Source organism: Rhipicephalus sanguineus, chromosome 3 (genome assembly GCF_013339695.2).
Source record: "Rhipicephalus sanguineus isolate Rsan-2018 chromosome 3, BIME_Rsan_1.4, whole genome shotgun sequence".
Classification (NCBI taxonomy): Eukaryota; Metazoa; Arthropoda; class Arachnida; order Ixodida; family Ixodidae; genus Rhipicephalus; species Rhipicephalus sanguineus.
Window position 1 is genome coordinate 41,152,087 of NC_051178.1, and position 72,089 is coordinate 41,224,175.

At 48.3% G+C, this 72,089-nt stretch overlaps 1 protein-coding gene across 1 annotated transcript; it reads right to left on the minus strand.

Annotated features, from left to right (window-relative positions):
* Positions 1-12,413: 12,413 nt before the first annotated feature.
* On the minus strand, positions 12,414-22,548 carry LOC119386579 (lactosylceramide 4-alpha-galactosyltransferase-like). The gene is made up of 2 exons (XM_037653868.2): positions 22,307-22,548; positions 12,414-13,717 (listed from the first exon to the last, which is right to left on the minus strand). The coding sequence occupies exons 1-2, from the start codon at positions 22,410-22,412 to the stop codon at positions 12,834-12,836; spliced, it is 990 nt and encodes a 329-aa protein (XP_037509796.1). The 5' UTR covers positions 22,413-22,548; the 3' UTR covers positions 12,414-12,833.
* Between the last annotated feature and the right edge of the window lie 49,541 nt (positions 22,549-72,089).

A 72,089-nucleotide genomic window follows, 5' to 3' on the forward strand; every position in this document is an offset into this window, starting at 1 on the left:
GCGTTAAGAGGTGGATCGGCGTGTTTTTGTAAGTTTAGCAGTTGTGTGCACATCGCGGGCTCACCAGGAACGTCGACTGCAGTGGCGTTTTTTAATGGTCTGATGTAACATTAGCACTCACGTTACAGCACAGGCGTCGGTATTATCTAAACGACGTGCTTGCTACGGTGTCATGATGTGAATATCATTCGTTAACATATTCCTCCGGGTTCCAGCAACGCTGGAATATAACTTGCTGAAAATAGGAAAACAAATGTAATGTTTACTACTCTGTTATGAAAGTGGAGCCAACGCTGGAACCACGATTGGCGTTAACCTGACATGACGCCTGCATCAAAGGAGACATATCTGTTGTTTATTGGTTTGTTATTAAGATAGCCAACTCTCCAACTACAATTGACGTTGCACCGGCATTACGCCTGCATAGGGTTTTTTTCTGAAGCAGTTTCAAGACCTGGCGGAGCTCTGCCGTAGATTACCTGACTGCCTGCAGAACGCTTGGGTTCGATTCCTACTGGGATCCTGGTTTTTATTTTTTGCTTTCGTCGGGTCAACGCTGCCGATGTCGGTTTTTATTAACGGTCTCGCATTTGTCTGTCCTCTCCGTTCCTTGGTATATATAAACTGTCAATCACCTGTGGCACGTACCCGTATACCGCGGTATAGAGGTATGTGCCACACGTGCCTGGAAGAGAGGGTTTGACGACGCAAGCGACAGGATTTTCACGTTATTCATGTGATGACCAGACTGTCATATTCGCCAAACCCTCTTACCTTCCCACGCCAATTTTGGTCTACACCAAGTTAATGAGGCGTCCAGCACGAGATAACCCAGGCGTAGGCGGCAAGATAGATAGATAGATAGATAGATAGATAGATAGATAGATAGATAGATAGATAGATAGATAGATAGATAGATAGATAGATAGATAGATAGATAGATAGATAGATAGATAGATAGATAGATAGATAGATAGATAGATAGATAGATAGATAGATAGATAGATGCGCTCAAAGTGTTTTTGGTTCGCCAAGATAGGCTTCGCATTTAAAGTAGCAGCTGAACTTATTCCTTTTGAACTATCACACACCAGAGGCAGTGTCCCGTCACAGATCAATTTCGCTCCCATAAGCGCATACAAGGTAATCAAGAGTTGTTGGCAATTAAGTGCATGTACGGCAAGTTTTTGAATCAGGCAAAAAGCGATTAACTAGTCGTGGGTGTTCGCTGTGGGAGCATCTGAAGCTAGTTGCTGGCAAACTGAAGATGGCAATGATTTAACATGAAAGGAAGCTTCCACGATTGTCAAAGCCATGAAACCTGCCAAAGGGCACGCCATAGCAATGCTATCATGGAATTGTCAGGAACAACCAGCCATGAGGGCCCTCCACCGGCAACGTGTTGCATCAAGTCAGTTGTAAAGGTCACGTATGTAGAATCAAGCTTCATCCAGTCCGTCTAGACACCAACTGGAAACAAAGGGACAAGTCTTGGCAGGAAGCTACGTCGTCTCGTAAGACAGCACCCACAATATAAACCCAGCGCACAGGGTGCAGATGTGGCCAAGGGCACCAACCCTAGTATTGTCGTCATATAAGGACAAGATGCTCTAATTGGTCTGAGATAGGACACTTGGCTTGCACGTACACTCCTAAAAAGCAACTTCATTACTGAAGACGAAACATCAAGTGTTCAGTTACGTCTGGCTTATAAGAGAAATTGACCACCATACAAAGTTCATTTGATTAGGAAGGAAAGGTTGATTTCAATGGAGAAAAATCCTACGACAGCTATATATATATATTGCTTTGGAGAATGAGCCGATTAGTCACTTTCGTAAAAGGCAGTAAACTTTCGTTTGTGCGCTCACAATGACCCCAAAGTTCGACCATTTTGTCCATTAGCCAAGTGAGGGTCAATGATATACACGTAAGGCGCTGCAAATAAGTCCCATAAGGTCAATTATGTCCCTCTATGCCATTGTCTGTGTGTTTAAAAAGTCGCCACTTTTTCCATGTTTTTTGTTTGCCCAACAATTGCTCTCATCCAATGGGGAAGCAGGGAATTTTTATTCTTTTGTAATTCATGTTTGCTTTGCAATACCGGATTTATTTACGTTGGCACACCGCCTCTGGTTACCATCTGGTTTTTAGTACCTGATCTGGTTTTTAACCTCTGAAAGGGCTGGATACTAGCTTGTTCATTGCATACAGGGGTGCGATTCGACGTCGGAACAAGGGGCATCTGTCGGCAGGGGAACCTGGAGGCTGCAAACCGCACGTAAGTACCTAGGCGTCGAACATTTCTTTATGTACAACTATCGATCGTGCGGCTGTATGAGGCTTGAGTAGTGCATACAGACACTTTCGATTTGATTCGAGTTTCTCGTCTACGAACGGCTCGCTTCTGCATTATGCAATCACGACCAAGATCCCAATCGAAATACACCGTGTGACGCTGGCAAGGCTTAACAGAGAAAGAAAATCGGCCGCGTTGACCGACAAAGTGCCATTTATTGATTGATTGATACATTCGACGAATACGCGGCAAAACGATGAAAAGCAGGTTGCTGAAGCGTATGATCAAGTACAGTGAAAAAAATACTTTCAACGCACAGTAAAACTAGTACAACGAACGCATTACTACAAAGCTGCCACCGCACATGAACCACACGAGAGTAAATCAAATATCAACACTCACAAATAACGCTGAAGCACATAGTGACAGTGCAAGTTCAGGCGAACCTCAGTACCAGCACACAGGGCTGCATACACCATTTGCGTTCAACGAGCACACGGGCAACGATAAGCACAATCACACTGTCCGCGCCCGCCACAAGAACGCCGCAATCAGCGCTCCACCAGCACAAATTACGTAATAGTTGTGTACAGCTGGCTTGTGTGCATCTGATTTCTTCGTTTTTTTCTTCTAGCGATCAGCATGCGCTTGACATTTCTGGTTCCTTGGTTGGTTGGTTGGTTCCTTGGGGGAATAGCCCAACCCACTACGGGGGATCGCCCACGAAGCGTGCGGCAGTAGACTTTGTGAAAAAATAAGTTAAAATGAATATGCGAAAAAGATAATTTATAGTAAAGAAAAAAAAATGTTTGGGCAATTTTGGTTCTTTTTTTTTCTTTAATGAAATGTTAATTAAACGATTGTTAAATAATAAAATTAAATAAATAAGCAATTACAAAAATTTAAGTAAGGGAATGAAAAGATATATTTCTAGCAATATTAACATGGCAGTCTTTTTGTTTCTTTAATATAAATGAATATGGCATCATATATGCCCCTGTTGCATTGCCCTAGTGCCGACGCCCCCAGGGAGAGTAATGCTGATGTGGAAAGCTCAAGGCCAAGTTTTTGAAAAGGAGGTTTTAGCAGTCTTTGCCTTATGTTTTGGTATCTTCGACATTCTGTGAAGTAGTGCTCTATTGTTTCCGCTTGATTACAATAATTACAGTTAGGGGAAGGAACGAAACCAGGCCTGTGTAAATAAAAATTTAGTGACGGTATTCTGCATCGCAGTCTAGTTAACGTTACTTCCAATTGCCTTGTACTACACCATGTGCTATTCCACGAAAACCTTAGGTGCTGAAAATATGTATTGTTTAGGACTGAAGATTTAGTGCGTTCCTCTTGCAGACAAAAATTTCGGAATCGTGCGATCGTGTTATTAGAAGACGGCCTCAGAACATTTATGACCGGTCCTTTAAGGGATGCTGCCGCCAGAGTGTCCGCCGCTTCATTTAATATCAGTCCAGTGTGGCCTGGTACCCAAACCAACCGGACGTGCCGTACGTGATTGGGCATATATGAGTAAAATTCTGTTAGGCAGCTCGATGGCTCTGGCACTGTTAATGCCGTACACACAGACAAGGAATCCGTTAATATAACTGCTGAAGAGATATGTGCTGGTAGTTTCCGCAGAGCAAGAATAATTGCGATTAATTCTGCCTGGAATATTGGTGTGAAGTCGGGCAAACGGAGGGAAAATGACCAATTTAGTGCTGCTGAATAAATTCCCACCCCTGCCTTCTCATCAGTAACAGAAGCATCTGTGGCTATTACTGAATTTATCCGTACGTTTTTAAGGTGGTCTTCCAACAACCCATTTAAATATCTAATGGGCAATAACTTAGCATTTTTTGGAAATATGTCGTCATATTCTATTACTGCAGTGTGTTTGAGTGCGTTTGGGTAGATTATCTCACTAAATGTCACTTGTAATGGCTCCAGGAGCTTTTGCACGAAAATTATTTGAGGGCGATGTAGTCGGGACCATTCACTTTCAAAAAATGTGGACGGCTCTCTAAGAAATACATATTGGGAGCGTCTGTGTTGGGAGGCATATATGTTTAGAAATGTTTGAACTGTTAAAATTCTAAACCTAGTTTGAAGACATGGCAGGTTTGTTTCATGGTAAAGTATATTATTAGCTACAAATTTTGGAAGTCCGAGACATAAACGTAACGCCTCACGTTCTATAGTTAGAAGAGGGCGTAATTTATAAGCAGGTCCCCCACAGAACAAAATGCATCCAAACTCTAATATTGGACGTACATACATGCAATATATCATTAACAATGTTTTTCTACGCATTCCAAAACGAGTGCTGCTGATTCGTCTTAATAATCCAATTGCACGTAAACCTTTAGCTGCAATGTACTCAATGTGCGAGCTCCAATTAAGATTAGGCGTGTATATTATGCCCAAATATTTTAATGAATCGACCTGCGGAATAAAGGCCTGGCCGTACATAAGTGCGATATGCACGGGGAAAGTCAATGGAAAAGCAAGAAGAGCACTTTTGTTAACATTCAGAGACAAATTCAGGTCATTAAGCCATATTTCGATCTCATTCAAATATGACTGTAGAATGTTGTACAGCGAATGTATATCACTGGAGGATGCAAAGAATGCAATATCATCCGCGTATACATACACTTGCACGTCGTTACGCGACGGAATCGAACTTAGTAATATGTTGAATAAAATGGGCGAGAGAACTGACCCTTGAGGAACTCCCCTTGTTTGTTTGTATTTTTGAGAAGATAACCCATTCTGCGAGCAATAAAATGTGCGTCCACTAAGAAAATTTTGTATCCATGCAATTATATATTCAGGAACATTTACACTTCGGAGTTTACTAATCAAGATGGCGTGTTCTACGCTGTCATATGCCTTCGCAATATCTAAGGTCACTAGGGCGGCATACTGTTTTTTGTGCCGAGCAAGTTTAATTCTACTTTCCAAATCAACATGGGCACACCAAATAGAGCGTCCAGGGCGGAATCCAATTTGCGATTCATTCAGTATATGTTTTGCTTCAATCCATTCTTCAAGATGTCTATATAACAATCGCTCTATTAGTTTTACGAGGTTCGACGTGAGGGAAATAGGCCGAATGTTATCTATTGCATAACCAGCGCCCTGTTTTTTAAGCAGCGGTACTACTTTGGCAACTTTCCACTCTGGGTGAATCCAGGCATTTTCTATAGAAAAATTTAGAAAGTTACAGAGATCGATGGGAGATAAATCAAACATAATTTTTATCATGGCTGCAGTTATATTATCTGGGCCCGGTGCTGAGCCTGGCAGTGACTTTACTACTTCCGTTATTTCTTCTAAGGTCGCTGCCTTATATTCGTTGGCTTTTTCTGTAACAGATAAATGATAGGGTAACACCGATGTGAAGCGACACTCCAATCCTTTCGCAACTGTTTCCAGTGACTGAACCAATTCTACGGCTGATAAACAAGCTGATTCTAAATTTATTGGTGGGGGAACAATCTTTTTGTGTCTCAGAAAGCTAAATAATGCTTTCTTATTTTTTGTCTCTGACATATACCTGTATCGTTTGGAGTTATAATCTTCTTTGGCTTTGCTAATAGTCTGTTTAAATGTAGCAGCAGCATATTTATAATCTTTCCAGTTACGTGGACACTGGTTGTAAAGTAATTTTTTCCAAGCTGCTTTACGTCGCCTGTAGTCGCGATCACAGTCAGGATTCCACCATGGCGCATGAGCGCCGCCTTTAGTTGACTGCACACTGAATTGAGCTTTTTTCATACTATCTCCTAATAGTTGACAGAAATTAAGTGCCTTTACTTGGTCACTTAGTCCTGTTTGCTTGTTTAAGAGTGACCGTAATGAATCTTTAAATTTGTTGTAATTGACATAATTGCGAACACATTTGCTTAATGACGTAAGTGGGCACGCTATTTCAAAAAATATTGGTTGGTGATCACTGTTTGTGGCCGAAGTGATGGCAGACCAAGACGAAATGATGCAACCGGAGCTTGAAAAGGTCAGGTCTATGACAGAACGTGATAGGCCAGATACATAAGTAGGGGTTCTGGAATTCACACACTGAAGACCATTCAAGCTGGACCATTCTAGCAGCCGTTTACCACCGGCATCGGATCGGTAACCCCACGATATGTGGTGAGAGTTAAAATCTCCTGCTATTATTATGTTCTTTCTGCATGCTGCTAGTGCGGAATCCAGATAATTAGTACTCGTAACGCCTGCAGGAAAATATACATTGACTATGGAAAACGGTGTCCAGCCAGGAATATTTACGTCTACTGCCAATATTTCACTTTCTGTAGATATGGAATGGTGGGTAATCTTCGCTTTATGACAGATGTTTTTAGAGATAAAACACGCTAAGCCCCCTCGACAAGAAGGGCGATCCAAACGAAAGCAATGGTAGTTATTTAGATTGAAACTTTTTTCTGTAGAAAGCCAGGTTTCTTGCAATAGAATTAAATCTGGAGAAAGTTCTGCACAAAGGTGTAACAAATCAGTTGCTGCGGAAAAAATTGATCGGCAATTCCACTGTAGTACTTTTAATGAACCTATGTTGACTGTAAACCAGCAGTTTCAACAGCTTTCTGGAGAATGCTGTCTTTTAAGAAATCTTCCTTCTTCGATGGACTGTGATCTTGACATTTTTTTGTCTTCAGTCTATGTAAGAGAACGGATTTCGGGGAGTAAGGGGCAGCTCGACGCTTAGTGGCTCTAATGTCCAAATCCATACTTTCTAAGCTTTCGGACGTGGTCTCCGAGATACTACCACCCTCCTGTTCGAAACGAGATGTTGTAGTCTCATTGTCATCAGAAGCGCCAGATACGGCTTCTATCACAGGATCCTCTGTTAGTTCCTCATGGTTGGGCATGACGCCTGTATGAAGTGCAGTGCGCCCTGCAACTTTCAAGATTTGTGTCATATGATCTGTCATAACTTGTCCAATTGTCTCTGAAAGATTTTCAAAAAGTGCGCTCAGTACTTTCGACATTGCCTTCTCAACCGCAGCGGCTACAACCTCGCCTATAGTTGTATCCATGGCTTGCGAATGACGAGCAGCAGCTTCAGCATATCCGCAGGATCTCTCTAATACTATAGCTCGAGCTTCGCGGCGTGAGCATCGCTTCCTTTCTATAATTTCTAAAATTTGAAGCTCTTGAGCTCTCGCTAGGCAGTTTGAATGATCGGCTGGGTGGGAACCTTGACACAGACAGCATCTTTCGCTCTGAGAAGCACATGTTTTAGTGTCATGGTCTTCTCCGCATATGCGGCATCGAGGAGATGATCGGCATCCCTTAATGGAGTGACCATATCGCCAACACTGAACGCATTGCAGTGGACGGGGAGCAAGTGCCTCAACTCTATATATTAAGGGCCACGCCTTAATCTCTGTGGGCCTATTTATGCCGGCAAATGTCACAATGACTGATTCTGTGGGGACTCTTTGATTGTCAGATACTCTTGAACATCGATACACTGATATGGCCCCGGCAGCAGAAAACATTTCCAAGACCTCTGAAGCGCACAGGCTCGAGTCAACTCCACGAACTAAGCCTTTAACGCAAGCGAGATGAGCAGGAATAAATGGGCTCACCGGATGGGATGCAAACGATGTGCACTTTAACAGGTCGGATACACAGGCTTGGTCCGGCGAGCAACACAGAATACCACCCCTGCCAAACTGTCGAACATCGGTGATACTCTGGTAGTGTGAGGTTGCTTTCCGCAGTTCCTCCTGAATGACCTTCGGATTCTTCACTCGGATTAATCCCCCATTGGTCGGCACTAGAGCAACAGGAACGCTGTGGATACCACTGCGCAAAAAAGCCTCTATAGGCATGTCATTAGTGGGAAGAGAGGCCGTCCAGAGGAAAGTCCTCTGACCTGGAGAAGAGAGAGACATCAGGTACTCTCAGTACAATAAGATCAGAAAAGGTTGGAAGTCGAAAGAAAAATCACAAAAACACTACCGCCCGAACCGCGACCGACACCCCGTAACAGATCAGCGAGCCAGAATCCTTTTTGCGCAAGCTTGCGATTCGTGCTTACATTTTTTTTTCGTTTTGCTGCTGCTGTTGTTGTTGAATATTAATGCACGTCAATGTTAATGCGGTGTCACCCTTGGACGCTTTGTTATGTATTTGTATTTTCTTTTGTACGCACACGTCAGTGTTAATGACGTGTCACCATTCTGCATTTTATCATGCATTTTGTAGTGGTATTTAACTGTTCATACTCCCCCCTATACTAATGGCCCACGTGGGCGATGTAGCTATTGTGAATAAATAAATAAAAAACATAGCTGAACCCTCCGTCATAGGAATCGGTATAACACGAGTGAAACGTGTTTTCCCAAAAGTGGTGCTTATTGTGTAGTGATATGTGAGAGCTTGTACAATGTCTATTCATGTTTGGCAGCTATAGCACCGTTTGACGTGGATGCACCCATGTTAACGCCTAGTTGCATGTCTCCATCGCGACAACTAATGCTCATGATCATGATTAAACCGTTGTGGTAGCTGACGCTGCGAACATATATTTGGATACAGCGGATCGTGAATCCCGCGTAAAGATGACATCAACAAGCTCAAAATGAACACTGGTACCCGTTATGTACCTCTTCCAAACGTCGTCGATTAAGGAGAGAAACGGCACTGTGTGCGCTTGCTAGTAATGGGTAACCCACGCCTGTGCTCATGCATACACTACCACGCTGCGCTTCAGCAAAACGGGAGACAATGGTTCATAGCTTGAGTCGCAAACGCGTGCGTCCCGCTCGCCTCTGTCTCGCTCCACCAAGGCACGATATTTGTCCGCCGAAATCGCGCCGTTTCTGCAACGCGTATTGCAGCAGTTTTGTTAGTCGGTGCTCTCGCAATCGAAGCAGTCGGCGACGGAGAAATCCCGTTGGTGCATGTGGAAGCCGCACTACTCGGATGAGCCGGCGCACGCTAACACGGAGCGAAAGGCAAAGAACATGACTGCGTTTAGGGTGCCTCGGCGACGCCAGAGCGGCCAGTGTCCCTTGCTGTTATCGAGACGCTTTAATGGCTCATTCACACTGGGGAATCCGCCCGCCACAGCGACCGGAATTCGCGCGCCGCCGAAATTCCACATTGTTCACACCACTTAGCAACCGCACCGCCGAAACTAGGGCGCCTAGTTGTCATCGTCCCTTCACGCGAAGGAACGCTGGCATCGACGCGCTCTGCGTTGTGTACGCGTTTCGCTATGGCAAAGCGCATAAACAGGAGCAGGGTCGTCGAACTGCTGGGCCTGCTGGAAAGGAACTTCTGGCGATGTCTGACGAGGATAAACATGCATTCGTTGAACAAAAGGAACGACGCAAGCAGTTGTGGTTGGTTCGTCCTGATTTGCAAGACGCGAGAAGCTTGGTCGAGCTGAGGTAATGCTACCCGTTTTGCGAGATCGCGATGATGTATTGCAAAGATGCTAATCGCGACAACACTTGGTAGTTGTCGAGAGCTACAGGATGATTACGAAAGACTTCGCTGTTGCTGTGGGCTTCGACGACTCCGATATCACAAGCGCGCCGCCATTTTTCGAATGTTCGACTCGCGTTCCAATTGGATCGCGGTGAAGGAATCCGGCGGCAGCTGCCGCAAAAATCGGTCCACGACCAATCGGCGCGGAATCGGCTTTTCCGGCGGATCTCGCTGCCGCCGAAGCGGTTTCCGCGCGCTCTCGCCGCCGAATGTCTCAGTGTGAACGCGCCATAACTGCTTTAACCGACCTCCGATATCGCCCGCAATCTCGGAGTAAGCGCTAGTAAGTGTCGATCCGTGACGCATTACTTCTTTTCGCCTCTCACAGACCAACTGAGCGCACCGTGCGAGAGGGAATGTGCGAAAGATATAAGACGCATTCGTGAAGTGTCGAGCGTCTGCCGAGGTATCTTAGCTAGTTAAGCGTCGAGCGCTTACCTTCGCGCCCGCAAGGCAGTGGGTTCGATTCCCAGCGGCTGATCTTTTTCTTAGTTATTTCTCACCCGTTGGCGTCCATTTTATCAACGTCATAACCGTAATGGAAGTACTTGGTGGACCCCGGCATAAAACACTTTCGTTCAAATAAATGAATCATACACACGAAAAAAAATATTCGAAGAAAAGCGAGAATCTGAGTGCCTGACCTGCCGTTTTCGAAAAGCGGTGGTGTCCTACGGATCCAAGCCAAGTTAGGTAAAAATAGCATTTCCTTACTTCGACCCAGTGAAAATAAGCTCGGCTTATTTTCACCGGGTCAGAATAGTCACTGCCGTAGAGGGCAGCACGGGGCACTATCTCGAGAGCCAGGTAAGGAACGACTGGCTAGGAGCTTGTTCGCGCTCGGGGGCCTCGCGCGCGCTCGGTTACGCTGGTGATTTTCGCAGTCTGGCTGTGGCTTCCGACGAGTAAATGTGTTTTGTAGCGTTAGCTACACTTGCCTAGCCGGAGCCGATTTCGCGTGGATCCTCATGAGCAGTGCTGCGCATGCGCGAGGATCAGTGATGTCAGACAGCTGGGTCACCGGAGCTGGCATCTCACGCGCTCTCCGACACCGCCACGCGCGGCTCGCCGCTGCTTGTCTGCGGGTTCAGGAGTGGCGCCGTAGCCGCGGCAGACAAACTGGCGCCGCCGGCGCCGGCGCGCGCGCAGACTCCGCCACAACCGCGCGCGACTCGCCGCCGCAGGTCTGCGCTTTCAAAACTGACGTTGTAGCCTTGGCAGACGTATTGGCGCGAGCGCACGCAGCTATTCGCCTTCGTTGTGCAGTCGCCGTCTGACATTGTGCTGGAGTCGCTTGATAGCGCCTCCGACTGGCGTTTGCAGGTGGGTAACGCCATAAAGAAGGAGATCGCAAATGCTGCTCAACGGCGCAGAAGAGCGGAGAAGCTTATCTCATCAGGTCCCGACGTAGTTGCCTGGCAATTAGCGGTTCAGCGTACGACGAATGAACAGAAGAAGGCTAATAATCCTAGACAATCTGGAAAGCTAAGTATAATCAGTTGAGCCTTTGCTAACGCAGTGGCATAGCCGAGCTAAGCCACTGCAAATTTTAGGGGCGAAGCTCCTTTGGGTGTGGGGCTGTCCCTCCTCTGTAGTTAGTAGTAATAGTAGTAGTAGTAGTAGTAGTAGTAGTAGGTAGCCACCTCTAGTTCTTGGAATGTGCACTAGATGGCGCTGTCGTAGCTACCTCTAGTTCTCAGAAAGATCCCTAGATGGCGCGGAGGCGCTCGTTGCGTTGCAGATGCGTGCTCTAGTCCCCCCCCCCCCCTCCTCTCGCCTCGCGAGGCCGACGCAGGCAGCGTCTGCTAGCGAGTTTCTTGATTGAAAAAAACGACTGCTCGCGCTGCACAACCGTTCACTGACCACCCCGTATATATAGGCACAGGATTTTGACCTCCAAGGTAGTGCCTATGTGAGATTTCTCCTGTGCGTGATTAAACAATAAAAATTCACAGCGTACATGTAAAATTAAGGTGAGCTGCAAGTCACCATGACTCTCATCGACCCTTTAGTATGAACGCGCCCGATCTCACGTCATTGATGATGTACTGGGCAAAATTCACGGAAGATGCACATATGCCGCGTGGCAGTGCTGGAAGGCAATCGTTCGATTTAGTGCGGCGACGTACGCTAGGGAGACCGTTGTAATGAAGGGACCACGTAAACCAACCGTACAATAAAAGTTTGATGTTTAATATATACACGGTGTTTCTCACGTGTTTACTTGATCATATATTGGGCGAATTACTCGAAGTATTCACGGTTTACCGATGATTCTCTCCGGAGCTTCGCCCCACTCATCATCATTCACCCCGGGGATATGCTGTGGAATTCTTTTTCTTACTGTTTTCTGAGTGTTTTCTTTGAGGGCTCTAGCCGACTACTGGCCCCGAGCCTACATTTTTTAATAATGTTGAATTTTCATCTGTGCAGATAAAAACGAAAAACATTTTCTCGCAAAAATCAGCAGCTGTAATCTCATCCGAATTTATTCGAAAAATATTTATTCGATTCACCCTTCGTTTTCAATATGTGAATTCCCTTCGAATTTCCAAATTTGACGTTCGCCTGCATTTGTTTGCGTTTTATGTTTGTGTTTTATGTTTATGTTTGCCTTTGCGCATACGGTATCGTCTACCTTCCGTACTTCATTTGCTACACTGAAATTACGCTTCCCCAGTGTCTTAGACGAGTTTATTGATAATCCACACGCTACCTTTTCTTCAGAGACTGACTTTTCGCTAAAGTGACTGTTGCTTCTCGTTGCCTAACTGAACCACCAGTAGGAACGCTCCCGTCTGCTACTGCATTGCGACCTCTTCTACATTGTCTCTATCAGCTATAACCGCGAGATAAATTCCGCGAAGCACTACTGCAATTCATTCATAACACACGACTTACAGCGTACATGTAATACCCGTACGCACATAAAGAATTACGCCTGATCGCAATTCAAAGTGTCAGCAATCACACTCAGCAATCTGCAGACCTAGAGGAATTATGGCAAACATCAAAAAAATTTTTTTGGCTTCATTATTGAGTATACAGTAGGGCAGTTGAACCTGGCCAATACATCAAGGGCTGATCCCGATCCAACAACAACTCTCACACCATGGCTTAATTTGTTCCACAGGTGGACGCCATAGCTGTTTGCTACAGCCTCAAACACCGAACCAGCTTTGCTGGGCTCGAAGAACGACATCCATGCATCGTATCCAACCGCAAAAAACGTTTCGCGCTCTCTAAATCTGACCACTTTTTCCCCATTGGTCCATGAGTAGTAGACGCGTCCCAGTAGAGATGGACCACAGCTCCCCCAATGAACAGCGTTGTACTCTTTAGCGCACCTTTTGAGCGCTTCACCGATGAACGGATGTCCCTTATCAAAATATAGCACGCTGTTCGTTAGTTGGCCAGTGACTTCGAACATTACGCTGTTGTTTAGTTCCCGGAGGCCGTTAAGCACAATGACGTCGAGGTCCAGGTAGATTCCGCCGTACTTCCACAATACCGCGAGTCTGATGCCGTCGCTGAGGTCTTCTATTCCGTACGGGCCCTTAGTCCAGTTTCGAGACCTGTACCAGGAATATATAGGCGTGTCGCTAAACGTGTCCGTCAAATTAATCTTGAAGCTAGCAAAGTTTTCTAGTGAGGACAATGCTTTATAGAAGTCACAGTCTGGAGATAGCTGGCCTGTTGTCAAGAGAAGGATACGCGCGCTTGGGTTGTGCAATGAAGCTGACTCAATTGAGCATGCCTGGCGACCCTTTAAGCATGTTTCATTTGAACTCTCGACGAACCATATGGTGACATCATCGGTATGCATGGGGGCGTCAGAAGCGATGGATCGATGTCGCTGGAGACGCTTCGACCAGAGCGGAAAATGGGTGATACCTGCGACAAAACACAGTAAAAACAACATATAAGCAAAATTATCAGTAATATTATTATTAGCATTGTACGGTTTCTATACCAATAACATTGACAAGTGGGAGAACGACAACTAGTTGGCAGCTGCCACACGGAAAGGCCTAAGGCTTTCGTATCTGCCTTGATACGCGCTCTCGCTTTGAGAAACTGCGTCGCTTGCGGCGGCAGCGGCCGCCGTTGTTAGCTCACCGCTCTCGGCGACAAGCACAGCCTGTATAGGGTGCCCAGCATTTACATTCCCTGCAATATGAAAGAGGAGCCACTGCTATTTTTCGCTGCACAGAAACACGTGATAACGAACTGCAGAAGGTCCTTACTTTCTGCAATGTATGAATAAAACTTGCGATAACGCTATGCAGGCTTTCCTATTTTTAAATGTACCGTGTTGATTGTGCAATTAGTATGCAATACTTACCGAAATAACATAATGTGCTCATTATTACAGTTGCCGGTTTTGTCTCTAGCGCCTATTTAAAGATAATCAGACTAAAGCCGACAACGCAGCGCAGTCAGAGCGTAAGCTCGAAAAAGTTGCTTACCAAGTGGCCATCATGAACACCTTCCGGGCGCATGCCGCAAGTAAAGGGCATTAAGTCGTTCCGGACTGCGCCCCCCCTCCCCTCCTTCCCCTCATATTAAGGCAAAAGCCTTATATGCCTCACTGAACACGAAATTTCACCATCGGCGTCGGCTTCCCGCGTCGTCGTCGGCGTCTCGCGTCCTACGGCTTCGGGAGCAAGTGGTGCAACAAAATCATCCTCACGTGGTGGCGTCACCACATGACGTCATCAGGAGGCCACAGATCGCAAAAATTTGCGGCGTCATGATAGCGCCACAAGTTCTGGCGTGATGTCATGTCACATAACGCCACGTAATTCCGTTGTAGCGCCCTTCTTTGGGCGGCGAACAAAACCGGAGAGCGCGCGACCTCCACAGAAGAAAATAAAGATGGCGCTTCGGAGTGACACGTGAAGCCACGGCTCGTGTTCCATGCTGGCGTCGATTTTGGTTCAGCCGTCTCGTTCCTTGACTACTGGGGCACAAGACTACAGCGTCATCGCGTGATATCGTAGCTTGGTCAAAGGTGCGGTGATCACGGAGGCAGTGCAAAACGAGGTGAGGTGCCTCCAGTCCTGGAGGCAGTGCGATCCCATGCTAGGTGCACAAAGCTTTCGGTGGGTGGCGGGGCAGCATAGGTTCATCGAGGGAGCCTAGATGACCGGACGTTCATGTAGGCTCCCATATACATCGACTGAGAAGAAAACGAACATACCTTCCGCATTCAAGTAGATTCAGGTGAACTCACAATGTACCCTGTCATTTTTTATTAAGGGTCAGATTCAGTGGGACTGTAGTGCAAATACATGGTCACAAGTTTCTATTCTGACAGCACACGAAAGTGCTATTGCGCATTTGTTTGGATTTGCAATAAATATTCCACCGTAATTTGGCACAAGAAAACACGAAATTCGGAAAATTGCATCTATACCGGCCGGACTAACTCAGGTCAGCAATATGGCGCTTAACCGGGCTAACTGAAGTCACAGGTTGACGGACTAATGTTTATTTAATAGAGCCAGCTATAGTCAGTGCTGGGCAGTGGGCAGTATCAAAAATACTCTCCGGGTACATTGTATCGGTATCATATCCTCGGCATGTGTATCAGTATATCCGATAGAGGGTAGCATGTGTGGTGCATTTTAGGATACATGATGCACCATTGGGGCAAGTGACTGACGCTATGTAGCGATTTTTGGGCGGCTCAAGTTTAATAGAGATCACATATTACCGCTATCTTTAAACATGGAGCTGTTCTAGGTAAAACCTTTCACTTCCGGTGCCACAAGCAGCATAGCAAAGTCACGTGATCCGAAGAGGAAGAGAGAGGTGGGTATCAGAGCTGCTGCACCATACAGGTCACATGAACAGCGCACCGGGAAGGAGCCGACCAATCACTGTGCGCACCGGGGGAGGGCAAAGAACTCCGCACGACTCCAGCATCAACAGGAGCTAACACGAGAGCGGCAGCGTCGACGTCGACCAGCAAACTCCGAGGAAGCACAAGCCAAGCGGCAGCAGACGGACGCCGTCAAACCTGAGGCTCGAGTAAAAGAAGCGCAAGGGAAACGGCAAAAGAAACGACGTCCACCACAAAGAAACACGCGAGAACCATAGTTAAACACAAATAAAAACACCACGAATCACAGCAAAACACACATAGAACACCAAAACACAAAAACAAAACACTGGAAATCATGCACAGAAAAAATTCCGCAGATTCTACGAATCGATGTCATGCGAAGCGTGCTGCGGGAAGGTGACTGCGGCGTAATTTTTTACATCGAGCGAAACGTTACGAGATGACGCTAAAGATAGGCGCAAATGGTATACGCCCACAGACTGTTGAAGAGTCGCAGTTGCGTAACGATGACAACAGCAACATAGGTATTAATAACACCGGACGCGGTAAGGTCATATGTAGGGCTTATTCTTGTCCCTTATGATGGAGAACGCACGCACGTTTCACGTACCAGTGTTAATGTGGGTATGGGGTTCTTGAGTCTTCTCAGCTAAATGGCCGCAAGCGGAATGTTTTGGTTGTTGGAATTCATGTGCGCAACGCAGACCTCGCCGATTCCGCTGCTTGTATGTGTGTGTTCTAGGTCTGGCGGCTGGCGAAATAGGTTGCGGCCTACGTTGAAGTTGCGCATCGCCGTGTTCTTCTATGTGCCCAAGCCTCCGCACCTGTAATGAAGCCGCTTGCTGTGGACGACACAGTGGGCTCATCGCTCCAGATTTCCAAAAGTGCTAACACGCCAGTTTCTGTGAACGGAACGTCTTTCTCGAGGTCGTGCACGTGCTCGTGCACAGAGTGCACGTTGACAGCGGTGAGCGTGAGGTGATAGCTGTGGCTGTGGCATCGAATGAAGGTGGTAGCCCGGTCCAAGACAATGTCTAGAGGCCTGTTTTCTAGCCTGGTCATGTCGTCGACAGACCGGGAATGCAACTCACGACCTCTCAGTTCGCGACGATTTTAAATTGTTGGTGCATATGTGTGCAGGAATAATGAAGCTTTATATATAGGTGCACTGCTTACAGGAAAGACGAAACATTTTGCAATGGTAATTTTTTCGTGCAATTACAGCTGATATATAATGCTGGCAATACGGACGGCAGCAAACAGCTCCTTAGAACGCTTAGCAATGCGTTTTGTTGGGCTAGTTCGTTCATCACTTCTGAAGAAAAAAATTGTAGCGCAGAGCAACAAACGGACACACAGAGAGGACGGGACTGGCGCTAACTTCCAACTGTGTTTATTGAAGAAACGTACGTACATATATAAGGAACACAAGAACAGCAAGGACATGACACTCGCGATAATCAGGCACAAAACTAAAGGGGAATCATATCTATAAGCATTGTCAGCAGGCAGTCATTTTTGGCAAACATTGCATAACAAGAAAGCTCCAAGACTTTGGCGGTTGCACGCGTGTTCTACAGATTGCAATTTTGAAACTGCTAGAAGGAAAAGGGACCAAAGAATAAGCAAGAAAACTTGGAGATTGTTTATAATATTGGTTCTTACAAGGCGATAACAACGCTTCAACATGAACAGGAACTAGGAAGCAATGCATCATACGTAAAAGCGTTGCTTCAGTATATGTCACAAACGACGAATTGCGGGCGTAACCAATCAGAGAAACCAATGAACAAAAACAAACAAGAAAACATTTTGTTTCTTTTTTTCTCTCTATCGGAAGCGCGTGTGCTTCTGCAAGCAGAATTGTAATGAAAACGACAACAAAACTTAAAGGTCCAATGGGGTGCGTCATAAAATTCGACGGTGCATAAAAAGGGCCTTAGGCTTACCAATCAGCACCTCCACAGAGAAGCTTCTCTCTATGGGAGTGCACAATACTTGGGACGAAATAGCGGAGGCTGTTAGAATTTCACAGCTCGATCGCCTAAGCCGAACGACCACAGGCAGAGCTATCCTCGATATGGTAGGCCTTCAAACCGATAGGGGACCACGAGGCAAATCAAACATCCCGAAAGACTGCCGAGAAAATCTCATTATTTCCCCCCTCCCTCGAAACATGCATCCCATATTCCACGCAGAGAGGAGGGAAAAGAGAGCGCAAACTCTAATCAAACGCTTTGGACCAATGGACCACAAGTTGGTTGCGTACGTGGACGCGGCAAGTGGCATGTCGGGCGCGGCGGTCGCCTCGGTGTTCGACGGCCAAGGTGCCCCCGTATCGGCCGCCACCATTAGAAGCCGCAACACGGAGACGGCTGAAGAACTTGCAATAGCGCTCGCTTGCGTTGGAACGGAAGCTCATTTTATAATTAGCGATAGCAAAACGGCCATCTAGAATTTTGGAAAAGGTCGGATCTCGCCTGAAGCGGCAAGGTTTCTGTCCGGTAGACGGCTGAACAGAAAAATCAGCCTAATTTGGACCCCAGCACACACGTCCGTTCCTGGCAACGAGGCGGCCCACGAGTTAGCCCGAGCTCTCTACTTCCGGGTGACTGTGGAGCCGCCCGACTGCCAGAACATGGACGAGCGTCTGCAAAGTTACACCGAAATCGTTGAAAATTATCGGCTACTTCGCAGAGTGGTGCCACCACCGCATAAAAGCCTGAACAATAGGGAGGCAGTCGCATGGCGGCGCCTGCAAGCTGGCAGTTTTGTAAACCCGGTCTGGGCATATCATATTCAGAAAGATGATAGGCCAAACAATAGGTGCAAGCACTGTGGGGCGAGAGGGACCCTCGACCACATAATCTGGGAGTGCGGTAGCTCCCCAGGGGCTAAGTCAAATATCAATTGTAGAGAGGCCTGGGAAGCCCTGCTGCGGAGCGAGGAACCCGCTTCACAGCAACAAGCCATCCGCCTGGCGGAAGAAGCCGCGAGGAGTCAAGACCTCTTCGCCTGCTTCTAATCGCGGAGGTGCCGGCCCCCGTTGCCTAGGCCTGTGTGCCGAGGACGGGGAGTAGGGGGCCTCCTTTTCTGGCGGAACAATAAAGTTGTTATCATCATCATCAAGAAATAACGGCAACAAGACTTAAACGTGCAAAGGGGCGTCAATAAAACAGCAAAAATGAAAGTAAGATAACCCAAATGAGGAGAAAGTTAAACATGTCCTTCCAAGAAGGTCACTTCATTACTCATGAGTGTTATTGAAGGCGTGCTAATGTAGTTGTCACCGCTCTTTAAAATATAGTAGGCTTCAACTATCTCCCTTTCCGTCCTAACTAGTGCCCTCTTTAGGAAACTTGTGCGCGCAAACTCAGGTGTGCACCCGCATCTTTTGCAATGCTCGGCCAAATGCCCTCCCGAGTTGTTCTTAACAGAGAGCGCATGCTCTCTGGCCCTCTCGTTGTAACATCGACCTGTTTGTCCTATGTAAACTTTATCGCAGCTGAGGGGGATCTTATATACGACCCTGGTATCACATTCGGTGAAAGCAGTGTCATGTTTCATTTCACATTTCTTGCTCTTTCTTTGTGACATCACGGAGTATGCCTTCGAGAGCTTGCATGGAGCCGTGAACATGACATTGACACTGTACTTTGAGAGTGCTTTTTTCAAGTTGTGCGAGATACGGTGTACGTACGCATGTGACATCTTCTTATCAGCTGTTGACACGCGCTTGGCTCCAGAACGAGAAAAATTTAACGTCACTAAGGCCTACAGATATGTGGATGACTACCTGGTCATCTTAAATTGCGAAGGTAGCGCTGTTCCGGATCTAGTTGTTTCAGACATACAGTAGGCATTTGACAATGCAGGTGAAGGGCTTCGGTTCACTAGAAAAATGGAAGAGGACAACAGCATTCAGTTCCTTGATTTAAAGCTGTCCTTCACGGACAAGCACATTTGCTGGATGTATAACCCCAGAACTAAGAAAAGTCTGTTGCCCTTTGACAGTGCCCACTCAAAACTTGTTAAGAGAGGTATCGCCATGACTTGCCTGAAAGCTTCTCTAGAAAAATCTTGCCAACATCAAATGCCCGCTAGTTTTCAACTGCAAATTGTCCGCCTTAACGCTTCAAAGTTCCCTGCTTTGTTAGTCTCAAGTGTTTGCGAGTCCCTTCTGAAGAAGCTTAAAGGTCCTGGAAACAATGACTCTAATGAGCGTGAGCGACAACCCACGATAGCTATACCGTACGTACACCGAATCTCGCATAACTTGAAAAAAAGCACTCTCAAAGTACAGTGTCAATGTCGTGTTCACGGCTCCATGCAAGCTCTCGAAGGTATGCTCCATGATGTCAAAAAGAAAGAGCAAGAAATGTGAAAAGAAACATGACACTACTTTCACCGAATGTGATACCAATGTCGTATATAAGATCCCCCTCAGTTGCGATAAAGTTTACATAGGACAAACGGGTCGATGTTTCAATGAGAGGGCCAGACAGCACGCGCTGTCTGTTAAGAACAACTCGGGAGGGCATTTGGCCGAGCATTGCAAAAGATGCGGGTGCACACCTGAGTTTGCGCGCACAAGTTTCCTGAAGAGGGCACTAGATAGGACGGAAAGGGAGATAGTTGAAGCCTACTATATTTTAAAGAGCGGTGACAACTGCATTAGCACGCCTTCGGTAACACTCATGAGTAATGAAGTGACCTTCTTGGAAGGACATGTTTAACTTTCACCTCATTTGGGTTATCTTACTTTCATTTTTGCTGTTTTATTGACGCCCCTTTGCACGTTTAAGTCTTGTTGCCGTTATTTCTTGTTGATTTTATGACGCACCCCATCGGACCTTTAAGTTTTGTGTCGTTTTCATTACAATTCTGCTTGCAGAAGCACACGCGCTTCCGATAGAGAGAAAAAAAGAAACAAAATGTTTTCTTGTTTGTAGGGGTGTGCGAATATTCGAAACTTTCGAATATTCGTCGAATATTATATTCGAAATATCCGTATTCGATTCGAAAATAGCGTATTCGAAAAGTTTCGAATATTAGATAACTTCGAATATTCGAAAAATACCAATATGCGATTCAATTATCATGCATAAAATAACTCGTCTTCCACATTTCTGCTGCGTTCGTATCGCTAAAAACGTTGCCGAGAGGAGCTATAAACATCGTAAGTGCACGGAGGCACGATATCTGCGTGCGACGAGCGCCCCAATACGTATGATTTATTGTTGGTGCATCTCCGACGTGCAGCGCTGTTGGCGATCATGTAACCGTACATTTTCAATATTATGCGGCCGTAACGTGCCGCACTACCACTCGTTCACTATGCGGGACAACTTCTGAAGACAGTCACCCACGCGACTGGTGGCGGACGGTAGGCACCTTCAGATACCCCAGTCTGGCAAATATTTGCCCCATGTAACTCCCTATACCAGCCACTTCTGTTCCAAGCGAGCGTGCCTTTTCAGTCGCGGGGGGGGGGGGGGGTGTCTCTGTTACAAGGGAGCGCCTGTTGCCTGATCATGTGGAGCACCTCATATTTCTTCATGATAACATGTAGTCATTACTTTCATTGTGCCGTGATACTTGCTTGTGTGGTGATGTGCATTGTGCTAGCCTGGACATTGTGCTTTGGAGATAGCAGTGTATGTTGTGTTGCCAGTCAGGCTGTTAATGTTATTTTTTCTTCAAATAGCTACATGTTAAATAAAATATCGTTTCTGTGGAGGCATGTTTCCTTTGATATTCGATATTCGATTCGATATTCGAAGGTGGATATTCGTATTCGATTCGTATTCGAAAAATTTGGTATTCGCACACCCCTACTTGTTTGTTTTTGTTCATCGGTTTCTCTGATTGGTTACGCCCGCAATTCGTCGTTTGTGATGTATACTGAAGCAACGCTTTTACGTATGATGCATTGCTTCCTAGTTCCTGTTCATGTTGAAGCGTTGTTATCGCCTTGTAAGAACCAATATTATAAACAATCTCCAAGTTTTCTTGCTTATTCTTTGGTCCCTTTTCCTTCATCTAGCAGTCTCAAAATTGCAATCTGTAGAACACGCGTGCAACCGCCAAAGTCATGGAGCTTTCTTGTTATGCAATGCTTGCCAAAAATGTTTGCCTGCTGACAATGCTTATAGATATGATTCCCCCTTAGTTTTGTGCCTGATTATCGCGAGTGTCGTGCCCTTGCTGTTCTTGTGTTCCTTATATATGTACGTACGTTTCTTCAATAAACACAGTTGGAAGTTAGCGCCAGTCCCGTCCTCTCTGTCTGTCCGTGTGTTGCTCTGCGCTACAATTTTCTCCTTCAGAAATCTTTAGAACGCACAGCTTCTCGCCGGCTTATTCTCCGCTTTACGATTCAGCGAGTTTTCGAGGCGAGGAAGGAGGGACCCTGCAGCGACTACTACTATGTTTATGTTACATTTAATGCTTGTTGGGTTTTCGTGAGAACTGAAATGCATTATGTGTTCAAGAGCGTTCTCATTGGGTAGAATATTCTTTACAAGACATGCGACAGCGGCCGTAAGCAAACTGAACCACGCGAAACAAAATTAGGCTCCTCACCCAACAACGCACGGGCAACAGGCCCTAACGACGATAAATATGCATACCTGAAACGGTCGGCAAATTGGTTTGGTAAAGCCAAGTCATGAATCCCAGAAGGAGAATTGCGAAGACTGTTGCTGTTTTGCACCAGGCGTTTTCGACCCGCCACATAGTCACTTATTGGTAGATACGGGGAAGCCACCACCTCGGCCATTTGCATGATGTGTCGATCGGCGGGCACAACATCGACGGCGGTATAGGTGGCCGCATAAGTACGTAGCCGGCACGATGCTCTCCTAACAGCTGCGCTCCATATGTGTTCTCCCTTCTCTACTTTGTTTTCTATTGCTTGTCTGTGCAGCGCTGTAGGCGCTCGCGCTAGGGAAGTTGCTTGGCACGGGACGCGACCGACTCGCCAGGCGAACTGCCGGCTTATCACTTCGCTGAATGTGATAGCACTGCACGGTTCTAGTGAGAGCGCATTCATGGTTCAGTCAAGCGAGTTGACCCGCATCATTGCTTTTGACAGTAGGCGGGCACAATGAATAAGGCCCGGATGCTGGCGCACGGCGGCCGAAAAGAGGGAGGCACAGAAAAAGAGTCCCGCTGTTCCTGCAGATATGTCTGGATTTATGGAAAGCCGTTGCTCATTTAGACAGGGCCAGAGAACAAATATCAGAAATGCGCTCATTTTTCTCTCTTAGAACAGGCAACCATTCTGAAATTGCCCACGCTGGCTCCATAATGCAGTGGTGCCAAAAGGCGGTTGTAGCGCACTGCATTGACACCAAAGTGTCCTTATTAAACAACCATTTGTGGCTGATGGTCTTTTCCTCCTACAGGCACCTGACACCGTGCACCCTAGTTGTGGGGCGTGTTCGCCGCCGTACAACGCCAACTTTTTTCAAGAGAGCAGTCTGAATGCCTGTATGCTGTAGTGGCCGTGTGCGGCATTTCTCCGCCTCCTCAATTGTCGCGTGCCCTCAAAAGATCTACAATGTTGGCTGTGTACTTCTTGTCTAAATATGCCATCTCGTGTTGCCTACTCACAAATACATTACCAATTATTCCAACAATGCGAGGAATCTGCATTATGTTGAAGGAAAAATGCCAGAGCTGTATCTGGTCTTCGTTAAGTATGAAAAGTACCTCTTGGACCGGTTACCTCTTTGCATTAGAGATGCCATGTCATCGAAAAGTTGTTATCTTATCCTTGGACATCCAATTGTCACCATATTATTGTCGTTTTTCTGGGACCCATGTGGTAGTCTTTCGGTGATAATTTGTGTCCCCATGCTAAAACAACGCTAGTGACGTCGGCGGTACATTTTGTGAGTGTATATTTGTAATATACTTGTGTATATTTCATTCGTGAGGTTTTTGCTTGCTATTTTTGTTCACTGACAGCCACGTTCGATTGTTCGTTCAACAGTTTAGATAATTATATGGCACTGAAGTATCATGTCCTGCACCTTTTCACCTCCGCGGCTCTCAACAATTAGCTGGAATTCTACTCACAGCAGGAAGTAGCCGGGTTCCTACAGATAGCGTAAAGATCACCGATGAAGGCCAATGGTACGTGAGGCTCTTCTAAGTAGCTTGAGTAGAACTTGATCCGGTTGATTCAATTTATTGCACTTCGATTTTTGCCCTTGACTCACTTTAACGTACGTTCACTCAAACTTGTATCGCTTGACTCATTGATTCATCCTTAGTTGTCTTATCTCCTAATCACGTTCTTTAAAATGTTGTGCTTTGATTCACTCTTGTTATACTTTAATATAAGCTGATTCACTCTAGATTCACATTCTTCTACGTCGATTCTCTCCCGACTGACCTATTAAGGTGAATGTTTGGGCTAGTTGGTACTCCATTGCACAAGACATTAACAGCGCGAAAAAATATCAACGAAGGACGAAGCGCGGAGACACTGCTTGCCTGTGACCCTCGCTTCGTTCTTCGCTTATGTTTCTTTTTTCCGCCGCTTGGCTAAGTGCGTTTTTGTGACGTCCATTTACACGCGCTTACATTCGCTTCAACGTCTGTCACAGCTTGAGGAGTCGATCATCGGAGCTTGAAAAAAAAGGGAAGATACACAAACATAAGCTCTGGAACTTGTTGTAGCGGCGAAGCACCTTAGGGCCGAGGCGTTTCCGTCCATCCGCGTCCGGCCGTCACGGTACAGGAAACCGAAATCGACAGCGCTCGCGCCAAGGAGAAGTCTGCTTTCTCTCCCTCTTCGAGCGCCTTGATGATGATAAATGAGCGCGCGCTCGCGTCAATGAGAAGTCTTGTTCTTCGAGCGCCTTGATGATGATGAGTGAGCGCGCGCTCGCGCGAAGGAGAAGTCTTCTTCCTCTTGTTGGCCGAGGCTTTTCCATCCAGCCGCAACTGGCCGTCACGGTACACGAAACCGAAACCGAGAGCACCGTGTACAATCGAAACTGAAACATCTTTGAAAAAAGGTTGACAAATGGTGAACAAACACAAAATAAATTACAAAACACTGTAAAAACAAAACACCTGAGGTTAACAAAAGGTGAACAAGCACAAAAATAAAACACCGTAAAAACACCGACATTAAGCGCCCATCAATCAAGCATGTGACAACACAATGCACGCTGCAGTGAACAATACACGAGAGTCACGGGTGATTTACGGTAACACTGAACGATCCCCACGTGTTTCGCCCACTCATCATCATTCACTTCGTGGAGATGCGGTGATTTTTTATCACTCGTCATGGTACGGCTACGCTTTTCTTATACGCAAGCCTGCGAGACCCTGGCGCACGGCCCCTAGAGTAAAACTGTGCGCCACCGGCGGCGCAGAAGTCTCAAGCATGATCACGCCGCCGCCACCGCCACGCAGAAATTGCGGCGCGCCTTCGTTCTTCTTTTCTTTTAATCCAAACGGGGAATCTGGACAATAAAGTACATCACTTCACACCGGGATGTGTCGGTTTATTAAACTGCCTATTTCGCGCGCCGCTGATTGCCTGGAACTCGGCGAGTAGCGTGCCCTCTGTTTCCGGTTCTTCTTCCGCAACGTCATTTTAACGTCACGAAGCTTTCGCAATTCTTGACACAAACGAGAAGGACGGAATGCGCTTCAACGCAGAGAACGTAGCCTCTAGAGTATAGTGAACTGGAATATGTTCTAGTTCAGTGTGCTCCACAGATACGCTTTTGGGCGCACATCTCGGAGGCCGTGCATGTACTCTTATCGCGTTTTAATACAGCCGCCCGTATAACGCACCTACGAACGCTAGGCAAGGTTAAACTTGTGAAATTTGTTTAAGGTTCCTGTTACTGTACATTTCATCCACTTTCCCAGTGGTACATCGATGTTGGTCATGAGAGCGATGACGTAATCGCCCGCCGCTTTTTCGAGAATAGCTCCGCGGCAGTTGCCGCATCTTTCTCTCCTCCAGAAGCCTCATGAGTATTGTATAACCTCAACGCTGCGGTGTCCTCCAGCATTAAAAGGACCGAAAACTGTCCACGATATGTGGTTACATCGTGGGGAAATGAAAAGACCCTGAATTATAGCGACAGATTCAAGCATCCTTTTCGGGATCTGAGTAGGATACATTTTCAAATCGTGTTTAGAAGTTGCGAAAAACCGTATGTCACGCAGCCTAGCGAAAGAGCCTTCATTCAGTCTCCGCTCTCTTCTGTGATCCTGACGAGGCAAAAAAAGAAAAAAAAGAACATGTGCAGGCTGAGATGTGGCAATGCCATCGTGGTTACTAGTGGAACATGCTGAGCTGCGGTGAATGCGCGCAGAGTGAACGCACGCGCAGCCAACTGCGGCGCACAAACACGAACAGCCCTCGCGTTCACCTCCCATTATTTGTAGCATGTGTTAATAGGACTTCACAGCCACCGCAGAGTGAAAATGTTTGTTTATAAATGTTATAAATGTTTGGTTTTAAACGTCCACTCCCAACAACCCAACCTCAACGAAACGGCTCATGACCGAGCGCGAGAGCTCACCCGCCGCGACGATCAATCAGCCACCGAAGAGCTGGGTCCAGACATACAGTTTAACGACCCCTTACTAACCTTCCACGAAATCACCTCTCACTACCGCAGCAACAGCAGCCTACCAGCACTACCACACACAAAGCTCGAACGCGCGCAAGCGGTAGCCTTTCGCATGCTACAAACGATATCGTACCTATCGCGGGGCCGACTGAGCCATTACAACGCAGACATCACTCCACAATGCCCAGATTGCAGAGAATTCTGTTGTTCGCTCTCGCACATGCTTTGGCAGTGTCCCGCGTTACCTCGGGGACCTCTCACCAGTGAATCCGACTGGGAAGAGGCACTCAGGAGCTCCGAGCTCCACCAACAACTCAAGGCAGTCCAGAGGGCCCAAGAACTGCCGGAACGCCACCAGGTTCCCGCCCCGACTCGGGCGTCGCCTACGGTAGTGTCTGCTAGGGTGTTCCCCCTGAATCCCCCTGCGGCTTAAACTCCTCAGGAGCTATGAATAAAAGTTCTTGACTGACGGACTGATAAATGTTGCGCCACGTTTTCCGTGTTACCATTCCGTGATTACACACTCTGACCGGTAAGCTTTCAGTGGCGCAAAAGAAGACAGGTACCAAATAATTTGTTGTCGGTCCCTTAAAAGGGCGACGTCTCAACTCGCTGAATAGTATATTCTTGGAGTCTTGGTCCTCGTACACTATGCATAGATAACTAAAATAGATAAATAAATATATGGACATCCTTGCACACTTCGTTCCTTTCATTTTTGGTCGAGTACATGGGTAAATAAATACACAGGTAAAGGCAACGAAAAGGCGAATGGACTATTCAATGCTTTCAATGGACGAATAATTTTCAGCGGATACGATGCAGCTCTCCAGAAAAAGGGCAAACCCACTTTCGCGGCTTTTGCATATTTTTGCATTGCGATAGCAATTATATGAACACTATCGACGGATTTTTGACGTCGCTGCCATGTTCAGGATGAAGTCTAAATCGATAACAGCGCTCCGAGTATCGTACTTTCTGCCTGCGAGTGAAAGCTAGCGCTGGCGACGAACGCGGCTGAAGCTGAGATGAAAAAAGCGGATATAGGTTCCCCAAGCTTCGCTTAGTGGCGCTGCTGCTCTTGACAGGCAGCGCCATCTCTGTAATAAAAATACAAACTGGGTGCAAGCAACGCGCGTTTTCCCTTCTCCAATGCGTTGCCGCTCGCTTCCGTGCATGTGCAGAGCTCTCGCGGTGCACTTGCGGCGCCTCACAATGTACCGCTTGCAATGCGGCTTCAAAATGATCTTCAAGCTTGACTGGCACTTCTGAAATGCGAACTTCATACAAGAAAAAAGGCTCGTCTATCACGTTTACGGTGAATAGCAGACGATCGACGACAACGACGCTAGACTTAAAGCGAAATGCATTTCCCAAGTCGCGATTACACTGTTAGGACGTATACCTCGAGGTAAGTCTCATTCTGTAATGTTAAAGATGCGTAATGCACTCCGAAATGAAGCCGTGCACGCTATCGATGGTCTGCGGTGTGGACTATGAATCATATGATTCTTGTTTTGATATGGCATCCTTGCAGTAGAAGCCGCGCACTTTCGTGAAGAAGCGTTTGCGGCGTGCGAAAAAAAATTATGCGGCCATGGCAATGTTTCTGAGAAGGTTAGAATCAAGTCCTATGTGCCGCTGGAGAATCAACCGCCGATTAAGACTCGAGGCAGCCAGCTGAGCTTTAACCACTGTGAAGCAATATAAACTGATCGCCTCGTTTTTTCGGCTCTCGCGTCATGCTTGCACTCTCTTTTTATGAAACTATCGACTTGACAGCCGCATAAAACCTGCTGCGCGAACGCGGCTAGAAAATCGCGCAAAGTCAGAAGCTGGTTACTTCAATGTTGCAATTGCAAAGCATGTATTAAGTGCCAGTTATATTTAGCGGCTTAAATATCACCATCATGAAGCGACAAAATCAAAGCAAACCTGCTGAACGATGTGCAAGCTTGCTGAAAAATCACAGACGTCCTTTTCGGCGTGATAAAGCAGCCTTCCCTACGCGTGAATTGCAGGCGCCGAACTTCTGACAATGTGCCGAGTTCAGTTGAATTAAACCAACTGCGCAACGCTTAGGGTATAACGCGAGTGTGAACGTTCAACAATGACGGGTAGGTCGCACGAACACGGGGATTCAAAACATAAAGTTGTTTCACTTACAACCGTAACTGGACTTTCACAATGTGAAAAGACAGCGAGTAATCATTACTGTAGTCGCTGCGTGCATGCGCCGCGTCACTTACCGATTCAGGTAGTCGAAAGGAACGAAAGCGATGAACTCAGACAGCCAAAATAGAAGGCGACACAGCGCTGCCAGCTATCCACGCTTCCCGGCTTAATTTCTCGTGTGACATGCTCGAGAACCGATGCAGTTTCACACGTGAATCGCGTGCCTTGGTGTTGTATGCACTGTTGTGGCAGGCCACGACGCAGCAATAAAGGCCACGACACAGCACCACAGCGGCCTACGCAAGGAAAGGTAGGCGGCTGAAGACAGCACACCTGAAAGACTGGGCTACCGTCCACTCGTCCACGTGGTCCGCAACGTCGACCACGTGGATTACGCAAAACCGGGGTCAATGCTTCCTACAATAACTCTGCCGAGAGGACCATGTCTCTCATGATTGCCGGTGACTTCAGCATTGATTTATCAAAACCCAACAACGCCTGGTTCTTAGACGGCATGAAAGACGGCTTGGATGTGGACAGGACATTACAAGACTTCGGTCCCACGTCCAGGAGAGAGGGCATCATAGATCACTTCTTCGTAAAAGCCATCCGCGGTTTACACCATCCCTACTGTACCTCGCACTTCAGTACACTTAGAGCGTTCGTAGACGCGATCACGAACGGATCCGATAACAAGTCCTGTCCAGCTGCTGGTGCTCACTGATTACGGTGATGATGACCTTATTGAAGACCTGCCAAGAACCCCTTCCGCATATGCACACGGGTTCGTGGAACGTGCGTGCTTTCTCCGTCATAACGGATAAGTATATGCATAACAACTGTAACGCAACTCAAACAACTGCAACTCTGGCTGTAACGTACTTGCAGTGCGCCTGCGCGTATGTTGCTTTTGACATCGTTAAGCAACTGTAAACAACTAGAGATATAATACATGTGCGACTCTTCAAAATATGTGTGTGCGTATACCATTTGCACATTTCCCTAGCTTCATTCCGTAACTTTTCGCTCAATGTGAAAAATTGCGACACAGTCACCTTCCTGCGCATGCTTCGCATAACATCGATTCCCAGGGTACGTGAGATCTGCCGAATTTTTATCTTGTCTTTTTCTGAAGCGTACAGAAGAATAAGGGTAATTTATTACCCCTAATTCTATTTGCACGTTCTTCCCATGTCTTGACTTAAAACCAAATGGGATAAAAAAGTGGAACACCTACTGACAGGTTCGGATCGTCATGAAGGCAAGCAAAAAAAAAAAAAGAAGCTGCACAGGCATATTCGACAATTATAAAGTACAGTGTGGCCAATCCCCCTTGATGGTATGAGCCAAGATCTAGGCGACAAGACAAGACAAGACAATATTCAAACATTTCTGGTTTCCTTCTGCTCCTTCTGCGGTCAACGGATGAATGGTCGATCCCCCGTAGTGGGGTGAACCAACTCAGCACGACCGTGCTAACGAATCCACCATGGACGGCAGCCCTTCTCATGGCCCAGAGAAGCACACACCCCCGACCCCTGAAACAGCGGCGGCCGCGGCAACGGCGGAGCATGCTGCGGGGCCGCTTGCCGAGCGTGAAGCGCAGGCTCCGGCTGAGGACGCTCCTAAGCAAACAACTCGCGAGGGCAAGAAGCGCAGGCGCCGCGGATCGCGTTCACAGAAACACAAGGGCAAGGTGAGCGAAGCGGTTTTGTTTCATTCACGAACCTATAGTAAGGCGAAAGAAAAGGATATCTCGTATGTTTTCATAATTCAAGGACAGCGTGCACCAGACGAAAGCATAAATAAATAAATAAATAAATAATAAATAAATAATAAATAAATAAATAAATAAATAAATAAATAAATAATCAGAACACCAGATAGCAAGAACACAAGGCGAACGCTCGCGGCCAAGTTTTGAGGCTCGGAGGCGGACCGCTGAAGACACAGGTGCACTCTGTCTCTTGGTAATGGCATGTTTAATAGCAACAGTAACGGATAAAATTAGGTGCGGCGCGAGACGCTTGCTCACGCGCAAGGCACGGTCACATCACACATGCATCGCGCCCAATTCTCGGCAGTCTCTCCTATTGCATAGGGTGCCTACTATTGCCTGACACCAGGCGCCGTCTGGTAAGTTGCGGACGAAGTGCTACCGGTGCCGCTGTGCGTGCTGCCACCTGTCCAGAGGCACGGGAGCAGGCCGGTGCGGGATGGCTGACACCTCGCATCCCACCTCCTGCTTGACGACGAAGTCACGTGGTCGTAACGTTGAGCACAGGCTAAACAGTCTTTTGAGCAGCATAGGGCTAGGGCTGGCGAAGCTGGCGTTGCTAAGAACGTGTTGCGTCAGACGTCGTAGTCGCCAAGCCATCTCAGTTGACAAAGATGCCGACGCGGTCGAATGAGACTTAGAGGCTCTTCTGCTATTGCAGGGTCATGAATACAGTCCGCAGCTATGTAGCGCCACCGACATCGACGGGATGGCACAGTGAAGAAAGAAGATGTCGGACGTGACCTCGTGCGGCGCGGCAGCAAGGCTGGCGCGAGGGGCGCAGAAAAATAAAGAAAAAGTTCGTTGGTTTTAGGCTTCGGCGCTAGACGGACGTGTCGAGTCGTTTTCTTATGTGTGCTCCACAAATTGGTGACCCGGACGTTTGGATCAAGTAGCAACTTGTGCCTGATCATAACGTGCAACACGAAACACAAAGACGTGGAGCCATGTCAACCACCGGCAACGAACGCCAGCAAGCCTCGACCAACTCGGCCAACGTCGAGACCTCTTCAACCGCTGCGGTTATTTCGAACACCATCCGACTGCCAGAGTTCTGGGAACGGAACCCCTCAGCGTGGTTCATCCAAGCAGAGGCACGTTTTGAACTGTCGCGGATTACGTCCCAGACTCGCAAGTATCTCCTCGTAGTCGACGCGCTTCCAGCGGCCGTCATCGACGAGATTTCCGACCTTCTCCATTCGTTCGCGCACGACCTACCAGAGTCGCCTTACGACGCAATTAAGGCTGCTATACTGGACCGCACGGCTGTGTCGGAACGCACACGGTTGCAACAGCTACTCTCAATCGAACAACTCGGCAATCAACGGCCAAGCCAGCTACTGCGTCGATTCCTTAATCTGCTCGGCCCACGCGTTTCCACTACGGACAGCACCTTCGTGCGTGAGCTATTCCTTCAGCGCTTGCCCACCCAAGTCCAGATGGTGCTGGCAACTGCTTCAACCCAGAATTTGTCAGAGCTCGCTACATTGGCTGACAAGGTTATGGAAGTTGCCAATCCACTTCCAGTGGTTGCAGCTGCAATTCCGGCTTCAGCATCGCACGCCGTCAGCCCTTCACTGACAAAGCGGTCCGAGCCAGAATCACCATCATTTCCCGTCGCTGAGTTATGCGACAGACTGGAGAAGCTTCTGCTTGCCACTACTCGTAGGAGCGCTTCTCCTCCTTCACGTCGACGTCGCCGTTCTCCATCTTATCGACGCTTCCCATCCATCGAGAGCCAGCGCAACAGTGAATCACAGCAGTCTGACATCTGCTGGTACCACCGCCGTTTTGGCGCTAGCGCGCGTCACTGCCTCCTCCCTTGCACCTGGTCGGAAAACTGTCCGGCCGACCGCTAGCGGCGACAAGCGGTCACAGGCCTACCCCATGTCGCCTCTTCTATGTCAACGACAAGGTCACTGGGCAACGCTTCCTAATTGACACAGGCGCACAGGTCAGCATTCTCCCTGCTACACGAATGGATCGCACCGCTACTCCCGTGCTGTACTTGCAAGCTGTGAATGGAACGCGGATTCCAGTATTTCGACAACGGTCGCTCACTCTCAACCTGGGACTACGAAGACCGTTTCGCTGGCTGTTCATGGTCGCCGACGTTCCTTCTGCCATTATCGGTGCTGATTTCCTCACCGACCATGGCCTCATTGTCGACGTCAAGCGACAACGTCTCCTAGACGCGACAACTTACCTCTCGGTGAAAGGCATTGCTGCGCTGGGAACCACAGATTTAGCCCTCTCTTGTGCTACGGTTTCCAATGAACCCTTCGCGGCTTTGCTACGAGAATTCCCTGACATCACCGCACCGCCTAATTGGAAAAAACCAGTGTGCCACGACGTACGTCACCACATCGTTACTGTCGGACCTCCTGCTTTCTTCCGGCCACGTCGACTTGCTCCGGACAAACTCAAGGTTGCACGTGCAGAATTTGAACATATTCTGGAATTGGGAATTATTCGCCCGTCCGCAAGTAACTGGGCAGCTCCACTCTACATGGTGCCCAAGAAATCGGGTGACTGGAGGCCATGCGGAGACTACCGATCTCTGAACACTAAGACAATTCCGGATCGGTACCCGTTACCCAACATACAGGATTTCACTGCCGCTCTGCACGGCGCCAACATCTTTTCGAAGATTGACCTTGTCCGCGCCTACCACCAAATTCCCATGGCCGAATCAGACATATCCAAGACGGCTATTACAACACCATTCGGACTCTTCGAGTTTTCGCGAATGCCGTTCGGTCTCAGGAATGCCGCTCAGTCCTTTCAACGTTTCATTGACACAGTCACGCGTGGTCTACCCTTTGTTTTCGCCTACGTGGACGACTTGTTGGTGGCCAGCAAATCTGTGGAAGAGCATTTACAACACCTTCGTTGTCTGCTACAACGACTATCTGACCACGGCATCGTTATCAACGCCTCGAAAAGCGAGTTTGGTGTCACTAGCTTAGTCTTTCTCGGACATCACCTGGACACCAGTGGCATCCGCCCACTTTCATCAAATATCGAAGCAGTCCAGAGCTTCCCTAGGCCCACAACGATCACGAAGCTGCGGCAATTCCTCGGCATGGTTAACTTTTACCGCCGCTTTATCAAGAACTGTGCCGATATAGTGGCGCCTTTGGACCGTCTGCTTACCAGCAAGAACAAGACGTCCTTACTACCTTGGGACTCCACTGCTGAAGACGCCTTTATCAAGATCAAGGGCGCGCTCGCCAACGCTGCCTTTCTTGCCCACCCCAACCCGACGGCATCTGTAGCCCTCACGAGTGACGCGTCTAGCACAGCCGTGGGAGCGGTTCTCCAGCAGCGTGTTGACAACTCATGGCAACCATTAGCCTTTTTCTCCAAGAAACTCAGCCCAACACAAGCTCGTTACAGCACCTTCGGTCGAGAGTTACTTGGAATTTACCTCGCCATCCGACACTTTCGCCATATCGTCGAAGGTCGACCATTTACAATTTTCACGGACCACAAGCCGTTGACATATGCGCTTTGCAGAGAGTCGTCGACGCACACGCCACGAGAAATCCGCCATCTCTTGTTTATATCTGAATTCTCCACCGACATCCGACACGTCAGCGGCGACCAGAACATACCTGCTGACACTCTCAGCCGCGTGGACGCCGTGACATCACCTGCAACTCCTGCGCCACTGGATGTGCCGACGCTTGCAGCACACGAAGCTAATGATCCCGAGCTCATACAACTGCGCTCATCTAAAACAGCACTGCGATTGCACGATATCCTGCTTGATGGCGCCAACCTCGTCTGTGACACATCTACAGGCACACCCAGACCATTTGTCCCTCGCACGTTACGCAAGCAGCTTTTCGACACGCTGCACCAGCTCGCTCACCCCGGCGTTCGTGCCTCGCAACGCCTTGTTTCATCGCGTTACGTATGGCCCCGGATGAACGCGGACGTACGCGACTGGGTACGTGCATATACACCCTGCCAACGTGCCAAAGTCCACAGGTACCCTGTTCCCCCCACACGCCAGTTTCTCCAGCCTGACCATCGTTTCGACATTGTCCACATCGACATCGTCGGACCACTACCACCGTGTGACGGATTTCGCTACCTGCTCACAGCTGTCGACAGATTTACTCGATGGCCAGAAGCGACCCCGCTTCCAGACAGCTCTGCTGCAACCGTCGCAGCAGCATTCGTCACAACATGGGTTGCCCGCTTCGGATGCCCTACCAAGATCGTGACTGAGAGAGGACAGCAATTCGAGTCTGCCCTCTTTCACGAACTCCTACGCTTGCTTGGCACGCATCGTCTTCGCACGGCTGCCTACCACCCCCAGACCAATGCCCTCGTAGAACGCTTCCATCGACAGCTCAAGGCAGCACTGATGGCCCATGGCATGCCATCGCAATGGGTTCAACGTCTGCCACTGGTACTTCTGGGTATCCGCTGCGCCTTGAAATCGGACTTCGGGTGCTCGAGCGCGGAGCTCGTTTACGGCACTCCGCTCCGTCTGCCCTGCGACTTCTTCTCCCCAGAACCACCCTCGGCAGCTGTCTACTCACGAATACGTACACCTTCTTAGGGACCTCTTCCGGGATCTTAAACCCTGTCCGACACGTCCTCCTCCAGACCGCACACCATACATTACATCCGACCTGACCAATGCAACCCATGTTTTCGTGCGCTTTGGACCTATTCGGCCTGCTCTCCACCCACACTACCTCGGGCCCTTTCCGGTACTGGAGAAACGCGAGTCGACATATGTCGTAGATGTTCATGGCAAACCTGACACCATCGCACTGGAGCGCCTGAAGCCGGCCTACTGTGAGACGACTCCCACAGTCGCCTGGTTCAATCCAGTTCCACATGTCTCCGTTCCCGTCGCTGCGGACACTACTTCAATCCGCAGAGTTTCCTGGAAGTGCTGATTTCGTTCGCAGACCATGCTGCTCTCTAGGGGAAGGAGCTATGTAGCGCCACCGACATCGACGGGATGGCACAGTGAAGAAAGATGTCGGACGTGACCTCGTGCGGCGCGGCAGCAAGGCTGGCGCGAGGGGCGCAGAAAAATAAAGAAAAAGTTAGTTGGTTTTAGGCTTCGGCGCTAGACGGACGTGTCGAGTCGTTTTCTTATGTGTGCTCCACAGCTACATGAGGGTCTTCATGACACGGTTCTTTGTCGCATAGCTTAGACGGGCGATGTTGATGGCCTAGTAGACAGTTCTGCGTCATTTTCACTTTCTGCGCGATCAGTTGGCGCTGCAAGCGGAGTTGCTTGCAGGTTCACAAGCGCTTGGTCGATTTACGGCGGGCGAAATGGCTTAATTTGGCTCGAATGTACAATTCTTTCGAATCTTGAACATGTATACTTGCAAAGTGGGCGGTATCTCATTGAACCGCGAATGCGACGGGAGTCTTTTGATTGACAATCCTATACAGTCCTTTGAAGATGGGGGCGAGCTAGGCTAGGCCGTCTGTGATAGGTTCTTGACGCTGAAGCCAGACGCACTTTCATATTTGGAACTTAGAATCACGCAGTGACTCACCGAGTTGTCTTGAGCTTCTGCACGACGCTCCGTGAGGTTAAGTAACCTTGTATCAAAGCTAGTTGTCGCTAGACGGTGGCATCTCTCTGTAGGCAATTTCGGAACATATCCGTGCAACAGTTCAAAGGGCGATAATCCTAAGCTTCATTGATCGTGGTGTTGACGGCCAAGGCAGCTGCGACGAGTTTTGTTTGCGAAATTGAAGGTTCATCGCTACCCATTTTCTTGAGCACCGAGATGAGAGTTGCATTGATTCGCTCAACAAGGCCAGTACACAACGCAGGGTACGGAACAGAGAAACGCTGTTCAAATCTCACAAAGCGCTTACATTCAAGGGAATCGAAAGGATGGCCATGATGAAAAACTTGAAGGACGCTTGAGCTTCGCCTTCAAAAGTAGAACGCGATAGCTTAATAGGCCCCGTGCGCATCGCCTTCTCATTTGCTAACATGATTTCGGTTCTCGGTGCATGCTTCAACTGTGCCGTAAGGAAACGAACGACTGTGCGCCTAAAATTGGCAGTTTCAAAGTATCCTAGAATGCCTACTGCAAGTACAGTTGATTAGTACCCAGCAGGTCATAATTATTCCTTTTGCGAATGAGCGAAGGGCCCACTACGCGCCAGTAAGGCAACACGCGATCCGACGCAGCTGTTCGCTTTGTTGATGCTTTTGCTGAAGATGATGATTAAATATGCCTGAGCGCTTTTTATGGGTGGGCCTTTAAAACACCCACTCGTTGCGGAATTCACAAGTTTTGACGCCTGGCGCGATTCTACGCTTCTGCCACGCAATATTACATGCGTTAAGGAGACTCCTTCCACTACACGACATTCAAATAGTGTTTTTTCCGAAGCAGTTTCAACAAATACCGTGGCTCTGTGGTAGAACACCTGCTAGCCACGCAGACCGCCTCGGTTCGATTCTCAGTCGAACGTGAAGATTTTTATTGTTTATTTCATTTGCATATTTCTCGATGTCTCGGTCACGCACAATGTGTTGATTTTGCACGCACAACCAACGATGCCGTCACCGACGTCGACGCTGGAATTTGTGGACACAGCAACATGTACTGTGGCATTGCATCGAACGCGACCAGCGCTTCGATGAACACGTATCGGAACGCATCGACATGTTCCGCCGTTCGGCCGAGTGACGCCCGCGTTCCCGGACGGTTCTAACAACTGCAGTTTATTTGAGAATCCCGCCCACATTTATACATGCAAATCTCAAGCAAATGGCTTATGGCATCGCACCTTTGAGTTAAGGAACATTTTCTTTTGTGACAAAGCAACCGACGGGGAGCTGACACACGTGGCCCCTTCTTTGACTATAGCTTGTGCCTATATTATCTCTCTCGTGATTCTATGTCTATGGTGTCTATGTCGGTACCTGCCGGCGGCAAGTTATCTTTTCGTCCACTTTACTTTCTTCACATTTATATTCTAAATACTACAGATAACACCCCCTATACTTTCCTTGGCGTTATTGTCTGTTAGTTCTCATTAATATTGTGTCTAACAAAGAAAACGAGCCCTTAAGAGTCATATTCTTTCCTTCATTCATAGCAAGGGTCTCGTTCTGGCAGCCTTGATGCCTTCAGGTAGTATGCGAGGGTTTATTGGTCAGCTGCCAGCTCGTAAAAAGATCACGTGCTACGTGACGCCAGAAAGGCAGAAAAAGAGTGTTCCACACTCGCCGCCATGGCTGCGATTGGCGCTGACTAACTCTCCAAGGTTTAAATGCACATATATACCCCATAAAGTGGACGGGAGGATGACCGCCGCCGTAGCTCAGTGGTAGAGCATCGGACGCGTTATTCGAAGGTCGCAGGTTCGGTCCCTGCCGGCGGCAAGTTATCTTTTCGTCCACTTTACTTTCTGCACATTTATATTCTAAATACTACAGATAACACCCCCAATACTTTCCTTGGCGTTATTGTCTGTTAGTTCTGATTAATATTATGTCTATGGTGGTTATTTATGCGGTAATTTGAATATACCGGTGAGAAACCACAGTCACTGCACTCTATCGACAAGCGCCCATCCGTATACCGTGCAACGTTTTGTCTGTGTTCTCTTAGGCGGTCGTTTATACATCTGCCACTCTGGTCGATGTATTTCGCACCACACGTCAACGGCAAGCTGTAGGCCACCTTCTCTGCGCATGCTACAAAGTGGTTTTGATGCTTTTTCTGGCATCCTCTCGGCTTCACCCCTAACAGTTCTTTGAGCTTGCAATACTTCTGTAGCTTTTGTGGTAGGGAAAAAATCCCCTGAACTCCAAGTTGGCCAGGCACTTTCTTAAGCCCATGCGATATTTTGTGAATGTATGGGATGTCCGCCAGATTTTTTTTTCTGCTGGTAACGTTCTGCCCTGTGCTAACGGGGCTTTGCGCTTTCTTTAGCACGGTACCAGTTACCGAAACGAGCACATCGGCTGGGTAACTCGTCGAGGTTAGACGTGCCACTTGTTCACGCAGGTTGGCCTCTGCCGCATGACCACAGGAATTCCCAACTGCATTTTTAAAACAAAGGCTCAATATGACTCGCTTTACTAACCTACAGTGCCACGAACTAAATGGCAGGTGTGGTTTGTTAGCTTGAGGATGATAAGCCCAACAAGTGTGCCTGTTATGAAAAGATCACCAAATCTCTCGCTTGACATGCCTAAGGTAGCCAGGTGGAGCTTCGGGCGTGTTGGTATGGCAATATACGTCTATAGCGCATGAAGAGACGCGGACAAGGTGTGTCACGCCTATTTTAGTCCGAGTGTTGAGCTATAATGCTGGATCAACTAGCAACTTGAAAAATGAAACGCAACATTGAGCTTCTCTCACTTCCAGTGCAATAACTCACGATAAGTAGATCAGCGGGTACGTCTGATAATATTAACGTTTCACTGCTTACATCATCGTCACAACCACAACATTATTTAAACTGTTGGGCGATCTGTCTATTAGCATGCGAAGCTCCTGGTAATGTGACTAAAATGAAGACTCCTTCTACGTTATCTACTTTATGACAGTACCTTGTAAATGAAAGATGAAATGTTTTGGCTGCATGTTATTACAAAATGAATTAGTGAAACTCCGGGCAGGTAGTCAGCACGAGTGTCCGAGGACGGCTGCACTCTTTTATCCAGCACCTCCGAAAACCTGTAACAAAACAACAACTATAATTGCTGAACACTATGGCTATGGTAGCCGCGGGCTCTCCTACACGACCACCAGTTTGCTCGGACCCACAGCATAGGTCACCATCGCCTCTTCCGAGTTCACCAAAAATACAAAAGTGTATCTGTTGCGCACCAACACTCGTCTGAGTGTTGGGCGTTCTGGGGTGCCACTGACTCCTTGCCGTTGTAGATATTGTCGACGGTGATAGTGTGCAGTGGACTCAGGCGTCTCAGCTGCATATTGAATCCGCGTGCGTAGGCCACACACATTGACGGAATGATGAGCCCTCACTCCCTGGACACGTCATGCTATAGCTGTCGGAGCCACGAAGACGCAGAACGCTTGTGAAATCCATTTGCCTATATTCACCATATTCGAGAATGCCGACCCTGGGTGCAAGAGCTAAATGTTAGCATGGTTTTCGGTTTCTCATATCTGAGCGGGAGTGTGAGAGTTTGTTTAGAACTCACAGCCGTGGGTTTCTCGAGACAAAAATGAACTGCCAGGGATTGCACGAATTCCGTCATATAAATCACCGTCAGGGTAAAAATGGGCGCGGTTTCTTTTTGAGGAAAGCGCGATCGTTTTGTGGGGTGCTGCGCGGAGGGAGCTACTCGTTGTCTACGTGGCTTTAGATTTGCATTATGGAGGTGAGCGGTAGGGTGCAAGCTCTGAAAAGCTGCATAAGGAACTGTGCAAGTCATGATGCGAACAATAGGGTACATTTGCATTTTATTTGTAATTACTTCCGTAGTTCTTCTAGAGCTCATGGGCCTCAAATTCTACTGCCCCCTGCATCCTAATGTGGCTTAGACCCCTTTTATGATGGAGTTCTTACACGCTTTTGCAGCAACGTTACAGCTGTTCAAGCGACGTTCGCGTACTAATCGACTCACGAAGAACTTTCGCCGGCGATTAACGTTTGACGATTACGCTGGAAACATACAGAATCCAGCGGAAAGCACCAATTGAAAATGAAGGTCTTGGCTAGGTCAATTATGCATGCAGCATCGTTATTTTTGTTCATTACTTATGGGAGTTATTGGTGTTTGCTATCTGTTTTATTACATGGTGCCCTTTTTGTTGGCCCGTGGCCCGTCTCGGCAGACGCCGTCACCTCGGAGGTTACACCAGTCGGCGGGACTCTCAGAACCACGAGTCGTGCAGGGTTCCTCATCGGAGCACACGCACCCGGGCAACTCCGACGACTGCCGTCAAAGCCTCATGGATGCACACCGCGAAGAGAACACTGCACCCACCGAGAGGGTCATCAACCAAGAGGTGCATATACAGATGATGCTGCAGGTTTTGTAAGGAGAAATTAAGATGTTCCGGCTAACGAGAAACCGCCGACGTTCGTCGCTTACTATTTGACATCATAGAGCAAGAAAAAGTAGAAAACGGGGGAAATATTGCGACATAACGAGCGCCGAGGAGAAACGAAGCACGGTGACCTATTATGTGGCAGTGTGTCGCTAAAAGACATCGTCATATTTAGAAGAAAAGGGCTCAGTCCACACGAGGAACACCGCCCCGACTCAGCGCATTGTAAGCTAGAATTTTCGCACGGCAATTCAGCAAACATTCGGAAGGCACGCGTAACACGCATGTAAGGAATGACATCCTAGCAGCTTTTACCGTGCTGAGCTTAAACTTAGGACACGGGAAAAAAGAAATTTCAATTCAGCTCACCGAGCAAACCTCCGACTTTTGTTCAGTTTCCCTTCGTCCCGTAACTATCGCCTTCCTGCTCCTTTTCGATCTCTGACTCAACAAGAATCGTGCAACAAAAAAACAGCCTTTAGAGCCATGCCATTAGGTTGATCGCTTATTTGCAGCGTGTTGCTTTTAGATCAGCCCAGTGACAACAAGGGCACTTAGCAACTTCTTGCAGGAACGAATGATACCATTGAAACCACTGTAAAGTACACAGCGGTTCCAATGGTATCATTCGGTCCTGCAAGAAGTTACTAAGTTCACACTGCCATGCCCACTGCGGCTCTTCTGTGCTTCCAAAGCTCATGGTTAGAATGAGGTGCCTGCAGGTGAGCGGGCGACTGCAGCAGAGGTGGGAGGAAGGCTGAAGTTTCAGGGCTTTCGAGGAAGGCCTGCAGTGGGCATGGCAGTGTGAACATTTACAGAGATCCTTTTTCGTGGTGATCAAAGACGAGGTCTGCAATACATTAAGGACGTAGAGTCAGTATAAGCATGTCAGAAACATATGCGTAGACCTATAAGGTGGGCTAGCTGGTGTTCTTTCATCTTAAAAGGTGCGCTTAGTTAACACAGACATAGTACAGATCGATTAAAATACATAACACAGGACGTTGAGCGTACTTGCTTAGTCCCGGAGACAGCGTAATACAAGTGATGATTTAGTCTTATGAACACTGTTCGGTGTCGCATGAGTGCTAGGGAACGGGATACGCAGTTGTTAGGTGTACCGCAGATGGTCAAACGTGGCGGTGAATGCAAGGTAGAGAAATTCGGCAGACTGTTTAGATACTGAGTAAGCTATCTGACTGGGCTAGTTCGTTGCTCATACTGATGATAAACAGCGCGCGAAAACACGGGGATGAGAGACGCAAACTGGTATTATTATCGGTATGTTTAGATGCGCACCGTAGCTCAGTTAAACAGGACAACCGGCGAGACCTTTCATAACTGTTCGAGGTCCAAGGAGAACCATGGTACAATAGAAATCTCTTCCCTTGAAATGCTGCTAATTATGGCTCAAGCTCGCAGTGGGTAGTGAAAGCTCTCTGGCCGGGAACCGCCGTCCCCGTGGCAACACGGGCGATACAGCTAGCGCCCTGGTCCTATTTTGCTGCTCCGACCTCTGTCCCGATGTAGAGTGACCGCGAACGCACACGTCACCCTGCCACGCTCTGATGGGCCTTCCAATGACGGCCATCGCATACCCTCTTCGCAGTAGCTTTTCGCGGGGACATTTGTGCTTCTTACAAGGCTGAAACGAGTTGGTAATGGGTTTTTGCTCCATGACTTCTCGTCCTCACCTACGTGGACCCTTTAGGCGGTTAGCGCAGCGTGCGCGTCTGCTCGATTGCTCATGCAGTTCCTTTGCTTCACTTTACCAGCAAGGCGTAACTATCGCACTGGGCTACCTCCTGGGCAAATAAAACTATTTTCTGACGATGTACATGCGGTGGTGTTTTGATGTCGTGCCTTTTCATTAATGTGCTGCCTTTTTCATAGCTTTTCAGGAATTGTCAAACGTTTTTAAAACGAGGAATAATGAAGTTCAAGAGAAAAACTCCTAGTGTAGAAATGATCGACTGTCAACATCTCAGACCAGAGAAGCGCGTAAAAGAGGGACACAAACGCTCTTTTCTCTTCGAAGTATGGAGTATCAGCTAGCGCAATCCACCACCCTTCGCCGAACATCCGCGAACACCGTACGTTATAGAAAATTAAAGCGGGGCTTGATTACAAACGACGATGGTCTCCAAAAGGAATAAAACACCTGACAGCGGAAGCCACCAGGTGGCCTCATGGGTGATATAGCAGCCGCTCTTAAGAGTCTTAAGAGTCATTGTTCCTAGTGTATGTGAAACGGCTATGAAGAGTCTTTCTTTGACTTTAAATCATTCGAACCAACACATACTACGTAGCTCTTTTAGCACACTGGGGCTTTAAAGTGAGACTTCTTTGTTGAAGTGAACGTTTCTCAAACAATTTTTATGCCAGAATATGACAAACGAAGGCTGGTAATTTCACCGTTGACTTTTTGCTTAGTGAAATATTGTCATATTTACTTGAAACTTTCGTACATTCATCGATTATAAGTATCAGAAAAGGAGTATGAACACTACACCACATAATAATCAATGCTCTTATTTCATACACAGTTTTTTTTACAAAAGCGCCCAACCTCACAAAATGACCATTAGACATACTGGAACCTCGTTTACATTTTTGATTTCCTTAGTTTGTCAAATTAACATTTTGTATCTATTAATTTTTAAGTAGTATATAGCAATAAAAGTGGCCTAGAACCTAAGATAGGAACACTTGCCAAACAACGCAACTATCTTGTGAGCATTGAATAATGGTCTTCTGTGCCGGCCAATATTAAAAGTGCTGTAATGGACTCAGCTCAGGGTTCCTACCGCAAGTTGCAGCTTTGATACTCGGATATTTTAATTTGAATATTTTGTTGTTCACTCGCCTAAGCTCACATAACGTGTTTTCACTTGCTGCCCATGACCTAGAATGGCCATGACGAAGAGACCTCGCACACAACGCATGGGCACGCTTCCAAGCATCGGCGCAAATCTCGGTAAGTTTTCGATAATGTTCTTCAAATGGCATCTCCTCACTGCCTCAGCTCCCAAGCTGCCAGTCGTTGAAAAGATGCAGGTGCACATGCTCCTCAATTGGCGCTCCTACGACCGGCCAATTGGCTAATTCCAGGTCTTCAAGATTTTTCAACATTTCAACTTTTTTTTTATTTTCCTTCATTCGGATACTGAAGGTCGTGGTCAAAAAGCCTCTAATGGGCTTGACTGGGTCACACGACCCCTTACAAATGGGCGCCATGGAAAGCGTGTTTATTACAATGAAAATGTACAAACTGAACAAACAATCTTGGTGACAGATCCTACAAGTCTAATGAAGCATAGAGATTGAAAATCACACTGATTGAATTGAAGATCACACTGAAAAAAAATACAAATGATGTTAATAATTCCCTTATACATACGAAACCATTGAATGTGTGTAACGATGCAACAAATACTAGACTAGCATGAAAGTCTGATTGGGCATGTGCCCATACGCTTACTACACTTGCACCCAAAACGCGTACAGTCAGATGTGAAAGGAGAACAAGCAATTCTTGAGAAAAAAAAGAAAATTTGCAAATAGCTTACAGCTATAAGTCGAAGTAACAGCACATTGAATATATTTAGGCAGTAAAAAAAGATACACGTATGTGTCGTTTCACTGACATTGCAGGCAAACGACATTCAAGCAAAATGGTAAGAGAAAGCGCAGCATTTCTTTACCGTAGTTAGTGCGCGTTCGTGGAATAAACCACGTGTGAATGAAACGAGTGTTATAAAGTACGTTTCGGTGGTTTAGTTTGGCAACGGCTCCTAAAAAAGTTGTCGCTCTTTAATCCTGCCTGGTAGCGTTTCACAAGCATTTCACAAGATAAGCTTACCTCCAGTAAGAAGTATAGCTCATCAGCTACTAAGGACAACAATTTTATAGTCACGCCATGCATGTAGACGAGGATATCTATTTGTCCTGTCCAGTATTTATTTCCTCCCCTTTATTTCTTTCCTTTCTTTTATGAACTTTGCGCTACTAGAATACGTTCAATAGAGGAATACCGAGGGAACCATATAAAATGCTCTTCTATGTATTTTGCATGAAGTAAAATTAAAGTACGTGAAATCAAAGTCACAGTTTCGCCGCAACGGCGAAGCAATGAATGCGATAGCAATAAATTGGAATGTAACGCGAAGAACGGAAAACAGCTCGAAATTGCCAGCGCGTCGCTCGAGCCCAAAGGACGCACGAAAAGAACGCACACAGGACGAGTGCGAACTATCATGCGTCACAGCTCGACACTTCAAGCGCACTGCTCAAACATAAAGCAGGATGCACGAAACGAACGAACAGGTACACACAGGACGAGCGCGAACTAACTGTCACAGTTGTTACTTAGTTCTGTTTGAATAGCGCGCTCCTTTCGCAAACGCGGCCGCTGCAGCGAGCGAAGTGATCTTCGTACGCTCTGTGATTTCAGCGCATACATCGCGGGGAAAGCACTAGCTCCACCCCCCGGCAGCCCCCTTCTTTCCTCGAAATAAGCGCATGAAGGCGACCACGCCCTGTAGGGCGAAGAGCAACGGCGTTCGCAGGAGTGGGGCGATGATCTTTAAAGCGCGCCACGCGCGCACCTCGCGCCATCTATGTGGTGACTAGGAAAGCATGCTGAAGTAAATGGTGTATATAAATAGCTGGCTGTTAGCAGGCTGAAAGACGGTGCTGTTGGTGGCCTAACCGTCTAACGCAGCGCGCTGCAAAGCTAGAGGTCGCCCGTTCGATTGCGCTCGACGGAAAGTTCTTCTGAATTACTTTTCTTTGTGGCTTTTATATATATATACATAGACACATACATATACGGTGCATGACGGCGGCGACGGCAAAAATCAGGCGAGACTCTTTATAATTGCTATCGCGATAATATTTGCGTGGAGGGCCTAGACGTACTCGGTCTTCGAGACATCCTCGCCCATAAAGCTGCGCTAGAAAAAAATGGGGGACCCCTGAGCTTTGCCTTTAAGAGTTGAACGCGATAGTGATATCTGCAAGCACGCACGCAAGCACACACACACACACACACACACGCGTGCGCGCGCGCGCTGTCGCCTTTTCAATCGCTAGCCTGCCTTCGTGTCTCGGTGGAGAAAGCGAACGCCCTCCGTCTCCTATCTTTATTTGCATCTCCCTCGAATTTTCGCTCGCGGCCAACGCTGCTTTCAACATCTGACCTGTTGGGCAAATCGTTCCTTGTATCTCCTATCACGAAACTATCATCATCATTGTTATTGTTATGTGCTGCTATTCTTATGTGTAGTTATTATTATATCTTGCATTCTATTTTCGGGTCCTATCGCAGAAATGTCAATAACTAAGTCGACTTTGTATACACAGCCCCTGCAGTAATGCCATCACGGCGTTGCAGGAAGTATGTAAATAAATAAAATAAAATAAACCATAGACGGCTATGTGCCCCAGAAATTGGGTGAATCCAACTACTCACCACTGGCACACTAAAAAATGAAGAAGAAAACTATCGTCATCAAATGGGTATGTACCACTGTGCGGCCTATCCGAAAACTATCATAATCCTAAACCTGTTTAGCGAATCGTTTCCTGTACCTCGTATTACGAAACTATCGTCATCATAAACGGCTATGTGCCACGGAAATTAGGTAAATCCCACTACTCACCAATGGTTCACAAAAATGAAAAAAAAAAATATCGTCATCAAACGAGTATGTGCCATTGTGCGACCTTTCAGAAAACTATCATCATCATAAACGGGTACGTGTCACAGAAATTGGGTAAGTCTCACTACTCACCGCTGGTCCACTAAAAATGAAGAAGGCAACAGTTAGCCCAACAAATGGCTGCGAGCCGACGGCGCCGAGCCGAACACCTCGAGCACGTACAGCGAGAGAACACTAGGGAGCGTGAAAGGCAACGGCGGCTGTGAGAAGACCCCGATGCGACGGAAAACCCACGCCAACGACGACGTGCCCGTAGGTCTATGAGAGGTTCGAACGCTTGGTTTCAGCGCGAGGTTCTGTCTCTGCAGTCTGGACATCCGTCTCGTGTCTGTGACTGTCTGTGGTTTAACTCGAGCCTCTCTGCGTTGGTAATCAACGGGGAAACAACCTAGCATCACCTAGCTAAAGCCTTGCAACGACCTATAAGCAATCTAGAAATAACCTGCATCAGCTAGCTAAGGCCTAGAAACAACCTAGAAGCAACCAAATTAGCCTGCAGAATCGTCCACCTTCGCTTTTTTCAAGTCATGGGCGGCTTAGTGCGAGCTTCGCCAATTTTTTCGCTCACAACCAATAACGGCACCGCCGACGCCGCCGACACCGACACCAGAATTTCTGCAAACGAGCTCTTTAAAGTCCCCACTAGCCTGCCCAGGGGCGCCTCTCGACACTCCCCTCTCTCAGTAAAATTTTTCCCTATGACACTGAATGCTACTCGCCTCTTTTCCACTGACAGATACAGGAAGCCAATGCAACGCTCTCGCTTGATTGGTGATTACCTAAGCCAGCCTCTTCAACATGCATGGAAAAACAGGGAAACTTAACACAATAGGCAAGCTGTGCGATTTCGCGATCGAAAATTTTGCGGAGTGAGCAGCGCGAGTCGGACGATGGGTGCGTTTGTTTTTTGACCTTCATTCTGGTAGTGCTGCCCACTTGGCGAAATGTGCAAAACAGAAGCATTAAAAATTGCATGCGTTGTTGGAAAATATAGCCTTGCCATTTCATCGGCTGCGGAACACCAAGAAGTGCGCCTAAACATGAATTGTGCTGACATTCCGGAGGATTCAGGAGAAGGCGGCGAGGCGGCGAAGCCATTGACCAAACGAAACAGAGTCGGACCTGACAATATCGTTGACTTTATAGATGCGACACAAGCAAGAGAAGCACGGGCGTAGCCGGGAGGGGGGGGGGGGGGGGGGGTTGGGGGTTCAACTCCCCCCTCGAAGTTTTTCAGTTTTGCTTGTGTATATGCAGTTTTGCGCCCATACAAACGCCCGCACGAACATACATAAAGTATGGTTGAACCCCCTCCCACACCCGAAAAAAATTTCTGGCTACGCCCCTGAAGAGAAGCCATTCACTCCGGTACCAGGCCCGTAGCCAGAAATCATTTCGTGGGGGGGGGGGGGGGGGGCACTTGTTGAAATCCTTGACTTTTTGAGAAAAACACCTGTTTTATTATTTATTTTTGAAAAAAAACACATACTTCACCAAAATTCCGAGGAAGCCCAGGCCCCTAGCCTCCCCCCCCCCCCTCTCCCCTGGCTACGGGCCTGTCCGGTATATGTGGTCAGCCCTTTAAACTTGAACTGCGTTCATGCAATGAGGTCGGTCAGTATACGCGCGATGATGTGTGCCATGGTCTCAATAAGGTTGAGAGCTGGGCTGGGCATATAGGCATAATGATCAGTCACCAACTAGCCGAGCTCTCAACCTTATTGAACTTCATTTCTATTGCAACGGGCCCTTTTATATGTTCTAATAACTTCAAAGCGAGTGTCGTGTCCTTTCTGTTTCCTTTGTCACCGTCGAAAGTGCGCTACCTAACCATATAGGCATAATGATGTGCCATGGTCGATCGTCGGAACGTCGGAAAAAAGCTTTGCCGCAAGCCGCCTAGCAAAGGACTCTGAGTACATGTTCGAGCACCTCATTTGCGACTCGGTCCGTTTACGGTATGTCTACAATACATGTCCCGCTGGTTGCGTCACCGATAGACTCTGAAGCACTATTGAACACAGGTTCAGCTGATAATTTCATAACGCGAGGTTTGTTCCCTCATTAATGCCTGGCGACGACCAGGGGATTATAACTGTAACGTCATCGTCTTCACGATTCAGCCATATTTAAATACAATAACTCTTGCCCAACTGCAATGCAGCTATGTGTGACTGCGCCAACTATAATTAGAGCAAGTGAAAACAGGCACGCGAACTGTATGCTCACCTTTTGTTTTTCCAAGGATGTCTTGCGGAACTTGAAGGATGCGTATACCGATGCAAGATGTAGGGATGGTACGTGCGTGCCGTGAATCGTCGCGGCGGCAAAAGCGCGCAACAAACAAACACCGAAAAAACTGCACACGCCGGTCGACGCTCGCTTTCATGTGACGGTACCTCACGAAACTTTATTTTAAAGCCGGCGGCTTCCACGGGCGTCGATACGGCGAAGAAAACAGAGCGAGGGTGCGGGGGGGGGGGGTTTGCTCAGCACGGCTGCTATTCGTTGCTCTAATTATGACGTGCCGTCTATGCTATCGCCGAGGGCCCCTTCAATTACGGCTTCCCGCGGGCGGGGTCCCAACTAACGGCGAGATGGTGGCGCTTACGTACTTACGCACCCCACCGGCGCGGTGGTCTTTTCGACTACTGGGTCGGCTGTCAGCAATTTCCAATGGCAATTTACGTCCGCGGGGCTGTTGCGCAAGCCCAACTAAAACTGTCCATTAGCGAATTGGGACAGTTGTGTGCGTTGTTGCACAAGCTGCCATTAATGAGAGTGATGCCATAAACCAGGTGTTCTCAAACTTTCGGGCCCTGGGGAACCCCAGCGGCTTTTCCAGAGTGCCGCGGAGCCCCTAACGTTTTCTTGAGGATGAAGACAATCGAAAGCGGGGGGTGAGTGGGTGATAATTGCTATCTACGGGCGCAACCACAGCGTTAACACTGCCCGTGTTGGCCTGTTCTCTTTTCTTTAATACAGAAGGCCGTCGCCGTTGATGTAGAACTCCCGATAACCCATAGACTTGCGATTCCCCCCTGCGCCTTTCCGCGAGTCGCGTAAGGCACCGGGCAGCGTAATTAACGTGTTCGGTTAGCATTTTTTGCAAAACACAACAGGAGGCATGCCAGTCGCACAGCGAAGCGGTAGTCGACCAACACACCGCTCATAAAACTAAGCCTTAATGCTCGTGTAGCCCACAGCCAGTACGAAGCGACGCCTATTACGTGTATCAAAGTGCTAGGTGCGCGTTTTGATTGCAAACCGGCATAGAGCAGTGGCAAATCACCCTGTATACAGTGAACTAAAAGGGTACCCTGTATGAAAACTCTGCCATGTGATCGCCGACGCGCCCGGAACCACGAATAAAGCGCCGAGGTGCCCGTTAGTACCGTTAAATTGGTTTGAACTCTGACGAGCATGAATTACCAGCGCTCCGCGCGTTTTGTCACCACGGGTCGTCAAATCATGCAAATTTCACAGCGCGCACGACGACGGGGTTTTAGTGCTGTAACTGCGTCGGTCTCTCGCTACCCGCGGACACCCGATGTGCAGATGCGGCGTGCGATGGCTTCTATGCAAAATGCAATGCAAATTTGCTTGTCTACGTACATAAACTAGTTGCGATGTGGGTAAAACGGGAGCGGGTTGCATTCGTTCTGGCCGCTCACGGAACCCCAAAATATCCTTCACGGAACCCCTGGGTTCCGCGGAACCCAGTTTGAGAACCTATGCAGCAAACTATCAAGGGCGATCAATTGGTGATTGCAGATGGTGTCTGCACTACTGAAGGCACAGGATGCCGCTCTGAAATGCGGTTTCGCGTAAGCCCTAGTAGCATTCGGATCGTTATTGAGGGTGCAGTGTACTGGCAATAATTTTTGCCGCGAAAAATATTAACACACATATGCATAACAGAAGGCACGAAGACAGGACGAGCGCTAGACTTGTAACATTCGAATGAACAAAAACACGCAAGCACACGTGGTGAAGCCTCACCTGTCGCCACAGTTCAGAGCGCAACATCTTGGTGATTCTCCTGGAATACCTTGCAGACGCCTGCAACGCGTTGCGAAGAGTGCTTGTACGTCCTGTGGTCCCAGTCTCTTCAAGCAGAACGCGCACACACTCGCTAGTCACGTGCGCACATGAATTATACATAATATTTATTATGTGTGAATATGTACACATTATGTACATAATATGTACATAATAATATGTACGTAGTATTACGTACATATTATGGATTTCGTTATACGCTATGTGTTCAAATTTTATGTACGATGTATAGTCGTTGGTTTTCTTGTTTTCAAATATTTTTATTGATATACAGTGTTGTGATTGTAGCGCCCCCTTTATTACATTTCAAGTGGCATTTCAAATAAATACCAGTCTGAAGTGGCTTAGGAGCCGTTTAGTCGTCTCAGCCCCGTCACTATGGTCTAGTGGTTATGGCGCTCGACTGCTGACCCGAAGGTCGCGGGATCGAATCCCGGCCGTGGCGGCTGCATTTTCGATGGAGGCGAAAAGGTTTGAGGCCCGTGTACTTAGATTTAGGTGCACGTTAAAGAACCCCAGGCGGTCGAAATTTCCGGAGCCCTCCACTACGGCGTCTCTCATAATCATATCGTGGTTTTGGGACGTTAAACCCCAGATATTATTATTACCCTTTAGTCGTCTCGTGTTCAGGCATATTTCGACAATATGACTCACGTTAGAATTCGGGTTCACGCTAGAGTTCCTATTCAGACACGGTTCTTGGGTTCGGAACAACACAGTGGATCAGGCAAAATTTAAAATGCGAAGCATTTCTTAGCGAACCATGGCACTTTGACGGTTTCTATCTACGTATCTATCGATCTATCTATCCATCTATCTAGCCGCCTACGTATGGGTGTTCTCATTATCGCCCCCTTAGCTTGGCGTAGACAAAAATTGGCTTGGTAGGGTAAGAGGATTTGAAGAATATGGCTGTCGGGTCATGACATGAATAACGTGAAAATCCTGTCGCGTACGTCGTCAAACCCTTTCCCCCAGACACGTGCGGCACATACCCGTTCACCACGGGCCGCAGTTTACGGGTATGCGCCACAGGTGTTTGACGGTTTATGTCTACCCAGGAACTGCTAGAACAGACATTGGTCATTTAAATGCGACAGCATTAAGAAAAACCAACATCGGCAGCGTTGATTCGACGAATGGAAGGAATTAAAATTAGGATCCCAGCAAGAATCGAACCTAAGCATTCTGCGTGCCAATCAGGTATTCTACCACAGAGCCACGCCAGGTCTATAAACTGGTATGGAAAAACAGCCTATGCAGGCGTAATGGCGGTGCAACGTCAATTGTGGTTGTGGTGCTGGCTATCTAATTTTGAAAGAAAGCAATAAACACTACATGATACTCCTACGATGTGTACTCCTTACGATACAGGCGTCATATCAGATCAACGTCGGTGGTTCCAGTGTTGGCTCCGCTTTTATAACAGTGTAATAAACATTGCATTTGTATTCCTATGATTCAGCCACCAAGCTATATTGAAGCATTGCTAGACCCCGGAGGAATACATTAACGAAGGTTACGCATGATATTCACACCATCGCACCGCAAAGTGCACTTAGTCCGCAAGAACGACGCAGTGTCCTCTTCATTTCCTACGAGGCTGGGCGATGGCCTCATGCTAACCGAAGATGATGCCAGATAGTTTGATAGCCGCTTTGTAGACTAGGCTACGTAGGCCACATACGCACAGGTAGTCTACGATTACGACAAGCGCCACCCACTGATGTTGGTCTACGTAGCACAATCCAGGCCTTCCAGCCTCGACGGCCCGTAACGACAGAGAATTTGTCGACGAAATTACCGAGGCATTCACAATTTCCAACAGTTGTACTATACCTCATACTTCACTACACATTGACCCATCGTCACCGCTATCACGTCCGGATCCGATAACAAGTCATGAACAGCTGCTGGTGCTCGCTGATCACGGTGATGATGACCTTGTGCAAGAACTGCAAGAACCTCTTCCACACATGCACAGGGTTCGTGAAACGAGCGTGCGTTCTCTATCATAAGCGACAAGTATAAGCACTACATATCAGCTTACCGATTCTGGTGTTGGTAATACCCACGTTGCCGTTGGCAGCGTTATCCAACTGTAAACAACTGGTTATATAACACATATGCGGCTCTTGAACATATGTGTGCGTATAAAATTTATACACATCTTTAGCGTCGTTTTGTAGCGTTTCTATCAGTAAAAAATTACGCCACAGTCACCTTCCCGCCGCATGCTTCGCATAACATCGACTCCCACGGTACGTGGGATCTGCCGATTTTTTTTTTTATATTTATGCACCTTTTTCTATTTGTTCTCCGCGGTGTAGCCCAATGACGGTATTGTTCGTTCTACTTTAAACAACACTGTATGGTGGCGTTCTCTGATTGGATCGAGGGCTGGCATTGCGCCTAGCGGAGCGACGTTTTTGCGCTGGACCAAGATTATCTGGCTGGAAGCGCGGCTACCTCGTATGGAAGGTCACGTTAATTTTGTTTGCAAATATGCTTGTTGATTACCAGATTCCTGACTTCTAGCGATACAGAAACAACCGGATACGCTAACAGCCCACACGCATTTTTGGTTGTGATTTTTTGTGGACGGATATACATGGTGTTTGCTGAAGCTACATGTTTCCGCAGAGCAATTTACAGCATTGCACAAACAACTGCCACCTTATGATCAATGAGCCGCACTTGCCCGCTTATCATTCTGGATCCGGCCCTGCATGAATACCGCAGCGGTTTTCGCGCAAGGACGGTCAAGTCAACAAAATATTACCGATGCCTAATTTAAACGAATCATCAAAGAAGCCTCCATCTTAAGTGAGAATTACGCAATTATCGGTGTTTACAAAAAGACTGCCTTGCGTACTCCTCACTGTAATAACTATGATTGGACTTTATTTGACCCACTCATACGCGTATTTTTTTCGCCCTCAGTGTTTCATTGGTTCCGCGGTGGATGTATGTTGCGAGGCACAGCGAATCATTGCCAGTGCCGTATGTGGCCCTGATGGCTGAATATTGACGCAAGACAGACACCATGTTCAAACTCCGCGCGCAGGTTTGTGCGCCCTCCAAGAGAACGATGGCTCGATGCTAAAACGAGGAAAGACCGTGACAGCACGCGCCTTCTCAGCGCGTGATGCGGTGAAGAAGTGACGCCCCGCTCGAGGACTGTTCTGAGAATTATTTCCTCTTGGTCTCCGGCAAGACACTCTACTAACATCTCTCGTTTACTTTTCGGGCACAAGTTAGCCCATAATAAATAGTCATTCTCAACCTGCCTGAATTGTGCGTTACAATTCTGGTGGAGGTGCGGGGTAATGATCCCAAGCCCTGGTCAAGTTAGAGGAAGCAGCTCGGGGCCACGACGACTCGAAACCAACGAGCTCACGCCTGTCCACCAGCGCGCAAGCCGTCGTCTACGTGGTGAGCCACCCGAATTTCCCCTTCTGCCAGAGCCTAGAGTAACACCAGCTGTCTGCGGTGACAGTACCGGAATGACGTCCCAGATTGCCGCAACACACGTCGTTGTTGATCAGCCGCGGACGCCCGAGCCTTTCCATGGCGACCCCTATGAAGACGCGGAAGACTGGCTGGAGGGTTTTGAGCGTGTCGCTGACTGCAACGGATGGACCGAAGACCGGAAGCTCCGCCGCGCTTATTTCGCTTTGCAGAACAGTGCACGAACGTGGTTCGAAAACCATGAAGGTGCCCTTCGCTCATGAGATGATTTCCGACGGGAGCTACTGGTCACGTACCCAAGCACGGACCGCAGAGAAAGAGCTGAAGCCGGTTTGCAAGCAAGAAACCAGCGAAACAACGAAAGCCTGGCTATGTATGTCCAAGACATGTCCCGCTTATTTCGCCGGTCCGATCCAAATATGAGCGAGGAGAAGAAGCTTCGGCATCTGATGCGCGGTGTCAAGCAGGAGATTTTTGCCGGTTTGGTTCGATGCGCTCCACGAACCGTGGCCTAATTTCGCTCCGAGGCGACAGCGGTGGAAAATACACTGCAACAGTGAGGAAGGCACTACAACCGGGATGTGAACGTCGCATCTGTAGACGCGGTGTCAGCAGTCTTCGGGGATATAGCATCGATGTACTACGAGAGCTCGTTCGGTTTGTTGTTCGAGAAGAGCTTCAGAGGCTCAACAGCAACCCGACACAGGTCTCGTCGTTGGCGGAAGTGGTTCGTGAGGAAGTGAGACAAGTAGTCCGGGAACAGCAGCCACAAGCAGAGCCTCAAGCGTCGTTTCCGGTGCAGCCAGCGATCTCGTACGCCGAGGTACTCAGAGGCGCCCCTGGACGTACTTTCGCCGCAGCAACCACCTATTTGCCCAAACCTCGGTTCTCGCCGCATCCACCAGAGACGAGGTTCCGGAAGGCTGACATATGGCACACTCCTGATCGAATTCCGCTTTGTTATCACTGCGGCGAAGCTGGCCATCTTTACCGGATGTGCGAATATCGCCGAGCGGGAATTCGGGGCTTTCCCGTAAACGCTCCTTGCCCAAGGAACGGTGAGCGTCCTTTTGAAATCGAGGAGTACTTGTCAACGCGCCAAGGTCCTCACTCCTTGCAGCAGCATCAACCTCGGTCAACGGCGCCACTGAGGTATGGATCACCGAGTCCTGGTCCATCCTCAAACTCTCCAAGGCGGCGTTCCCAAAGCCCGCTTCGGGAAAACTATAATCGGCGACTTGTGGAGGTAAGGCCGCTGCCAACGCAAGAAAAGAACCTCCAGTGCCGATTCCCAAATATTACGATGAACACAAGAGTATGGGCGGAGACAGTAACGTCGCTTCAGATTTGTGTGTAATTATAGACGGCTACGAAAGTACTGCTTTGGTAGATACAAGCGCAGGCCATTCGGTCATGAGCAGAGAACTTGCAAGAAAATTCAAGAAAGTGCTGACTCCTTGGTCAGGGCTTCAAGTGCGAACCGCAGGAGGGCATCTTATTGGCCCAGCAGGCAGGTGCACCTCTGAAATCGGAATACGTGGCTTCACCTATGTCACCAGTTTCATTGTTCTATCAGAATGTTCAAGAGATGTAATTACTGGAATGGAGTTCTTGCAGGCGAACGCTGCAGTGATAAACTTGCAGGAAAAGTGCGTGTCATTCTCAACGAAACACGCCATCGCCACGTTTGAATGTGAAGAACGATTCCATGAGCTACAGATTGTAGACGATGACGTAACTGTACCTCGAAGATCCAGCGTCGCTGTTGCAGTAAGAGGCAACGTATTCACCGACTATGAAGGAATGGCAGAAAGCAAGACTGGACTTTTGCTTGAAAAAGGGATATGTGCGGCAAGAGGTATTGTTCGGCTGCGTGATGGGTGCGCGAATGTCTTTCTGACAAATTTCGGAAATGAGATGCAACATCTTGCGAAGGGAACTGTTATTGGCCGCCTGCACGATTACGTTCCGATTACAGAGTTGAGTCCTTCCGAGACTGCATCACTCAACTCTGACACCATAGAATCCATACTCGCATCCATCCACACCGAAGCAGCGCTATCATCGAACCTGAAGCAGCAAATCGATAGCCTTTTACGAGAATTCGCCTCGTGTTTCTCCACGTCATCGAAAGTCCAGAGAACATCGATCCCCAAACATCGCGTCATAGTCGACGAATCTGTGGGGCCTATTTGTCAGTACCCCTACCGAGTTTCACCAAAAGAGAGAGAGGTCATCACAAACCAAGTTGAAGAGATGCTTAGGGACGACGTAATTCAACCGTCAGCCAGTCTGTGGGCTTCGCCTCTGGTGCTGGTAAAGAAAAATGACCAGATTTTGCGCTTTTACGTTGACTACCAAAAATGAACGTTGTCACAAAGCGAGATGTCTATGCACTTCCAGGGATCGATGACACCCATGACAGACTACGGGATGCGAAGTTCTTTTCCTCTCTGAACCTCAAGAGCGGATACTGGCAGATAGAGGTGGATGAACGAGATCGCGAGAAAACAGCCTTCGTCACCCCAGATGGGCTATACGAGTTCAAGGTGCTCCCTTTCGGCCTGTGTTCCGCACCCGCCACGTTTCAGCGAATGATGGACACTGTCCTGTCCGGGTTAAAATGGCAGTGCTCTCTTGTTTATCTCGATGATGTCGTGATTTTTTCGGCTACCTTCGATCAGTACGTGGAACGACCACGCACCGTGCTCAAAGCTATCAGTTCAGCAGGGCTGACGATAAAGCCACAGAAGTGTCATTTCGGTTTCTATGAACTGCTTTTCCTCGGGCAGGTTGAGAATAACTATTTATTATGGGCTAACTTGTGCCCGAAAATTGAACGAAAGATGTTGGTAGAATTCCTTGCCGGACACCAAGAAGAATAAATCTCAGAACAGTCCTCGAGCGGGGCGTCACTTCTTCTTCACCGCATCACGCGCTGAGAAGGCGCATGCTGTCACGGCCTTTTCTCGTTTTACCATCGGGCCGTTGTTCTCTTGGAGGGCGCACGAACCTGCGCGCTGAGTTTGAACATGGTTCCTGTCTTGCGTCATTATTATGGGAAATTCGCGTATCAGATCGTTATATTGCCATCCGTGTGCGAGGGATTGTTTTCTGAATTAAAAGGGTGACTAAATCCGGCCCGAGGCTTCTATTCTTTCAAATCATCCTGTTAGAGTTTCTGTTCATTGTCCTTCTACCTTTTTTAGAAAAGGCGCTGGCAACAGTCGTATTTACGTATTGCGTAATAATTCGAACACGAAAGTGTTTTATGCCGGGGTCCACCAAGGCTTCACTGACGCATTTGCGTCACGGATATGAAGTTGGTAGAAAGCACCCTTACAGACCAGAAATGAACAAAAAGTTACACCGTCGGGAATTGAGCCCACGACTTTTCGGTCCGCGACGACAGTTGCCTGGCGCTCGCCACCGACTACGCAACCAACGCTCAAGCTGCGAATCTCTGCCTCGCGTGTTGCTGAAGCGCAGTGTGGTAGTGCATGCATGAGCACAGGCGTAGGTTACCCTATTACTGGGGAGCGCCCACCTTGCCGTTTCTCTCCTCTGACGACGCTTTAAAGGAGTGAAGATCGAGTATCAGTGTTTTTTATGCGCTTGTTGGTGGCATCGTTAGTTGGTATTCACCATATTCTGTGTCCTCGTATGGGCACACTGCGTTTGGATAGGCGGCGCTACCAGCGCGGCGGGGTTAGGGAGCCTACATGAACGGCGGTCATGTAGGCTCCCTAGGCGGGGTTCAGTGCCGCCACGGCGCTTCCGTGTCACTGGGGTGATAACATTCCCCTGCGTACGGTTGGTACCATGCAAGTGAGCACACACCATCTGCACGTTTTCCGCTGCAACTGCTTGCTGGGTTTCGGAATGTCGAAGCCTGTAATGGATATAATTCAAGGCTGGAATGAACATCTCTAAAGGCAGGGCACTGAAAAAAGTTACAGCATATCCACGGGGTGAATGATGATGAGTGGGGCGTAGCTCCGGAGGGCATCATCGGTACTCGCGCCGTTGCCGTGACGCTTGGGCCTCTCTTTCACGTACGGCAGGATCTTGGCGACGCTGCCGTGCAGCCTGACGACACGCTCCGGCCTCTCTTTCACGTACGGCAGGATCTTGGCGGCACGGCCTCTCGTTCTCGAACGGCAGGATCTTGGCGGCGTCGCCGAACAGCCGCCGCCTTGCGCGCTCGCCGCTCCGCAGCAGCCTTATCCATCCGACGACTCCGAGTGCGCACCAAAAGCGAGTGCCTTTTATGCTCGCAGGCGTCCAAAGGCAGGTGCCATATCAGTCACCTGTGAAGCCGGCGGTGGCCATTTCTCCTGATGTAGGGCTTGGCTGGAGAAGTTCCCGAGGGATGGCCTCGGGACTAAGGCCTCGCAGTCGGCGACTGCAGCGGTGGACAGGAGTATCCAGTGCAGGAACGGGTTGCGGGATCGAACTGGAAGAGCCGCTTCGTGAAGGGGTGGTGAGCATCAGGCGTTGAAGTCCGAAAACGACCCGAGCGTCGGATTCCTCAGAGAAATCGTGGTTGCTGCTCGAGCTTCCCACTTCGTCGTCCTCAGTTATCTAGCCGGCCTTGAGCCGTGTTTTCACCATATACAAGTACCGCCATCTAGCGGACATTCCACGAACTAAACGAAAGGTGGCTACTACATACATCGGGGACGCACGACCCACTGCTTAAGGAGCTTCGCCCCTAAAAATAAACGCGCCGCCTCCACAATGTTGAAGATGTAACTCAGTGGACGGATGTAAGATTACTGAGGCTAGTGTGCCTATAAAACGCGTATGAACGTCCCGCCGAAAAACCATCGAAGTTAATAGTAAATAAGGGTTTTTGTTTCCTGGACTTATTACGCTTTAACCTGTATGGAAGCTTTCTGAAAAAAAATGCGTCCTTAACTTGACTCACCATTGCAGAGCAGGCATAGCAGGCAAGTGCAAATACGCCGCTTCGTTTGGCAGTCGTAAGTCAGTCGTCCGAGGACGTGTATGCCGAATGTAATGAAAGAACATCCTAAAAGCTCGAGCATAGCCACGCTTAAAAGAAAGAACAGAAAAGAAGAGGCTTGCTTCTGTCATTTGGAGTATATAACTTGGTGCATTCCGCAGGAAATGTAAGGAGCGCACATTCAGTGGAATTCAAAGATCCGCTGAAGCGCCTAAGCAACCATCCCAGTGGCTGTAAAAGAGGCGCGAGCCAGCTGTTCCAGCCTTCTTGCAATTAAAAGTGCTTCAGCACGTGCTCCTCTTGAATGTCATTAGTGTTGCACACGAAATGCCTGCAGCAGATTCTAGAGTTTTTCTTGGGGATCTAGACTGTTCTCTCAAGGTTGCGCACTTAAAATAAGAACGATAATGGATCAATACTCGCGCGGCTGTTAATCGGCGAGACAACACACCGCGGTTTAGAGGCCATGCAGTTATTACCAATTGCATCGGAAGTATGGCTAATCTGGCGCAATTCTCCAAGTCCTGACCAGCTGACCCTGTAATAACGCCCCCCAATCGAACACAAAAGATCATTCTAATAACGATCAACTTGAATCTAACGGTGACTCTAACGGTGTCTTCTAACGGTGTCTTCTTCTCCGAACGAGCGTTCATGAAGTGGTAAAGCGTTGTTCCAGGTGAATTATTGCAAATGTTGTGGATGCCCAGAGCACAAGAAGTCACGCTGCGGCATTGTGAGACCCATGGAAACATGTTCGGTTAGCAAATGGTGACCAAAAACGCAAGCAAGCAGCCGCAAAGATTGCCGCCGGCCGGCGTGCCCGAGGCTGCAATCACCTCAGTCACGCGTACGCCGCCGCTAGAGGCGCAGTGTGCCTATACGTTAACACTTGGGCTACCACATCGGTTAAATCAAGGTCATGTGCGTTAGTCGTTGGGACGGAGATGTGCCACTAGGCGTCAACATGGTTGCATCCACGTCAAACTGTGCTATATCTGCCAAACACCAATAGACGTTTTACAAGCTTTCATAGATCAATGCACAACAAACAACTACTCTTGTGAAGAAAATATCAGTAAACGGAGCCGACGTTTCGACAAGTCCACTTGCCAAAACGTCGGCTGGAGCACCGACCCCCTGTTTATAGATTTTGTCATCGCAAGCTTCCGTCTTCCACTTCCTGCCATTTTTACCACGAAAGTGCTTTATGGCGGGATCCACCAAGTATTTCCGTTACAGGATATGACGTTCATAAAATGGACGCCAACTGGTCAGAAAGAAAGAAAGCAAGAAAAAGATCCGCCGTTGGGAATCGAACCCACGACGTTGCGGCCGCGACGGTAAGCGGTCGCCGCTAAACCAACTAAGCTACCTGGTAGATACTGGACACTGCACGAACGCGCCTTACATTTTTCACACATTCTTTCTCGCACAGTGCTCTCTGTTGGCGGTGTAGGTAGGCGGGGCGGAGTGGAGCAGTGCGGCCGTCTGTGAGAGGTGAAAAGAAGTAATGCGTCACGATAAACACCTAATAGCGCTTACTCCGAGATTGCGCGCGATATCGGAAGCGTCTCGATACCAGCGTGGAACACCGGCCACGCTGGCATCGCCGAGGCACCCTAGACGCAGTTACGTTCTTTGCCTTTCGCTTCGTGTCGGCGTGCGCCGGCTAATCGGAGTAGTGCAGCTTCCACATGCACCAAGGGGATTTCTCCGCCGCCGACTACTTCGATTGCGAGAACACCGACTAACAAAACTGCTGCAATACGGGTTGCAGAAAGGACACGATTTCGACGGGGGAATGTCGTGCCTTTGTGGAGCGAGACAGAGGCCAGCGGGACACACGCGTTTGCGGCTCAAGGTAAAACCTCTACAAACTAGGCGTCAACATGGGTGCATCCACGCCAATCGGCGCTATAGCTGCCAAACACGAATAGACATTGTACAAGTTCTCATATATCACTACACGATAAGCACTACTTCTGTGTAGACATGTTTTACTTTCGTGTTATACCGATTCCTATGACGAAGGGATCAGCCATGCTTTTTTTTTGTTCTGTGAAGACACGTTTCACTTTCATGTTATACCGATTCCCATGACGGAGGGATCAGCCATGTTTTTTTTAATAACTATCTGAATCAGTGTTGCGATTTGACACAGGCACGAAGATCGCAGCCCGGACACCAATGCGATAGACCTGTCGGTCATGGAGGCGCGACCTGGGCTGCGCTGCCCGCCGCATCAGTTCAGCGAGATCGTGGCCGCGCTCCACCGCAGTGCCGCTCACCAGGAGACCCAAAAAAACGCGTACGTGAATACTGCCTTCGCTGAAGGAGTACAGGGTGATAGGTCGTTCTCGCAAGGTACATCGAAAGTTGGGGACCTGCATTTTGCAGCTGTAATAGAATTATTGTTGGAGTAAAAGTGGTATACGTAGTTTTTTCTTTAATTTCGCTCGTAAAAGAAATTAAAGAAAAGGAATTTAAAACCACGTCAGCATCAGGCTGGAAAGCAAAGTCAAATTTTCTTATAACGCTGCTTTGTAATTAACGACCACAAAATTCCTAATTTCCTCTTAAATGCGAAGCATTTCTTAGCGAACTTCTGCGACTTTGACCGTATCTATCTATCTATCTATCTATCTATCTATCTATCTATCTATCTATCTATCTATCTATCTATCTATCTATCTATCTATCTATCTATCTATCTATCTATCTATCTAGCCGCCTACGATTTTTTTCCCTCCTGGCCGTTTCGTTAATAGGATGTACACCAAAATTGGTATGGTGTAACATGACTGTATGTCGAATACAAATGACCGGTCATAACATGAAAATCATGACATGCATGTCATGAACGACATGATTTACATGCCGCAGTCTTGGTGCTCTGGCGGCCGTTTCGCTAGCTTGATATACACCAAAATGGGCATTGCGCGACATGACTGTGTGACGAACATAAATAACAGGAGTTAATACGAAAATCATGACATGCATGTCATGTACGGAATGACTTACGTGGCACGCTCATGGTGCGCTGGCGGACGTTTTGCTAGCTTGATATACACAAAAATTGGTATTTCGCGACATGACTGTGTCACGAACATAAACAACAGGAGTTAGTATGGAAATCATGACACGCATGTCATGTACGGCATCACTTACGTGCCACGCTCATGGGGCGCTGGCGGCCGTTTCGCTAGCTTGATATACACCAAAATTGGTATTTCGCGACATGACTGTGTCACGAACATAAATAACAGGAGTTAACATGCAAATCATGACACGGATGTCATGTACAGCATGACTTACGTGCCACGCTCATGGTGCGCTGGCGGACGTTTAGCTATCTTGATATACACCAGAATTATTAATGCGCGGCGTGACTTTGTGACAAACGTAAATAACAGGAGTTAATATGAAAATCATGACACGCATGTCATGTACGGCATGACTTACGTGCCACGCTCATGGGGCTCTGGCGGACGTTTCGCTAGCTTAATATACACCAAAATTGGTATTGCGCGATGATTGTGTGACGAACATAAATAACAATATTTAACATGGAAATCATGACACGCATGTCATGTACAGCATGACTTACGTGCCACGCTCATGGTCCGCTGGCGGCCGTTTCGCTAGCTTGATATACACCAAAATTGGTATTGCGCGATATGACTGTGTGACGAACATAAATAACAAGAGTTAACATGGAAATCATGACATGCATGTCATGTACAGCATGACTTACGTGCCACGCTCATGGTGCACTGGCGGCTGTTTCGCTAGCTTGATATACACCGAAATTGGTATTGCGCGATATGAATGTGTGACGAACATAAATAACAGGACTTAATATGAAAATCATGATACGCATGTCATGTACAGCATGACTTACGTGCCACGCTCATGGGGCGCTGGCGGCCGTTTTGCTAGCTTGATATGCACTAAAATTGGTGTGGCGTGACGAGACTGTGTGAAGAACATAAATAACAGGTGGTAACATGCAAATCATGACTTGCATGTCATGTAGGGCATGATTTAGACGCCACGCTCATGGTGCGCTCGCGGCCGTTTTCTTAACTGGATATATACCAAAAATGGTCTGGCGTGGCAGGAGTGCGCGACGAACATAAATAGCAGATCACGCATCGTATATGTAAACCAGAATATACGTTTTACTAGCATGGCATATACCAGATTGTACATGCCTGCATTTATGACAAATTTGCGATATATAGTGAATTGATGTGACGACATGAATGCTTTCGTTTGTCTCAATGACAAACAAGACGATGTATAAGCTCTTTGCTGGCTGCTTCGCATTACATCGATTCCCACATTGCGTGGGATCTGCCGTTTTTTTTACTTGGCCACGGAGAGTGTTCATGTTTCACCTGTCAGTCTTAACCACGATCTGTACGAAAAAGAAGGAAACACTGGATGAAGTGAAATATTTAGCTGCCTATAATGCATGCTTTTTATCGCAGCAAAGCTCAAGTGGTGCGGAAAGATATAACTAGAAATCAACACGTATTACTTTCTAGTACCCCTCTCACTCATTTCGCAAAAAAAGCCTCGTAAGATATTTTCCGAAATTTCGCACATAGCCATGTTTGCTATGCTGTAATTGATAGGTTTGTGGCACAATTACTGCACAATTATTACCCTTTAGGGTGCCTTATTGACCTGTCAGTGTAACTGTTCTTTTGACAAGAACAAAAGCGGTCTTCCATAGCGCATCGTTAATCGAAATGTGACGAGCTTATCGATGTGGCGCCTCAAATAAGACGGGAAGCTTCGTTGTTACGGCGTCCAGGTTCTGTCATGAGGCCTGTAATGAACGGCCTCTGAAAAGCACCTCTTCCAACTTTCAGCATGGTCATCTTTGAAATAAGCAGTAATGGCCCAGTCCCAGTTTTGTAACAGTGACGACTGCTCTCGGAATCCGCCGCTTTGAATATCGCAGCTGAAATTCTGCCATTCAGCGATGGTCGTTTCTGGTGGTAGACTTGGCGCTTCCACCACCTGCGATGCCTGACAACACCTTGCTTGGAAATGCTGTGCTCAAATCCACGCAGGTGTACGCTTTTATAGGGCTTGTGAATACGTTCGTCAGTACGGGTTGTGTGAAGACAAATGTATTAAATGCGAAGCATTTCTTAGCGAACCTTTGCCACTTTGAGCGTTTCTATCTACGTATATATCTATCTATGTAGCCGCGTACGTCTGGGCGATCTCATGATGGCCTCCTTAACTTTGTGTAGACCAAAATTGGCATGAGAGGGTAAGAGGATTTGACGAATATGACTGTGGGGTTTGACATGAATAACGTGAAAGTCCTGTCGCGTACGTCGTCAAACCCTTTCCTCTAGACACGTGTGGCACATACCCGTTTACCACGGCCACGGTGTACGGGTATGCGCCACAGGTTATTAACAGTTTATATCTACCCAGGAACGGTGAGAACAGACATTGTTAACTTATATGGGAGAGCATTAAGAAAAAGCGACATCGACAACATTGACCCGACGAATGGAAAGAATGAAAATTAGGATCCCAGCAGGAATCGAACCCAAGCTTTGCGCATGGCAATCAGGTATTCTACCACAGAGCCACGCCAGGTCTAAAACTGGTTTATGGCCTATGCAGGCATAATGTTGGTGCAACGTCATTCGTGGTTGTCGTGCGGGCTATCAAATCTTACATGAAAGCATTAAACACTACATATGTACTCCTATGATACAGGCGTCATATCAGATTACCGTCTGTGGTTCCAGTGTTCGCTCCGCTTTTATAGCAGTCTAATAAACGCTACATTTGTATTCCTATGATTCAGCAAGCTATATTGAAGCATTACTCGACCCCGGGAGCATATATTAACGAAAGTTACGTATGATATTCACATCATCGCATCGTAAAGTGCACGTAGTCCACCAGAACGACGCAGTGTCCTCCTCATTTCTTACGAGGCTGGGCGATGGCCTCATGCTGACCGAGGATAATGACAGATTGATTGACAGACGCTTTGCTGACTAGGCTACGTAGGCCACATACGTCGAGGTAGTCTACGAATACGACAAGCGCTATCCACTGATGTTGGTCTACTTAACACTATCCAGGCCTATCAGCCTCGACGGCCTATACTTCACCAACGCGAAGGGTGACTTCAGGTTCCGACATGTCGCCGGCTCTATCGACAGACAATTTGTTGACGAAATGACCGAGGTATCCACGGTTTCCAACAGCTGTACTATACCTCATACTTCACTACACAAGCTACACATGGACCCCTCGTCACCGCAATCGCGACCACATCCGGTAACAAGTCATGACCAGCTGCTGGTGCTCACTGATAAGGATGATGACGATCTTGTTCAAGAACTGTCAAGAACCTCTTCCACACATGCACACCGGTTCATGAAACGCGTGTGCGTTCTCCATGAGAAGGGACAAGCATAAGCACTTCGGCTTACCGCTTGTGGTGTTGGTAATACCCACGTTGCCGTTGGCAGCGTTACCCAACTGTAAACAACTGATTATATAACAGTTAGGCGGCTCTTCAACATATATGTGTGCGTATAAAATTTATACAAATCTTTCGCGTCACTTTGTAACATTTCGCTTAGTAAAAAATTACGACACATTCACCTTCCCGCCGCATGCTTCGCATAACATCGATTCCGACGGTACGTGGCATATGCCGAATTTTTTTTTTTGATGTTATCGCGAGGCCCTCTGTTAAAGAGTGTCGCTCGAGCCGTACTCAGCGCTTCACGGGTAATGGATTTCGTACGTTGATGGAGCTTGCGCCATACATCCCCAGTTATCGCCTATCGCTGTTTCTGCTGTGTTGATGCTGCGAAGTTTCCAGTGGTTGCTTGCTGAAAGGCGCCACACACAATTCAGTGCAATTACCTCGTTTGCGTGCCACGTGTAGGATTGAAAGCCATCAGTGACAATGTAGTCCATTTCTACAAGCAGCTATAAAATGTTCGAATTCACTGATGGACGCGTTACGGCATAGATTCCTGGAACATTTAATGATGATCGCGGCGTTTTATATTGGTTGCGCAGTCGTGGAAGAGAGGCTACGCGCCGAATGGTCTTTGTGAACTTTGAATGTGACGAGCCAATTCTCTCCCTAGCCAACCGCTGCAGCAACCATGCTGGTGCGCTGACTTCCGCTGTCCAAGTGTACGCGAACGGGAGCCATTTCTCTCGCGCTCACGCCAAGATGCTGCACCGCCGCGGTACTGTCGCCAGACACCGCCGCCGCCACTGACGTGATACCACCCGCCTGTTGACCAACGCTACGCGCCAACGAAAACCGACGTTTGCCGCACCCCTGACAGCCGCCCGCTCTGCTACTACTGCGGGGAAGCCGGCCATACCTACCTAAAGAGATGGTTGAGCGTATCGCTTGACATAGCGGAAAGAGATGGAGCACAAGAAAAAGGAAGGCAGCGCTGTTTGTGTCTTCCTTTTCCTTGTGCTGCTTCTTTTGCGCTGTTTTCTTTACACCATATTTACCGCCACTGCCAGTACAGCTAGATGGGACTACATGGCTGCGCGCCGTCGACGCACCGTGTCTACAGCGTGTTGAGCGGCCACGCGACATCGGCAACTAACTGACCGACACTGAATGAACACCTCGACGTCCGTCATATTCGCCGTCACCAGGAGGCCACCGGTCCCCTCAGCGATGACCGCCCTAACCGGCGCCGTTCGGCGAGCCCATATCCGGGAAATCTAAGGGCAGCACCGATCGAGTTGTGGTTGCTGTACGACGAAATACCGAAGAGTTTCCGCCGCCGATAACGCAGCAAAAACTTAAAAAACACGCCACAAGCCAAATGGAGCCCTGACGACGATACCACCAGTGAAAAGGCTAGAAAGTTCGATGCGTGATATATAAAAGACGGCGCATCCCAGCGATTTTCAGTTTTATCGACGGCCGACGCTCTGTTCGCAGCTATCAGTGTGCTGTGTGTATTGCTGTTGTTTCACTTTACTTTTCCCGGCCATAGGTTTCGCCAAATTAAAGAGTTTTATATCTTGGACACGCTGCCTGCTGCCTTCGTCGACGTCACGACCCCGTGACATCTGGTGGAGGTGCTGCTTCGTCCACGTTCCGGACGCCCCCGCAAGACCGGGATCCAAGTCCATGTCGTCAACAAGAAGACCCGAAAGACATCCCGGATTGTGGAGCTAGCCGCAGGCAGCTAGGACTACAACCCGAGTTCGCATTCCTACCTGACATTATAAGAGCCAAGACGACAAAGCAAGCGGCCACGATGACAGCACCTGTGCAGCCTACGCCACTCCTGCTTCAGAAGTCCTGGGAGCCGCCGAAATTCCGTGCGTCATCGAGCGAGGACCCTGGAAGCTGGCTGAAAACATACGACCGGGTCGCCGTCTTCAAGCAATCAAGAGCTCCGGACTCACCCTGAAGCCAGAAAAGTGTCGCTTTGTGTACGACGAGCTCTTGTTCTTGGGCCACGTTATTAGCAAGTCTGCAGTTCACCCGGACCCGCGGAAAACAGCTGCCATCGCCGACTTAGCGCCACCCACCGACAAGAAGGCCGTGCGCCGATTTCTCGGCTTATGCGCCTATTACAGACACTTTGTAAAAAAACTTTTCAGGGATCACCGAACCACTGACGCTTCTCACGAAGACTAACGTGGAATTCAGGTGGGAAACGGCGCAAGTGCAAGCATTTCAAGAACTTAAACGACGCCTGCAGACGCCACCCATACTTGCGCATTTCGACGATTGCGCCGATACGGAAATACACACCGACGCAAGCAGCGAAGGACTCGGCGCCGTCCTATCGCAGTGGACTGACGGACTAGAAAGGGTCTTCAGTTATGCTAGCCGGTCGCTATCAAAGGCAGAAATCAACTATTCCACACCAGCAAAGGAGTGCCTTGCCATCATGTGGGCTACATCAAAGTTCCGCCCCTATCTTCACGGCAGGCCTTTCAAAGTTGTGAGCGACCACCTCGCCTTGTGTTCGCTAGCTAACCTGAAGGACCCTTCAGGTCGCCTCGCACAGTGGAGTCGGCGACATCAGGAATTCGACATTACCGTCGTTTACAAGTACGCACGAAAGCACTCCGACGCCGACTGCCTGTCCCGTGCCCCCTTTGATCCACCGCCACAAGTTGAACAGGATGGTGACTACATTTTTGGAATCTGATGTGCTGATGACTTCGCCGAACAACAGCCAGCCGACCCAAAACTCAAGGGTCTTTCTTGTGAAATACCTCGAGGGCAAGGCCACCGCTGATCCAAAGGTATTAAATCGAGTACTGGAGTCATTTTTCTTGCGGAATGGCGTGCTCTTAAAGAAAAACTTCTCGCCACTCCCGGCCATCTACCTCCTCGTAGTACCTTCGGCATTACGTCCAGAGGTTCTGGAAGCTTTACACGACGACCAGACGGCTGGACATCTCGGTGTTTCCCGCACGCTCGCGAGAATACAAGAAAGGTACTACTGACCTCGCCTCACTGCCGACGTCACCCACTACGTCAAGACTTGCCGAAGCTGTCAGCGACGGAAGACACCGCCGAAAAGGCCAGCCGGACTTCTTCAGCCAATCGAGCCACCTCGCCGGCCATTCCAGCAAATCGGAATGGACTTACTGGGGTCTTTCCCGACGTCGACTTCCGGAAACAAATGGATCGTCGTAGCTACCGACTACGCCTCACCCGGTACGCCGAAACAAGGGCCCTGCCCACAGGCAGTGCCGCCGAGGTAGCCAAGTCCTTCGTTGAGAACATCGTCCTGCGTCATGGCGCCCCAGAAGTCCTCATCACCGACAGAGGTACGGCCTTTACTGCTGAGCTTACTCAAGTGATCTTGAAATACAGCGAAACAAGCCACCGCCGGATGACAGCCTACCACCCACATACCAATGGTCTCACCGAGCGTCTAAATAAGATGATCGCTGACATGCTGGCCATGTATGTACGTCGACGCCGAACACAAGACGTGGGATGCCATCCTTCCGTACGTGACATTTGCATACAACACGGCCGTGCAAGAAACTACGCAGATGACGCCATACAAGTTGATCTACGGAAGGAACCGGGCAACGACACTGGACGCCATGCTACCCAACGTCACAGACGAAGAAAGCCTGCACGTGACTGTCTACCTTCAGCGCGCCGAAGAAGCCCGACAACTCGCCCGCCTACGCATCAATAATCAGCAGACGACCGACAGCCGCCGTTACAATCTTCGACGACGCTTCGTGGAGTACCAGTCCGGCGACCGTGTGTGGGTCTGGACGCCGATACGCCGTTGTGGGTTTAGCGGAAAACTCCTTCGGCGATGCTTCGGGGCATACAAGGTTCTTCGACGTCTCGCCGCTCTTGACTACGAGGTCTTCCCGGACGGCATTACGAACTCCCAGCGACGCCGCGCACGACCTGAAGTCGTCCATGTCGTGCGCCTTAAGCCGTTTTTTTGCGCGTTAGCGAACCTGGGACTCTACTTTTTTCGTTGTTATTGTAATTTATTTGTGTATGCACTTGTTTTCTTCTCTTCTGTGTTCTTTCACAAGCATCGGGACGATGCCTTTTCAGAGGGGGGTGTTTCCACGCCCGCTACTTGTTTTATGTTGATGTATTCGGGTTTCCCCAGCAAGAACGGTTAGCAACGCTCGACGCTGACCGCGGCGCAGTGTTCGAGAAGCTTCGCGATTGCAGTAGATCACTTTGTCAAGATTGCGCACATGACGCGAATAGTCAAGATTATTCCAGAGCTGGCGCAACCACCAGTGATAAGGCTAGAGAAGTTCGATGCGTGATGTATAAAAGACGGCGCATCCCAGCGATGTTTAGTTTTATCGACGGCCGACGCTCTGTTCGCCGCTATCAGTATTCGCAATGCCCGCGAACTATAGGTGGCGCGCCGTGCTTTTCAAGATGGCGCCAGGAGGAGGGTCAACCCGTTTGTTAGCTTAGGAACAGATAGGACGTGCGGACGTACGGCCCGTGCCACTTTCACCGGAAGAAGTCATGAGCCGCGCTCAATTGGATATGAGACTAAAATACTTTCCCAAACCATGGAAAGTGCAAAGTACCCCCCCCCCCCACCTAATTATTTGCTGTGGTGTGAAAGGTTATAATTCAGCTCCGTTACCGTGCATAACGATGCTTTGCGAAATCCTGTGCGTGCTACATAAAACTGCATGAACTAAAATTGACGTATGAGCTGAACGGCACACCGAGGTAGCCCGTACCGAGCCTGCCTGACGGATTTGCCGCAGTAGTAGGCCGCCAGCGAGTAGCGTCATCGCTGCAGCACGGGACCGCACGTTTAACGTGGTTATGGTTTGCAAACATAATACGCCGCCGTCATTACTTGTGTAGTCGGGAACGCGGTATTACGTCTTCAACGGAACACGAGCATTTAACATCCCATTCAGTAGCGCTTGTGTGGCTAGAGTCTCAGCTGAGACTCTAGCCGTGTGCAATTCACTTCACTCGCATGTTGCAGATTCGATCAGCCCAATCCAAACGTGAATATCGAAAAGAATGCACACGTATGCTTTTCGCAACGTCGAAGAAGTTAGCCGAGAGGCGCGGATTGTGGCCGTGACTGCACGTTCCATCGCTCTAACCATTTCGCTTCGCTGGTCGAGCTCGAGCGTGTTGGCGGCATGCGGCACTCCATAATATCCACAATAATTGTGATACATGCAATGCACATTGCACAAGAGGAACTATGCTTTTATTCTGATCTCGCTCAAGGATATTATACATTAAATACAATCAAAGTGACTTACGAGCGTGAAAGAACATTAACGCACGAGGGGACGTGAAGTGCAACTCGCTCCTCGGGAGTTCAGCTGATCGTTCACCGTCGCTGTCACACCTGTCACTCTCGGTGCTTTCACAGTCTTCAATGACCAGTGAAAAATCCTCGTCGTCAAGATGGTTTCTTTCAACATCACTGCAGAAAGCAATCCGAAGAAATTCCTCCGCCGAACGACTGCGACCACTCCGCGTCACCACGTTTACAATTAGAGAGACGTCTGGGCGCGAAGAACATTATGCTCTCGGATCGGTCAACGAGCAAATCGCTTGCAGTGTGCTGCCACCTATCAACAAATTTACGTACAAAAACAAGCGGCGCAGCCAGCGCAGCGCTGGCTATGAAACCAACACCAACACACTGGCGAAGGACGGTGTGGAAAGCGTTCGCTCCACGAAAGGCGTGGAGCAGACGCGTCCTCGGATGATTGAAACGTCGCTCGCACGATTAGTAACAGCGCTTTGCTTGCAAAGGATAGAGGCCCTATTTTAATGTATCGACAACTTGAGATCGCTGAGTTTTACAAGAGCACATCGCGAGCCTGCGCGACCTCCCGCGTACAGTGTTATGGGATTCATGCTCTACAAGAAACACTGACCAATGCTATATGCAAGTAAAACAGGGTGAGATTCAACTGAATATGTCAGACGATAACATTTAACTAACCTACGTGGCTACAGAAAGCCTCGCGAAGCTGATAGTATGCGTACGCTGTGGGCTAGCATTGAAAGCGCGAGTTGCCATGCATTTTCACGAAAACTTCGCGTCTCGCAAGAACGAATCAGATATCTCATGTCACGGAGGGCCCGGTTTGTTCACTGATGCAGGGAACATGCAAAGGCGTAGTGTTCCTTCCTTGCCAATGCGTTAACACTTAGGTTAGCACAGCCGAACAAGGGAGCGACTGCGTAGTGCTGCCATTTTATCGTCTACTAACCCTCCTCGAGAGGACGCTCCTTAATTCCGCTTGGCGGCGCGACAGTCTATGGGCATTGCGAATACTGTGTGTTGCTGTAGTTTGTATTTCCTTTGCCCGGGCACAAGTTCGGCCAAATAAAGAGTTTCACCTTGGACACGCCGCCTGTTGCCTTCGTCGACGTCACGACCCCGTGACCATATATATATATATATATATAAACGAAAACTGTTTATTTTCCCGACGTTTCAGCCGGGCACCGGCCCTGATGAAAGCTGATCCCCGGCTCAACTGTCGGAAAAATGAAAAGTTTTCGTCTTCCACGCCCTCTACTTCGTAGTATAGATATATTTGCGTGTCTCTTGTTGCACTACCATTTTTAAAATCTACTTATGTTTCGAAATGATGTAACTTCTTTCAATTTGTATGAAACGCGTAGCTGTCTCTGTGCTGCCGTTAATCCTTGTAATGGGGGCGTAGGTCTTGTCCCGCACCTCTGTCTGTTTTTTAAATGAACAAAAATAAAAATTGATTGAACGAAAAACCAGGATTCAGCTTCAAAAAGGGAACATGCTGCGAGCCATGCGAAAGAATATGGCAAGTTTCACAATACGAGACAAGAGGATACGGAGTACGTTAGTGAATCAATGCGTGTTAGCGGTGTGTTCGCTGTTATCCGGAATAAATAGTCATGAACAGGGCATGTAATGTGAGTGGCCGTTGGTCAGTGAGTATATCAGAAGGGAACGCGCTTGCCTTCCCTTCTGACAGCATGCGGGGGAACAAAGTAACGGTGGGGATAGCGTGGCAGCAGTTAGCAAAGGACAACTTG

What these genes read in the sequence shown, in the direction of transcription:
- LOC119386579 (XM_037653868.2), bottom strand. Translation starts at nt 22,412, where the DNA reads ATGTGGCGGGTCGAAAACGCCTGGTGCAAAACAGCAACAGTCTTCGCA. An exon ending in CAATTTGCCGACCGTTTCAG is followed by an intron (nt 13,718 to 22,306) that starts GTATGCATATTT and finishes GTTTTGTCGCAG; the next exon opens with GTATCACCCATTTTCCGCTC.